The sequence below is a fragment of the Neolamprologus brichardi genome, chromosome 14 (genome assembly GCF_056152115.1).
Source record: "Neolamprologus brichardi isolate AB-2024 chromosome 14, ASM5615211v1, whole genome shotgun sequence".
Taxonomy (NCBI): domain Eukaryota; kingdom Metazoa; phylum Chordata; class Actinopteri; order Cichliformes; family Cichlidae; genus Neolamprologus; species Neolamprologus brichardi.
Genome location: NC_142117.1, coordinates 5,828,196 through 5,895,031, shown reverse-complemented (window position 1 = coordinate 5,895,031; position 66,836 = coordinate 5,828,196). Strand labels below are relative to the sequence as shown.

General features: G+C 40.3%; 3 protein-coding genes across 4 annotated transcripts in view; 1 reads left to right on the top strand and 2 right to left on the bottom strand.

Moving 5' to 3' along the window:
* Positions 1 to 7,501: 7,501 nt before the first annotated feature.
* On the bottom strand, positions 7,502 to 35,714 carry rab2a (RAB2A, member RAS oncogene family). Its single transcript, XM_006808414.2, has 8 exons — positions 35,504 to 35,714; positions 25,790 to 25,861; positions 24,077 to 24,144; positions 22,309 to 22,391; positions 20,156 to 20,248; positions 18,721 to 18,832; positions 13,137 to 13,205; positions 7,502 to 8,314 (listed from the first exon to the last, which is right to left on the bottom strand). Exons 1-8 carry the CDS (start codon positions 35,547 to 35,549, stop codon positions 8,219 to 8,221), a joined length of 639 nt encoding a protein of 212 aa, XP_006808477.1. The 5' UTR covers positions 35,550 to 35,714; the 3' UTR covers positions 7,502 to 8,218.
* A 9,222-nt stretch (positions 35,715 to 44,936) lies between these two features.
* ca8 (carbonic anhydrase 8 (inactive)) overlaps positions 44,937 to 66,836 on the top strand; it is a 25,554-nt gene continuing 3,654 nt past the window's right edge. The window contains exons 1-8 of one of the 2 annotated variants that reach the window (XM_087850687.1): positions 44,937 to 45,281; positions 50,385 to 50,570; positions 50,823 to 50,947; positions 52,118 to 52,213; positions 53,610 to 53,672; positions 53,780 to 53,828; positions 54,070 to 54,182; positions 65,378 to 65,572. In XM_087850687.1, the coding sequence (XP_087706813.1) occupies positions 45,209 to 45,281; positions 50,385 to 50,570; positions 50,823 to 50,947; positions 52,118 to 52,213; positions 53,610 to 53,672; positions 53,780 to 53,828; positions 54,070 to 54,182; positions 65,378 to 65,512 (840 nt within the window). In that variant the 5' untranslated portion in view covers positions 44,937 to 45,208 and the 3' untranslated portion in view covers positions 65,513 to 65,572. Of the gene's footprint in view, positions 45,282 to 50,378; positions 50,571 to 50,822; positions 50,948 to 52,117; positions 52,214 to 53,609; positions 53,673 to 53,779; positions 53,829 to 54,069; positions 54,183 to 65,377; positions 65,573 to 66,836 lie in introns of both variants that reach the window. The other variant, XM_087850686.1, reaches the window with a different exon arrangement.
* LOC148098758 (uncharacterized) lies at positions 59,801 to 62,598 on the bottom strand. The gene has a single exon (XM_087851460.1). It carries the CDS (start codon positions 62,590 to 62,592, stop codon positions 60,271 to 60,273), a length of 2,322 nt encoding a protein of 773 aa, XP_087707586.1. The 5' UTR covers positions 62,593 to 62,598; the 3' UTR covers positions 59,801 to 60,270.

The window sequence follows — 66,836 nt, the reverse complement described above, 5'->3', positions numbered from 1 at the left end:
GACATGTAGTGTGTGACAAGAGCCATCCTCAGATATGTTAGAACTACTGAAAATACTGTATTTGGTCTAGGAGCGGGTGCTGCCTGGGTACAGCCCACAGTGGGCAGGACACATGACGTGCGCTCATTCAGCGTGAACTTACCAGAGAGTTACCTGTTCTGTTCTCACATGAGTGCAATCAGATATGCCAGATGCTAAATTTGTAACATGGAGCTGGCAGGTAAATGTTTAATGCCTGATGAGGCGATGTCTAGAAAGTTTAGTAATTGTAGTACATGTGGGGAAAACATTTGGGCTGCTCTTTCTACGTGATAAAAAAGGACTATTATATTCTTACATTTTATACAGCATCCAATCTCTTGAAACAATCATGCACATATTAGATAATAAAAACTTTGATTGCAATAAAAGACTGCAAGTTGCAGCAGGGACATGCTAAGAGTTCAATTCAATTCAATTTTATTCATATAGTGCCAAATCACAACAGCAGTCGCCTCGAGGTGCTTTATATTGTAAGGTAAACATCCTTCAATAATACAAAGAAAACAGAGAAAACCCAACCATCAGATGACCTCTATGAGCAAGCGCTTTGGCCACAGTGGGAAGGAAAAACTCCCTTTTAACAGGAAGAAACCTCCAGCAGAAGCAGGCGTAGAGTTAGGGGAGGAAGACAGGACAAAGACATGCTCTGAAGAAAGCCAGTATAACTAATAATTAAATGCAGACGTACATGTGTTTTGGGGAAGAAGTCGTTTTAATGCTTTGTTCTGTCTTTTATTGGTTTGGTGTTATAGTATGGTTTTATGCATGTTTGAATATATTTTGCATGCTTTTATCTTGAAGTATTTGTTTTTACTTCCAACCCACACCTTATCAAAGGAATTCTCCAGACCTGCTCACGCTGCATAAAAGTAGGGAGGTGAGAGAAGTCAGAGGAGAGGAGTCATGGCGCATGTACACAACTGGCACAAGCATGATGACTGCAGAGTTTCGGCAGACCAACGGGATCGAGAAACCAGACAGACTCCAAAGAGACTGGCCCTGGAATTGTCCGTAGAACCGGTTGACGGATATGGCGGAGGAGTTATATGCAGTAAGAAGGCCTTTTTCAGCGAGACACAAGCAGTGAAAAGAGGGATTTCTGTGATGGTTGGTGCTAGAACATCCATTTCAAGACTGCTGCACCTGTGCATATATTATAACTCAATGTTATTTAATGCATCTTCTAAATGAGTTTTGAACTTCTTGGCTGCCGTGACCCGTTCATTTATTTATATTTTTTAGCTGCTCTCCACCTAATGGAAAAGGACCTCCCTATAAACACTTGGTGAATGAAAAAGGTGAAGACTCAATGCATCATGGGAACCCCCAGCAGCCAAGACCTATTGCAGAGGATTTCATGGCGTTTTAATGATGCACGGCTCTATAGGAGATTAAAAGAAACTCACCACACTCAGTCAAGTGCAGGAGACCACCCTGTTTGAATTACATGGTACTTTTATTTTAAGCCAGCAAATGACCTAAAATATGAGGAACCAGCAGTAATGTGGCAACAACTTGTAATTTGCTTATCATAACAATCTAGTCCTCAGTAGAGAAGCACACATGCTCACACACAGACACTTATTCATGTAAATGCACTTTCTTAGGTCTCCAATCTCTACAACTTCCTCCTTTCTGGTTAAAAGGTCACAAAGTCCCTAACATGCTGACATAGTTTGAAAGTCGCATTCAGCAAAACTGCAGAGAACACGCTGTACTTTGTTCACCAGAAAACACGGCTTCTAAATTAATTTCCACACATATATGCTGTTTTTTCTTCCCCTAGTCTGTCCTTCATCACCCATTTTGTATATATTCTACATGTTTTGCACTCTGCTGGCTGATTTCCAGAGATATCTGAACATACTTCACCTTCCTTTCAGGCTTCCTCTCAGTACATTTTGAAATTCAACTTGCAGAGACTTGAAAGTTGCTTGAGTCACCGTGAACACGGTGTCTGTGGTTAATATAGTCACAGCCATAAATGTGGATTTCAAGGGAGAAGCAGAGCACGCCTTACATTTGCCCCCCACTTCAATGACGATATAAAATAAGATTTTGTGTTTTCTTTTACATTAATAAAGATTTCCTGAACTGAACTAAGGAAAGGTAGAACATGAATGAAGTTGTTGGGATGAAAAGGATTTATTTTGGGGGTAAATTTAGGAAAGAAAGTTCAAGTTCATTTTTGCCGCAGAGATATTTTTATATTATTAGTTGATTCAGGCTTGGAGGTGAATGATGGCTGTTATAAAGCATTATAACAAGGTATACTAGCAGCCCAGTAAATGCCAGAGTGAAGCACAGAGGAGAATCACTTTAAGGAACAAAAGTAGCATCAGAAACAAATCTGAGCTGATCTGGGTATATGAGTATAAATAGGTGTGTGGGATGAAAATAATGTAGCTCATTAGGAGGTTATGAGTGACAAATTACTTTTTTCTCTCTGTCTTCGCACCATTTACCACATGTGCACTGTTGTGTAGGGAAGAATTATTTCTCTGTGTGAAATACATAATATTCTCAAAGCCTGTTTGACCTTGGACATCTACAAACCCATTTCTCAAAAAAAGCTGGGACAAAAATGGACAGCAAAACAGGAATTTTAAAATAATTTATTTGGCAATAATACCAGGAAAACATCTTATCTTTTTTTTTTTTTTTTTTAAAGGCCCATTCCAAATTGAATATTTTCTGAGATTTTCCTATTGATATTGAATATAATTTTTACATTTTAACCAAACGAGCTCAAGACTTCAAAGAGCACTTTCAAGTCTGTACAGCAGAACAACTAGAAACAAATAACTAACAACCTTTTTAAAAACTAATACAAGTACCTTCAAGGTAATTTTGAGACAGTACGCAGTACACATTTTACAATTATGCTTTTTAATTATATGCTGAAAGACTATAACTTTATTTCTGAAATAATATATATATATATTTTTTACAATTTTCTCCAAACCAACATCTTCACTGTTGCCCCTTCCAAAACTAGGAATTATCAAAGGAGATTAGGATACTTTGCAATGCAGCCCCACTCCCCCAAATACTAATGTGACCTTAATGAAGAATAAAATTTCACCTCATGTGAAAACATGCACTGGAATGAAAAACAAAAACCGCTGAATCCTTGAACATGAGGGATGGCTCCTTTAAAGTGTGTAAGGGTGTGGACTTGAGGAGGGTTGGGTGCGTCAGAGGTATTACCCAATCAGCTGCAGCATGTAAAAACCTCACTATTATAAAGGAAGAGTGATTATTGCTGACAATGATTCAACTGCCATTGGCATAAAGCTTGGAGAACAGGATGTTTGAATGTTTCACCATTTGCTTAAATAAACAATACATCACAGGTCACATAAGTGTACCGTGTGGTTTGCACACACTGTTCACTGAGCCTGATGATGTAAGTTTCCCTTAGATCCCACCGTGACGTTCACACGTACTGCAGAAGCACTTACCTCTCTTAAGATGAAGTCTGGTGCCTTTTGGTTAATCATGGCTTTGGATTTTCCACCATCACTGGGTGAAAAGTAGACTGCATACTTCCTGACTCAGGCACTACACCTGCAGCCCAACTGGCAGTCAGGTGCCCGCTTGCATGATGTATTTCCCAAGTGTCCCTTAAGATTCCAAACAGATGGACACTGAAAAGTGCTGACTGGGGCAGGCTTAATTATTAAATATCCTGTCACTACTGGAGATAATGAACATGGCACAATCCAGTTAAAATAACCGTGTCGTGACAAATGAGGAGAACACAGTGTTGCCCAACTTTGGGTCCATCTTCTGATTTTCTGTTGTGTTTCATGATCCCATATCTGTGAAAGGTCCTAGATTAACTAAATGTTACACCAGTCAGCCATCATGTTACAGCTACTATCAGGTAAAGTGAATGATATGGCTTATGAAACCCTGCATCCTGGAATTGCTGCAGGTTTTGCTTTGTCACAAGTGGCAGAAAGAGACTTCCAGGGAGCAATCTAAAAACAGCAAGGAAGTGAGGTAGAGATCCATGAGGTGGCTTTCAGGTAGAGAAAAACCCAAATTAAATATTTTTGATGTGCAATAGGGACTATTCTCTGAATTTGTTATTTGTTGGTTAGGATAATGAGTCTTATCAGTTGTACGTCGTCATCGGCTGTCAGTGCGATGACTGCTTGCTTGCCTAACTTGTCTGAATGTTCTGTTTTCTGCTGTAGTAGACGGGTGGAGCAGATTCATCAGGTTAATTGGAGAAGCAGCGGCCCAGTATTTCCCCAATAAAACCCAACCTTTCCTCAGACCTTTGGGAGTTGCATGCATCTTTGTTTCATGTCACTCACACACCCTTACGACTCATTATCCTGATGTCAGCACTTTCCCCCCCGCCTGTGCTATTTCATGTATTTTGTTAAATAATAGCAGCTAACCTTGGTAGTTTTTTTTCTAACGAGTTAACTTACACTAATGTCCCAAACATGTTCTATATTCTTGTAAATGAAGGAGTCTGACATTGGGCTCATGCACGCTGAGTGATGATTCTTGTAATAATATACTAGTAATGCTGCTGACTGAGAAAAGTGACTTGTTAGGAGGAATCCATTACCAAAACTTGAAACCCTTTGTAGCTGCTTTGTGCATGTTTGTTATTTAGCTTACTGTACATCTACCTCCTGAGTGTAACTCAATTATAAGCTAGCCATGACTATTTCTGAATAACAGGACTAGAATCGTTCTCCTTCTTGTCCTTTTCATGATCACATTGATGTGTAATAATTGTTTGAAATAATTTTGATCTTCAACGTTTTTGTTCACACTAGTCGTGTTCATGGTAACACATAGAACAGTTTCACACTCTTCCTTGTTCCGGCCCACTTGTCAACCAATCAGCATACGATCTCCAGTGGACGGGAGCTTGTTTGCTTAGGTTGAAAACCCGTTGATGTAGGCCTACATCAACGGTGTGTAGGCCCGTTGATGTAGGCCTACACACAACTACAGTCCCATAAAACAAGTGTCAGCAACCTGTTTGCAGGTTTAAATCAACCAATCCACCAATCACAGACATTGCTGTTTCAATTTAGAAGACTGCAGGCAGAACGGATCTTCTGTGAGTGAAATGCTTTAGTTAAATAAAATAAGCTTGATATCACGCAGCCTTGTAGTTTCTACGAGAAACCAGGTTTCACATAGCTACTTTGTACGGTTACATTATGACTCATAATGAAAACCCATATGGAGAATATGAATGGCATCTTTTCTTCACGAACCTGCCACCATGATCCTCTCCCTTCTTGCTATAGCTGAACTATGCATGCTAACTGATGCTGGTGTAGAATAGAGTAAAAATGTGGGACTTATAAAGTACCTAAATATTAAATGTGCGTGTTATTTATTAAGACAGTCTGAGGACTCTGATATAAAGTCACACATGTATGTAGTCTTATTTTCTAAGCGGCCCTGGATTGGACCAACCCTCCATGATGCCTCAAGGTCAAACAGCACAGATCCAAGGGTGCACACGTCCCTGCTTGCTCAGTTTAATGGATAAATCAGACACAGAGAAACAAAATGTGGACGCAGTACGACTCATCAGTGTCGGGACACACCTTGTGGCACTCAAAAATAAAATAAAATGACAGAAAATACAACTTTTTTTTTTAACACTGTATTTTTCCATCTCCACATAACCATCAAAATGACATGTTTAGAGTTTAGAATGTTTTATTATAGTTTATTGTGATAGCATTTTCTTTTTTCCCCCTTCTTTTTTTTTCAAGGTTTTCTTTTTTCCAAAGAACAAACACAGCAAATAACGTTGAGGGGAAGGGGAGGAGAGGCAGGTAGAAGAGGGAAGAGTGAGAGGAGGGCCACATAGATAAGATAGATCAATCCATTAATAGATAGATTGGTAAGTAGGCAGATAGACGCATCAGGTAGGTTTGGCTTGATCCTCCCCCTGTAACCCCTCTGGGTCCACACACACACACACACACACACACTACATGTTGCTTTACAAAGAATATTCATCATCAGAAGAAGATTAATAACTGTCTGAATATATCTAGTACTTTAAAAAAGAAAGTAAAATAAGAACACAGATTCACTCGCACTGCCGTGAAACCCAAAACAGTTGTACGGTTAGCCAGGAGAGCAAACACAGCTAGGTTAGATAGAAGGGAATATATGTATGCACCATCTACCTTTGCATACATATGAATTTGTGGGTGCGTGTGTGTGCAGGGTGGACGAGATGCGAAGAAGAAAAACAAAAACCTAAATGTGGGTTTAGATTCATTTTAAATGCCCCGATTCAAACTGGGCTTCTCTCCAAGTCATATCACGGTCTCTAAATGTGCACGTCTCTCTCACTGTGTATGTGACTCTAGCTAATTAGTGGTCAAATGCCTATCTGCAGATAAAAGGGTTGCTCTTTTTAGCAGCTGTCCAAATCTCTCAGGGGGGTGGAGTTAAGGCAGACAGCTGATTTTGGGTCAGATTTATTTTTTCCTTCATCCTTTGTTTGATGAGAAACACAGGTAAACACGATCATTTGGCATTAAAAACTGGTAGAGTGGTATTGTTACCAAACAGTTTGAGAAAGAGGGGAAAGAAGTGAACGACTGAAGCAGTACAGCATGATCATAACAGTAAAACGGTGCCATTCCATCGGGGATCTTGAAGCGAAAAAACCCCAAAAACAAAACAAAACCAAAAAAACATTGCAGCAGCCATCGATCAAGCTCTAAACAGTATACATTATATATCTGCAGGCTAACTCTGGGTGGAAATCTTAGCTCACTTTGACATTTTCAGCTGGAGTCCGTTCTCCACCAGGGACTGTGAATGCCTCTGTGCACCCCTGTTAACAGCTTGTTATCATTCATACTTGTCATTTAAAAGAAAGGACACCATCGACCCTAATATAACAGGGCGGCTCGGTACCTTTGGGTTTAAATGAGAATCGTTTAAAACGCTAAAAAGCTGCTTGAAGGCTCTTTTATTCCATCGCATGGTGTAGAAATAACTAGACCACAACAACATGCCAAGCTTCAGCTCAAAAAAAGCCACAGAAATCTAAAGATCTATATATACACAAAAAAAAGCGCCTGATAAATATAGAAAAATAATAAGAAAAACAACCCCCCCCCCAAAAAAAATCCTAAATTACCAATTCATTTTTCCTTTTTTTTTTTAAAACTTCATAACTTCATCATGGTAACCACTGCTCTCGACATCCCTTTATCATTTCAACTTTCCTGTTTTTCTTTCTTTTTTTTTTTACATCTCTCCAAAGAATCCGTGTTCACGCTCAACAGTTTGGTCTTTTATTCTCTCTCCACGTGGTTTAAAACACTGTGTAAGCAGTTTTTAGTGTTCAGTAATACAAATCATCTGCAAATGAACAAAAAGGGCACAAGGACAGAGAGAGAACAAGGACAAAAAGCAGGGAAAAGGAAGGACAAAGAGGACATGATTTGCACATTTTTTTATGGACAAAATACAGAACGACTTGAAGCCTCCCCCACCTCACAGACTGACAGTGGAATACTTGTATCATCCCTATACACACAGGCACAGAATGAAAACCGACTCAGCGTGTTGAAACATGTCCTGCTATCAACACGGTCTTTAAAAACATGTACAGATGTGTGTATAGACAAAACACAGCGCCCGCTTTATTCCATATAACCAGCCAGTTAAGAGTGTTTCACGTCTACCCTCGGTCATGTCTCCATCTTGACAAAGTCGACTCACCGCAGAGCTTTGCGATCCTGCGGCACTGAATCATCCCAACAACACCCAAAAGAATTCAGAGGAACTGCTGGAATAACACTCCGATAGGTTTGCGTGTTGAATTTTAAATAAAAGCTTAAAGTCTAACCAAAATCTACTGAGGAAAAACTACAAATTAGGTGGGCACATCTGCAGGTGAGGCGGACTCTGTCCTCGTAAACCTGCAGGATGACTGGTTGGGGTGCAGCTCCTAGACCTCATGAAAATGGTTAAGAGACTCGGGGGAGATGAGATGCAGCGAAAAAAATGCAGCAGGAGAGAGACAGAGAGAGAGAGAGAGAGAGGTTAAACTGTTAAGAGAGCCTGGACATTTCTGTAGAAATGCAAGAGGGTCGGAGCAGGCGAGGAGGAGGAAGGGTCGAGGCTGGAGGTTAAGGAGGCGCGTTCTGGGGCTTCAGCAGCAGCCCCCTCCAGCCTGGTGGCCTCCCTGGGTACTGGACAGTGTGGAGTTGGTGGTGGGATGCTGGGGTCCAATCTTAATACCGTTAGCCTGGGTGGACACAAACACAAAGAGACCAAAGGTAAATAAAAAATCTCATCTGAACAAGAACAGAATAAAGCCTCCATGTCACCATTACATGCTTGTGGGAGGCCTCATTATTTCTTTGTACATTTCAAACTGACACCTGTCTGTTTAGTTCAAGCTGGTCACTTATTTTCTCTCCGGTCTACATAAAACATAAGAACCAAGACTCTACATCCAATTTAAATACTAGATGGACTATTTTTAGTGTTTTACTCACTACCTCTTCTCACACATAGCACAGACCAGTTCCTATACAAAAGTTGGATTCACTAAAATAATCACAAACTAATTTGCAAGCATGAATAATAAGTCATGGTTGTAACTCCACTAATGATTTAGCCAAATATTCAGTGATTCTGATAGTCATCGCTTGGGCAGGCATTGGATTGTCATTTTTGAGAATTGGGAACTCTGCTTGTTCAGCAAGTGAAAACACTGTACTGTGTCTCCTTTGTCAAACCATATTAGTGGATTTTAGCCCACAGCTAAATAAAACCCACATAAAGTTTCCTACTTCACATCTAGCACCACAGTGTTTGCTGTGTTTATCAGTGAGGCTTCAGAGTGAGAGCAGCAGTGCAGTGTGGCAGAAGAAAGTAAAGACACCCTCTGTCTTTCTTTGAGTGACCATTTAACTTGTAAATATAGTCAAAATCAGGCCACAGACGTAACCTTTCAGTCGAGCACACAGTAGAGCAGGGCGATATGACCAAAAATATTTATCACGATATACGTTTGAAAATTTGCGATAACGATATAACTGACGATATAATTGACACTAGACAAAATACTTTACAACTCCACAACTTTATTAGTGAAAAAAAACATCAATGTATTTTCACTTAAACAAGCAGCTGTTTTTTATGTGCATTAAAGTTTTACAAAAATTTAACAGTGCAAATGCAAATTCCTTGCTGTCAGTTTAACCAAAAGGCATTTCCAGTGGAAATTGGCCAACATATCCTCAGCATAACCATGTATAATATCCACAAAACTTAAAAAGAGGTTATACACACACAGTACGGTAATATTATGTTGAAGCACAGTACGTATCACTCCGCGAGGCTCCTGCCTACGATAGCCGTAATGCTCCGACAATCCATCAAGCGGTGCGGCTTCGTAGCTTAGCAAAGTCGTACTAAAACATTTGACAGATTTTCCAGCGCCGTGTGCATAAAATCGTCTCGAGGTCAGTAAACACAACCAGAATTCATACATAAGGCACACGGGATTATAAGGGGCACTGTCGATTTTCAGAAAAATAAAAGGATTGATTTTAAGTGTGCCGTATTTTCCAAAAAACACGGTAATAACGACGGCCCGCTAGCATGCGCTACCAAAAATAGTGCTTTGTTGTGTATCTGACGGACAAAAGCTAAACCAGTTCCACACCACTGAAGTTGCAGCATTTTTACAAACCAGTTCTGGTTCATCCGTTTCATTTAACGATCCGCTTTCACCCTTCTCATTAAACGCCATGTGCGTACAAAAACAAAGGCACTGCGCATGCGCGTTTTACCCATATTCTATCGCGATATGTCATTTTCTTATTGTTGCCCAACGTTATACCGGTATTACCGTGAACGGTATGATATGGCCCAGCCCTAGCGCACAGTGCTTTTGTTGCAGCTATAAAAATAATCAGACATGAGTAGAACATAAAGTGCTTCACGAAAGAGGCATTGACAGCGTGAGAGACCACAGCATCAATTCATCTTTGAGTCTTTAAGTGCTCAGAGTAGAAAAGTGCTAAAGCAATTACTAACTGAACCTGGAGTCTGGAGGGGAGGGACGGAAAGCAACAGCTGATGTCCAACAAAGTAAACAGCACAGTTTGGAAGGTAAGAGCAGGTATTTCTATCGGCACTATTAGGAAATATATTTTAAAATAAACAGGGATTTTTGTCCTTTTTTTGTTTGCTGTTGTTGTTACCCATTTTATTGACCTATATGCCATTTCGGAGACATGACAGTGTTGGTCCTGGTACCACTTTACCCAGTTACCTGTGACATCTGTAAGATGTCACGTAAAACAAGGCAGACCAGTTTATATTATTCTTAAAGGTTCATGTTACTGCAACATTCAGGTTACAGCTTTAAATTCCTGTAAGGGAGTTTAAGCAAACACTCCTTCGCAGACTTTTCGATGTCTCTCACTGGGCCCATAGTGGGACCAGGCCCCTATTAAACAACAGGTATGCTAAAGCTAGGAGAAGGCGGCGTGCGAACATGCAGCTGAGCTCAGTGAGCTATGCAAGCTGGCAACTGTCGGCAGTAACAAAGTTAACCAGAAAACTTTTTTGGGTCTGAATGTAGTCCCGTATGTTTAACAGGATAAGGCTTCAAACCAATGCCTTGATGTCCACTTGATTCATCCAACTAATAGCATCATAGCATCATTCACAGTGTAGCTAATGTTACAGAATAGAATAGCCCTTTATTGTCATTGTACATGTACAATGAAACTGTAGGATTACTATCGGTGTCTAGACACAGTTAGATTAACAAAAATCGAATTCGCATCATAGATTTCTTCTCTTTTCGTTTTTTTTAAAACACAAAAACAGTCATATACTGTATAGCTCAATGAAATGGAAAAACAGGCCCAGCTATAACAAAAAATTGCAATCACAGTATTGGACTAAATAAAGCCACCTCAGAATGACTGTGTTGTAGCTTTCATGGTGAGATTAACACTGAACCGTGCCTGTGGGAGCTCCTATTAGATCTCATCACAGAGGAAGCAACAGGTGCTGCTGCGTAGCACAAAAGAAAAGGAAACACCAGCAGCACTCAAGGATGCTGGGGGAAAAAAAGAAAAGCACTTGTAAAAGAAAAGAAACGAGGAAAAAGAGAGGCAGGTGGGTGGTAGGGAGACACTTTCATCTCTCCCTCCCTCTCTCTGCACTGTAGTGCTCACTTTCCCTCTGTGTTTCATCATGTCTCTCTCTGTGTGGCTGTAGCAGTCTCAGCCTCACTCGCTCTCTGCCTCTGTATATATTTATCTCCTCCTCTCACTGTAACCCCCCCTCCTACATTCAGTAGCAGTAGTGCCTCTGGGAAACCCTGTATGCCTTTAAATCACATTTATTGAGCTAAGGCCATGTGTGTGTGAGAGTGAGTGTGTGTTTTCTCATAGTGACTGCCAACATTTCTGGTGGGGCTTCCCTCGCTCTCCCTCGCAGCCAGTCAGCTGATGTGGTTTGGCCGGCCGGCCTGCCTTCGCTCCGTCTTACTGTTACTAATAACAAAAACACTCTGTGGCTGGCTTCCTCCAGCTCTGTCTGCCCACTGCCTGTACTTGAGGGCTGGCGAGCCTGACAGGCACCAAACTCTGGCACTCTGCATATGTGTGTGTTTGAGAACCATTACACGACTGACATCATGTGACTACAGGAAAAACATTTATGTGCTTTACAATCTGGACTGGAGAGCCAACTTGGTGCACGTGCACAGTGAACTTGATATTAGCCTCTCGATGGAGATTCACCTTCAGAGATTCATCATGGGGTTGCATTATTATCACAGCCAATCAGAGCATTGTAGGCAGTATTATCAACTGTGGATGTTACAAAAGCTTGTGTCATGTTTAAGTTTATAACTAAATATGTTTAATAATGTGGAAAAAGATCTGAACCTACAGTGATATTTGTGTTAACAGGTCCTGACTTTAACCACAAAGAGTAACTATAACTTGCATTTTTCTGTAAAATTGAGGGATTTCTTTTATCAAGAAAAAATATTATGTAATTATTTAGTCTGTATATGCTGTCAGAGCTCATAGATAGAAAACGTGAATCAGCTAAAATCGGTATCGGCAGAAGACACAAATCCCCTTTGGGGCTGTGTCAGGAAGGGCATCTGGTGTAAAACTCTGCCAAATCAAACATCCGGAGCTACCCGCTGTGGTGACCCCTTGTGACAAGGGAGCTTATACTTGGGGGAGAACAAGAAGGAAAACCCCCCACAAAAAAACAAAAACCAAAACAGAAATTGGCCAAGAAAATTGCAGTCAGTGCATTTCTATTACAGTTAGCCATTTCTATTATTTATTGTAATTGTTTATTTCATTTCAATTTGAATCTGTATACCTCCTTCTCCTTTTAAACTCTATTCAGTGCTGTCACAGTCTATTCCGTATGTTTTTCCATACTTGGAATGTTAATCCTTTTTCCTACACTGGGAAAGCACTTTGAGTTCACTCCTGTCACGCTGTATAAATAATAGTGCTCTGAATTTTAATGAATGGATTCCGAGTGTTTGGATTTTGCACTCTTTATGTGAAATTAGCCTTTCTTACACTTAGTCTTTCACTAAGATGATGATATGAATCTCAATGTCTGGTTCACAAACTTTCTATTTGGCTGGATGGGCAGCTTCCAGTCTGACTGGCTGGCTGAGTGTTTGTTTTCTTGCCCAATGACTGAGACCTTGTGGGATGTGAGGAATTTATGAGCTGGCAAGATGCCGAGAGAGAGACAGAGAGAGTGAGACAGGGAGACTGAGACAGGGAGAGAGCGCAAACTAAGAAGTGAAGAGTGTGTGTGTGGAAAATAGAGCAGAGGAGAGGAGGAACACTGGGAGTTTTGCTTGGCTGCAGTCAAAGGAAGCTGAGTGGAGGGCTTTTTTCCCCTTCTTTTTGAAAGAGAGGGAGCATGGCAAACCACACACACTGCTGCAAAACCACACTGAGGAAGAAGAGGGGAAGGAAAGAGAAGAACAAAGAAGAGAGAAGAAGGCTCAGGGAGGAAAAAAAACCCAACACAGGAGGAACACAGTATCTCACCTCATTGTTGATATCAAACACTCCCTCCTGGATCTTCTCATAGATCTCCTTGGCTGTGTTGATGAAAGCCTGCCGTAGAGACAGGAAGTGAAACAGACAGAGAGGACAGGAAGGTTAAAACCATCTTTTTATGCTGACTCCTATAAATGAGCCTCGTGTCATTAGGAATGCAAAGCAAATTCAAGTTTCAGTAACATAACCAGGCTCTGACTTTCAGGCATTTACTGTTCAGCTGCAGCCCGAGCTTCCCGTCACAGCTCAAAAACACCTCACAGAACTTTGAAACTTGACATCAGTGAACTTACCACTCCCAGTTTTATGCCCTCTCTCACATCAGTGACACAAAGCATGAACCGATCTGTTAAATATTCCATATAGGTGTGTCAAGTGCAAGTAACAAAGTCAGACGATCTATATTTAAGTGTTGGCTGCTGAACACAAATAAATTCACAAGTTTATGTGAGTGGAAAAATACACCTGGCAGGCAAATGATAACCAAAAACGGTCCCCAAAATATCTGTGTTCGATGGTGCAGTCTCGACATGATAAAGGCATAAAATGTCTGCGCAGCTGTGCTTACTCTGGGAAAAATGCTAACTGCTAGGCTAGGTCAGACATACCTTGACTTCAGCTATTTAAAGCACAAGCAAATCCTTTCAAACCTTTAAGTTGCTTATTGGACAACAAACACACTAACACCAATGAATCCACAAGCAGCTAATATCAGTCTTAAGTAAATGCATTTCATAAAGTGTTGTATGATTAGTCATGCTTCTAAAATAATGTTAAGTATTTGCATGCTAAGTTAACCCTAAAATTAGTAAAGAAAAAAAAATGTCAACCTAAAGAAAGATTTTTTTTTTAAAAAAAGGTGACATCATGCTGCATGCGACATGAAAGCTGCATGTAGAAAATGACAATCTAATAAAATAAACCCTCAGAAAAAGAAACAAAAACAACTTAAAAGTTTAAAAGGCTTCTTCTGCAAGCTATGTTTCTAACATGTAAGCACACAATTGTATAACTCTGCAGCCTCTTTAACAGCTCATTAGAAGGCATGTAGGTCCATCTTTTATATTCAGTCTATGCTTCTCACATGTAAATTCAGTGGGAGTTATGTCTGGTGTTTTTGTGTTTTGATTCTTTAGAACAAATTAGCTCAAACATGTTAAAGATATCTCATATTTGACTTCAGAGCTACACATTTATCATAACTTGCAATTTACCAAATTATATAGACAGAAAGAAAGAAGAGTAAAATTGGGGCTTTTGGCACCCCTGAGCTCTTTGGAAGATGTTCTCAAAATTGTGTTTTGTTAAGGCTTAAAGAGCTTATGATGTACACTACTACTGAGAAGTATGATTGTTCTGCAAATACTATCCAAGCCCTTCAAGCCAGCTTTGAGAAGTTAAGGCGATATGGCGTAAGACCTTGTTAGAAGATGCAGTTGCCCTTTTGAGCAGATCAGCAAAAGAGATCTGAGCAGAACACACAAGCAGACAATACAAAGTTTGTCGCACACACACACGCACACACACTTACTTTGGGCTTACTAAGAGCACAGCAAGGATCAAAGATGATTGAATAAAGTAGAATTAATCTCCCTGAGTGACCGGCCTATGACTACGGTATCGATGCGTTCATCTCCAGGGGGAGTCTTTCTGTCTCAAGGGTCCGAGCTCAAGAGCAGCTGGGATAACTAGAAATGCGACACCAGCTCAGATGTCAAAACCTTCACTCTATGTAGGAATGATCTAACAATGCAGGCTCATATAAGCAATGGCAGTCAAAACTAAGCCTCATCAGAAAAAAAGGAATGTTCAAGAACTGAAAATATGTCCTGAACTTCTATCTGACACCCTGTCGGAAATAGACCGAGCCCAAGGGTGCACTCTAGTGTACTCTGTCCTCCTCATGCTGTCCTCTTTCCCTTCTTCAACTCATCACTGCACCCTCTGTACCACCAAATGTACTTAGAGTTTCTTTTTTTGAGTTAAACTAATGGACCTGAAGATATGTGTAGAAAGTGAAAACAAGAGGGAGAAAACTGAGGTGACTACAGAAGATTTATAGATGGTGATAGTGCAAAGAATAGAGAGTGAAAAACCATTACATGGCTGATAACAGAATATTGGGAAAAAATATTTAAAAAAAATCAAATAAAGTAAACAAGCAATTAAGCAGTGGGCAAAAAAAACAAATGGCAGAAGTGAAGAAATATAAGAAGAAAGACTGGTGAACAAGAACAGAAGCGAGCAGAGGTTAAGGATAGGATCTTAGTGAAGGAAGGGTGGGCAGAAGAGATGATGAAAAGGTGCTTACAGCAATTTCTCTCCATCTATCTGTAAGGACCATCTTATCAGCCTCAATGTCCACCCACAGACCCTGACGACAAACCCAGCATGCTGATTGGCTGCTGAATGTCGCTGTGAGGGGAGGCGGGGTGGAGGTTATGAATATGTATGAACTATAACCGGTTGATATACTGCTCGAGAGAGGAGGGGAGGCGATGGGTTGAAGAGCAGGAGAGGAGGGAATTGGGGGAGGATAAAATGAATAAAAAAGGGCAGGAAGACACGTTGGAGGAGGGGGGAGGGAGAAAGGAATGGTGGAGCAGGATGGGGGAGGTAAAGGAGGAGAGCTAAAGAGCAAATGATGGACGTCAAGGGATGAGGAGGGATGGAGCGAGGAGAGATGAAGGGAAGGGTGGAGAGGAGTGGTATCAGGAGGATTCAGAGGACACTAATGAGACAAATTAATCATACCACACACGCGCGCATGCACGCACACGCACACCTCCCCCTTATCTTAACCCATGAGAGGACTCAACTCATCAGTGGTGTTGGTGTATGTGTTTGCATGATATAGGCCAGGCGTAAGACGGTATGAAGGAGAGATTGGGGGGGAAAATAAAAGCAAAACAAGACACACACCCAAAAGACCCCAAAACCAAATCACCACTGACACCCACCCACACACGAACATACAGTGTCGTGCTCCTAGCTTGCATGCTGCACTGTGTAGGATAGGATTTATGTGATTGGATAAGTGAGAGAGGGGTCCCAGAAGACGACGCCATGCATTCATTACACACAACATCACCAGGGGTGTGTCTCTCTCAGGGGTGGAGAAGGATGCTCAGAGTGCCAACTGGGGTTTGTGATGCTACTGTGAGGCTGGTAAGGTTACACCACCATTGTGATCCTTGACACTGCTGGTTAATCAGGAGGTTTGAGTCTGATGTGGAATTTAGTCAAATGTTAAATCTGTGACACAGAACATTATAACAAGAAAAAAAAATGTGTGTTGACTTTTACTACTGATCCAAAATGTGCACTGACTCGTTTATCATGGAACATGTAAAAACAAATACATGTGTTGTTGGCGTAGACAGTATATGAAAGATGGATGTCACCCAATGGATTGTAAAGTACAGGTTTGAAGCCTCGACTGAGCGTCTTCTTCACAGAGAGTGGAAAATCATTTACATGGTGTTTTTTTGGTGTTCTGAAGCCAGATGTGACGAGCCAGAGGTGAGTCTAACTGAGAAACCAAGCTATTTGGGTAACAAGTTTTCAATCACAACGATAACATCCTGGACAATCTTCTCTTGTCTAACTCTTAAAATACTTCACACTTACACCATGGGCTTGGATGACTGAGACTATGAAGGAAAGGGTTTGTGAAGGTCAGAGCAGAGGGTTGTTTTCTGACAGACGTCTATAAAACCACAAGTCTTATTGGAACAACAGGTATTGCTGGTCATTAAAAAAAGTTATGTAGTGTTTAAGGCTATTGGCAGTAAACAAGTCGCCACATTCAGGGCTGGTAAATTAAGCTATCGTGGAACTGCCGAAAACCTTTTATAAGCAGTTCCAGTTTTCTATTTTATAAACAATCTCGCAATCGCAAAAAAGTATCTTACCTGTTTTTTAAGCTTTAAAGTTAGAGTTGTGGCAACACAGCCACCTGATTGTGGTCTATTAGTCATGACCTCTGGTGGAGAATTTTATGGAATTATCAGACAAGTCCTCAGGCCTGCCGCTTGAGACATTCAAACATCTTGTACTCCAGTTTCTGTACATTTTATCGATCAGGTTTCTGTGTCTACATGTCGCATCCATACAGTTTTTGTATGCAGTTCTCTAACCAAGATTGCCATTGTTAGCTGATAACTTTGCATTTGGCCCTACTGTCAAAATATGGTCTTTTCTGGCTCCAGACGATGAACGTGGCAACATTACAAATGTTGAGGCTTTTCAGGCCAGAAACCAACTGACGAGGAAGACTGAAGACCATGAGTTTGCAAGTTAGACACAAAGTTGATTTTGTGTTACTGTGTTTCTGAGCCCCAATAAAACTTTTTACAGGTAATTTGTTAAAGCTAATGCACTGAATGGCAAATACAGGAATATTAGGGGCGTGTAAGAAAATGAAGGGGTACCGTTATATTTTTAGACATATTTGCACATCTTTTAAAAATAACAAGCATTTAAAATTCAGTTTGTGTAAGAATGGAAAAACTGACTTAACTAGAAGATTTATGTTAGAAACTTACAATGTACTTTGGACCTATAAAAGGACAAAGATGAATTGTGCTTGATTAATGTGTTCCACAAACAGCAGGAAGTCTATGAATTCTTTATAGGCTTCTTTAGAGGTTGGGTTTTCAGCATTTATCTGACCTGAATAGTGATTTTGAATACAAATTAAACCTGAATGAAAATTTGTTTTGTCTGTATGTTTGCTTCAGAAACACAGCTGCAACTTGGCTAATAAATTACAAATCTTTTACTAATTCAATGGACAAAATATTTTTCCATCCATGTTGTTACTTTGGGAATTTTATCTATCTGAGAAAGGAATATATAATTATGCATGAAAATTCCCAAACTGGGCTGAATGCATAGACTGTATATACATGATGGCTGTAGCTATTCGTTGCAATCCTGTAGCTAGTCCTGTTGCGGTGCTGCAATGTGAGTGTTTTGGCAGTTAAAGTCTTGGTGTCTGGACACTGAGCAAAGGGTGGGTTCTGACTCAGCACACCCAAGAATCAGTAACAAGGTAGGTCCACCCTAAACCATATCCTTCCTCTCCCTTTTAACTAAATGTGATACAAAACAACAAGTATGGTGTACACAAATAGACCAGAATCTAGACCAGATCGAGGAAGCTGGGGGCCATTTTTTAAAAATATATTTCTATAAAACTAAACTCCTTAAAAAAAACAAAAAAGAAAAGAAAAGTAAAGAAAGAACTCTCCCCCTGCTGGCCATTAAAAAGAAAGCAAGTTAAAGACCCTCCATGTTGGCCTCACCAGCAAGTTATGCTGATTTTTTATATACAGTCCATGTGTTTCGTCTATGAGCCTATGGCAGCGCTTATGTGATAACATACACACAATAAGCAGATGTTTAGCAGGGCTATCACCATCTTCAGATGAACCACCATCACAACCAGCTGACTGTGATTATAAAGACTTCCTAAAATATATTCAAATATAATGCTGACCTCCGAGGCAAATTCCTAATTCAGATAAATAGGTGGTGAAAGCTGGTAGGGTTGCGTGTATGGAATTACCTCCTCTACATTAGAGGCAGTCTTAGCTGAGGTCTCCATGAATATGAGTCCATGTTCTCTGGCAAATGCTTCACCTTCCTCTTTCTTCACCTCTCTCCTTGACTCCAGGTCACTAAAACAATAGATACAATCAATTATAAAATCATGTAACAAGCCATGAATTACAAACTAAATTGCTAGGCAGTTCAGTGTTGGTCACGTGTATCCTTATTTGCTACAGTATAACTGATTTTACAAAGCAATTTTGGTAGAAATTGCAGAAGATCACTTTAAACTATGTTTTTTAAAAATGAAGCACCCTTGTAGCCAAACTCATTACAACTGTAGTGTGTAACTGAATTTTCTCTGGGTCCATTCTTGTCAGGGGCTTGTATTTTGTATACTTCTGGTGACTACTCATTTAAGAAAAATGATGAGAAATATAAATTAAACAAAAACAAATTAAACATTTTATGCTCTCTTTGTAAATCCCAAGAAATCTGTACCATCTGTACCTACATTAGTCAAGGATGTTATTTGGCTCGTCTGTTCACTAGTGGGATTATTTAGAACGTCATGGATGGATTTACACAAACATTTTACCAGACACTGGGACTGGCCCAACAACTCAGAAGTGATTAGATTTTGGAGTTGATCTGGATAAAGATCCAAGACATTTTGGAAGAATTTTTTAAACACAAGGCAAAACCGGACATATAACATATATCAAATTAATATTTTCTTGTTTGAAAACTTATCCTTAAGCTCGTTGAGGTGACTGATGTTGTGGTTTGGGACTATATAAATAAAATTGAATTGAATTGCTACTTCATGATATCATGAAGCTACTTTAAGGTCTTGACTGGGAAAAGTCAAGCAGCAGAGAGTAAGAGAGTAATGCCTTCTGCTTTTCGGTGGCTAACTTACTGCTAGCTTAGCGTAGATTGCCGTTTTCTAAATTTAACAATTGCACCTCAGATCACACAAAGTAAATGTGCTTTTAAACGACAGAGTTAATGCCAATGTGTCTGTAATTGTATCAAAAGCTACATTTTTTGGAAACTGTCATCTTACAGAATATGAGTGAGCAAGCAGTTTGTTCAATACCAGCTGAAGAGAACTGTGGAAAGAAACTTCCTCATGTAAGATGTAAATATTAAAGCACATTTAGCAATGGACGTCACTTGTTGTGACAAGTTTCTTACACGGTGGTGTGTTATGTAAGCTTGAGCACAGAGTGTGTCTGGGGGAGAAAAGCAGAAGTGACTGAATTACACACTTAGTGACAGTGTAAAATTATGACCAGACTCAGCCATAAAAAACAAAGTCAGACATCGTTACACAGCAACATGTTGTAAAACACACTATTAATGGTACAGCGTTATGTAGGGCAGTGGGCAGCCATCACTGTAGAAGGGGGGAGGGGGGGCAAACTAACAAACAAAAAACATGTTACCTCTTGTTGCCAATGAGCATGATGACCATATTGGAGTTGGAATGTTGGCGGGCATCCTCTAACCAGGTCGTCAAGTGGTTGAAAGTGTCCCTTCTGTTCAAACAAGCACAGATTGATGGTTTCACTATGACTGCATTGAGATCAAACTGAAAGCATGCCAGATAAAGCAGCTGTTGTCACGCAGACGCATAAACATAACTGATTTGACAGATCTGCCGTTTCCTTTTAAATTGGTGACTGATGTGTGTGCCACTTCCTCTTGCGATTACGCCAACTATTTAAACAGAAAACTCCCTCATCCTGAAAAATATACATCTACCTCTGTAACTCCTTTATGCACATAATTCGCAATAATTATTGCTTCACTTTAATTTCTTACAGGTGACAAATGTGATGGGAATACATCTCCAGACAGTTTTCATCTCTTTATATACCTGAGCACTAACGGATGAATTGTCATTTACTAGGATTGCTGCTTTTATTAGAGTATCTACAGCAAACACATGAAAGGAAACAAGAGACGAAAGAGAGACAGATCATCAAAGCTCGATTCGCCAGCTGGTTTCAAACACAATGCAGTTAATGGTCAGGGCCTTTAAAACACACCAGTGCACCTGAATAAATGAATTTTCTTTTCTTAATTTCAGAAAATTTCATTCATACAATCAACAGGGTTGGAATTAAAACTTAATATATAATAAAAATGTTCTGATTTAAAAAACACTTGGAGACAGTACAACTGGCACTAAGACTGTGAGCTATAAACTACTGATATAATGAATCTTTATCACCGTATCACAGTTGACAGGATGTCATTACATATCTGACCCCACACTGGCCTTTTTTCCCCAGCTCATCCTATAATGTCCAGGGCTCGCAAAATCGCTCTCAGCCCCGCCCGTCAGGTTATCATATAGCCCGACGGGCGGGGCTGAGATAGATTTTGGTCGCCCGACCGGAGATATCGCTAGCTCCGGGACGTCGGGCTCGTGATTTTGCGAGCCCTGATGTCTGAAGTCTCTTCAGTGGACTCCAGTGTCCCAGTTCTTAATAATACTTGAATGAAAAACAAAATCTGTTCTGCTCATTTCCAGCATTTTATTTTTCACTCTACTATAGCAACTCTGTGAGACTCAACATTCAAAATGAATTCAGCTTGTAATGGGCCTTGGTGCATTCTTTGTCTAAAACAAGCATTGAACCCTTCCCCCTTTACGGCCACCCTCCCTTAAAGCCAACTGTTTTCTGACTGACCCTTGTAAATATTAGGTTTGGGCAGCAGGTGGACGTATGCCTGAGATGAGTGTATTAGGGATATTGTCACAAACATTACTTAAAACTTTTGCCAGTTTAATGTGAGCGTCTACCATTGCAAACGTGTTTATGTAACAGAAAATTCGGGACAACAAAAGGGCCGACTCCATAGTCAACTGACTGCAACTGCATATAGAATGTCAGAGCTATGAAGGGTAGGATTCTTCCACTGGGGCTCATAAATATTCCAAAGAAAATGGATTATCATGAGTTGGTGGAGTGGAAATCCTGAATGAATTACCCCGGACAAAAAGTCACGGGACAGAAAACATTTAACCCCTTAAGAATATGAAACTCAATCATCACAATTAAAGGTAATTAAACTAGTAAATGACAATATATATGTTTCTATGGCTCACAGTGTTGAACTGCCGGTGGGTTTTAAACAGCTCGGCTAAAATGCGCTACTGACTTTGGCCATCCTTTCTTTTTCAACAGCACCATGATGATTTTTACACGAGTATCTTTATAACTTTTGGATAAATTAAGTATTAGGGATACCTCTTTCAACAACATCTGATCTAGCCTCATTGCTAGTTTCTTAGCTCGCTAAGGTCACTTCCATTTATCAGTGCTGTAATTTAACTTTCAGGGATAGCTGGTAAGCCAGCAGATGACAATGGTTAGCATTCAACACTAGCAACTAATGGGTGACGCCAGTCATCTATATACAGTCTACGATGATATCACAACATGCTCATAACATACAAGTGGAGATTATCCATAGTGAGGAAAGGATGCTTGTAATGTGACTGTAGTTTTACTGCGGTTCATCTCGATTGCATTGTGTCTTATAAACACTCAGCTAGCATGTGTATGATTGACTGACTGATTGTTACCTTGTGATGTCATAGACTAGGAGTGCTCCTGCCGCTCCTCTGTAGTAAGACCTGGTGATGGACCGGAACGACTCCTGACCAGCCTGGAGAAACACATGCATATATTAATAAACAGAAATTGAAAGCTGAATAATTGAAATGTCTGCAGACACCTGCAGAGTTGTCGGTTTTTTCAAGGGCCCCAACAAAGACTTTGGCTTCACAGGTCTGCTTTTTTAGCTCTGCAATTCATTCAAACAGCTGAGCTCTTCTGCAAGCTCCCATGTTGTCTAGTCCTAATACATGTTATACATCAGTCCTGATTCTCTAGCAGAGTCCAGCTCTGGGTTTTCAGTCAGCTGGGGAGAGGACAGGACAGAGCACAGCCTGTAATGGGATACAATAGAGTTCTCTTTCATTCTCCATCTATCTTTCACAATCCCTTTCTTTCTCTCTGCTTGTATGTCTAACCTCGCTGTTTCTCCATATTTATGATGAACAGAAGGACTAGCTCTGCTAGTCAAGCTGGCTCTCTGGGTCACCTTGTTCAGTAAACTACATTATTATCATCCCCTCGTTATCTCACTTTTTCTATGTCTTTCTTCGATCACTCATCTTTTAAGTAATCGAAGAAAGCCATCTTTCCTTCATTATTTTCATCATCCGGTATTCTTACAACCCCCCCAGTGCAATATCTATTCATGTTCTCTTGCTATTCAATGTACAGTAACAATGTCGCCTGTGTTCGTCCAAGCCCGAGCAGAAAACAAAACGACACTCTATCCTAGCAGCTGCAAGTCCCATGCTGCTCTGACCTCATCTGAAACACCAGACAGTCAGAAAGACAGGGAGGTGAATCATTCAGCCAGTCAGGGGACCAGGCTGTCAACGTCTCACCCAGCGAAGCAGTTGGTTTGTGAGTCAGAAAACTAGTAAGGACAGCCAAGCTGGGTAAGTTAGCCGGCTAGAAAGCCATTCAGAAGTCTGGTCAGTCAGTGCAGCAAACACCAAGTTAGCTGGTCACTAGAGCAGTCTGCGAGATGTTCAAGGAGCTGTCAACCAGCCAGTAATGCTATTAGTGAATAAATGATAAATAAGGGTGAAAGAGAGGGAACGCTGTGCCTGTCTGCCATCTGGCCAACAGGCGTGCATAAAGAAACACACAAGCATACATGTGGCAAGTGCAGCCTGCACAATAACCCAAGTGGCTTCTCTAACTATTAGGAGATTATGTACTATACAAATCAAAATTTGTTGCTGAGATTTTCACTTTGGCCAAACCTGGAAAACCAGGTAAAGACAATAATCTCACTGGTGGGCCCCCTGGGACCAGAGAACCAGGACTGAAATGCTGGTCCCTTTTCTCACACTGCTTCCTTAAGACCAGAGAACAAGTATTCACAGAGCTCTAACGCCATCTGCTGGTTAAAACTGTAAGTGCAAGCTGTGAAAAATCACAGTCCACCAATCCAAAAGTCACAATGTTACGTCATTTTCTGGGACTGTCCCATAATGCATGCATGCATTTTAGATAAACAAACAAACAAACGAAAAGGTCCTTGCTCTGCAGTGCTGCACATAAGTTAAATAATAATAAAATAATGATAATGTTGCAGTTTTTGGAAAAAATAAAAGCCAAACAAAATTCAATACATTCCTGCCACATTGTACTAACAAGCTTGAAACCTACATTTATAAGACTTAAATACACTTACAGTTGAGGAAACAAATTCAAGTTATATTTTCTGTTTGAAAAAGAAAAGGTAGAAAAACAGTATATATGTATTACCGTATCCCAGATTTGCAATTTGATCTGTTTGCCATCTATAGTGATCATCCTCGCGCCGAATTCCACACCTGCATAGACACAATCACAGAAGATGGGTGAATAACCCTTTCTAAATAAAAGCTACACAGATCTTACACAGAAGACTTTTTTCTTAACTGTTAATTATCTGTTGATGGATTCTGATAGCAATCAAATGCTTTTAAAAATACATGGCGTCTGTATTCAAGCTAGAGGTCGATTCTATATAATATCCATTATCATCTGCCTGCAGGCAATGTGCAGGATATGGATAATGTCCTTAACATTATCGCAGTTTGACAAGTAAGCACTTGAAACACCTCAAAAGCTTTGCAGATCGGCCATTTGTTGATTTTAACCGAGATGATGAAAATCCATTTATAATTTCTGTTGGAGAAGTGTAACCCAGCACATCGGGGTCAATGACAGGGTTTCAGAAATAGTTTTACAATTTTCAAATGACACTGCTGTGCTTTTCTTACTGCACAAGCGTATAGATCCCTCAGCCTAGTTCACAGGAAGAGAGATTTGTGGAGAGGTCTGATGCCAGACATTTCATTTTAAATATGAGCAAAGCTGAGGAGATGGACCCACTTGGACTCATCTCATACTCTCCAGATCCACCTTTATACAGAGCATGAAGAGTACCACAATGTAAACACAACCTTAATCAATCTTATCTACAATCTTAAATAATGCTGATGGAGGCTGTGGGGCTTGTGTGATGGCTTCATGCTGTTCTTGTCACACAACCAGTGATCGCAAGTGGTATGCATAATGTGTGTTATTCTATTATAGCTGCTATAATTACTGGGTCATCTGTGTTTTGAGTCCAACATAAATTGCCCCACAGACACAACAAAGTATACATTGCATTGTGCTTAAGATCAAATTTGAAGTTGAAATCACATATCTGCTCTTAGGCCAAAGGCTAAAATTGGACGTAGATATTGGCTTTATATTTTATTTTATTTATTTATCAGTGGCTCCTCCCCTGTAGCAGGGGTGGTGTTCCTGCTGAAGCTGCTTTACAAAGCATGTGATTTCCAACTCATTCTTTCATTGTACATAGATCACACGAGCTGGCAAGAGATCCAGTGTATGGCTTAGGCCGCTGACCCACTCGGATTTAACCAGCACTATGGAATTCAGCACTGCTGAGAATCCATACAGGGCAGAGGTGGGTTTTTATTTTGATGGGCACACCATGCAGCCAATCACATGCAAAGAAGGGCTGTGTGAAAGAAGGAAGAGGGGCAGACGTTTTGTGGTGGTACAGACCAAGTACACAAGTGTGTCGGGGGAAAATGAAGAAGCGAGCGAAAACGTAAAATGAGCAGCATCTGCATTTCAATAATACTGGAGACTGCAAAGCTGCGAGCTGGCTTTATGGCCATTCATACTGCACAAAGTAATTAAGCAATTTTCTGTAACTGATGCAATTGTAAGAGGTTATTCCTCTCTGTCAAATCTACTGGAGTTGTACACAGTAAAATCTGAATTTTCTGAATATCTGAAGGGTTTTGGTTAACTCAGCATCTAATTACTTTTTACTTCGTTTTTTATGCTGTTAACGTAGCATCAGCTATATTGCTTTTACTTTACTTTAGTCTGACCTAGTCTATCAAGTTTAATTAGTAAAAGTCATCTAATTATGCTTTATGTTTTTATTATAAATGATGCAGGTGGTCTTACCGATGGTGAGGTCGTGAACTGGCTGAAACCTCTTGTCTGTGAACTGTAGTAATAGACATGACTTTCCCACACCTGAAAAAAAAAAGTACACAAACAGAATTAAAGGGGATCAAAGGGGATTCATTCATACGCTGACAATAAAATACTACAAGTCAGAGCCACTGCTGTTTGTAGGTTGGCAAAACACCAAGTTACAACTCTTTCATTTTTAATATAAGACAACTGGAGTCAACATCATGTTCAAATGACCCAGCAGGGAGCACACCATTTCATCAGCTTTGCTCCAGTTAACTAACTATTAGCAAGCTAACTGAGCTATAAAAGGTGGCTAATTTTTATGTAGCCAAAAGGGCACTAATGAGCGTGCCTATTTTCAATGGCAATCCACACATACCTTCAGCTCTGAATGTGGCAAACGCCCACAGATACACAAACACTTACAAAAGCAACACTTTCATTGTTCATAATTCTGTTTTAGGTAATTTATTCTCAACTGAAAAACCCCCCCAAAGCGAAACAGCGAGTTAGGATCGCTGACAGGTGTTTGCAAATGCAATCATTAAATCAAAGACACATTGACTTAACTGCATTACAAACTATAGATGGAAAAGGTGAGCAGATTCTCAGAGCGAGTGTGAGCTGTTATTTCCTCAACACAAATATCTAGAAGCATGACAAACACACTCAACAGGTTTGGTGCCACAGTACTTCTACAACATTTAAAAAAGTTAGTCACTTGTCACTGAGATGTGCGTGTAAGTGTGTAGTAAAAAGAAAGTTTCTTTTAGTGAAGAGCAGTTACGAAAGCAAGGAAACAAAAGAAAAAAAAAAATACAGCCGTAATTCCCGTCACCTCCAAGGCTAATATGCTACGGTGAGGAATCCCTTAAGGAAGAATATCGATGTCTATTGGTGACGAGATGCATTTTGAAAGCACTGAATCAACTTTAACTCAACCTGATACCATTTTAACCCTTTTATAAAAAGACCAAAAGTGTCAGGAACATTCAAGAAAATGGAGAATGCTGGTATAGAATGATTTACTCAGCAAATATGGTAAGTAAGGCTTTGGAGTCAAAGGGTTTGGGAGTGTGTGAACATATGTGTGTGTAAGAAGAAAAACAGGAGGAAGAAGTGGGGGAGGGATGACCACAGGAGAATAAAAGAGAACGTTAAGGAGACAGTAGCTGACAGAAACTCAAGGAGGTGCGACATGGTCTTCCTCTTCCATGGTTTCCACGGGTCACAAGTTGCTAAGCAGGGCCTGTGCGATGACGCTGTTGCTAGTAAGGGATGGAAGGATCTCGAGAAAGTTAAATAAAGGTGTAACAGTGAAGTCATTGTTACCTCCGTCAGTCAACAGACACCTGCTCATAGCCACTCTTGCACTACTAAAGCAACAAAACAGTAATAGCAATCTTTCTAATTAGCCACAATGCAATTAATACATTTTAACATAGCAGAACTTTTCATTTATGACAAGAGGTAACAGCTTGATGGCTGTGACACAGAGCAAAAGCAACCTGTCTACAGGAGCCTAGAATCAAAGCATGCTGTGTCTTTAAATGCAGAGCATGGCTACAATTGGAGTCATAATTAGTGACTGTGATAGGTTTCTGTGAATGTGCTTTCAAACAGTCTCACCAGATCTCGTCACACAGAGGAACATTTGGACATACATGCTGGGTTGTCAGACAACAAAAGGAACATGTTGACTGGATTACTGACAGGTGGAATAATTAAATTGCGCTTTTTGAGCAAACACCAGTATGACTCAACAAATGCGATCCACTAACAAGTAAAAATATCCACCTCCCATAGTTGTGGCAAATAACAAAATCTTTAATGATGGTAAATGGCCTGTATTTGTATAGCGCTTTTCTAGTCCCTAAGGACCCCAAAGCGCTTTACACAACCTGTCATCCACCCATTCACACACACATTCACACACTGATGGGTAAGCTCTCACAAAAGCCTGAACAGTGGACCTTTGACCTTTAGCAACATTAAAAAAAAATAGGATGCATTCGACAAAATGATTCATAAACCACAGCTCTGTTCTTTAGACAAGGATACCTTGTAAAAAAGTATCCTTTTCCAGCTCACTTCAACAGTTGTCATAGTAACAGGTCCATCATGGCCGAGCACCTCACAAGTTGTCTCATACCATGGGGCAATTTCCCAGACTGAACTAGTTCTTACCTTTATTTGATACCTATTTCAAATTGTTTTTAATTACAATAAATCACAGCTAACACACTTCAACCAAAATCGATTGAAAACCAGACAGTACAAAAGACTGACATCGCTTTAGGGTTTGAAAAGTGAGGATAATGCAACATACTTGCATTTTTTTTAATGGCCATCAGGGGTGACACCTGCAAAAGGACTTTTGGATCCCACAGATCTTTGTGTGAAAACTGCCTTTGAACTCCATCTCTGTAAATACTTTCCTAATGGGATTATGGGTTTTGGGCTCAGTCATTCGTTTTGGGTATGAATAGCACATTTGTAAATTCTGGTCATTTTAACTGTAAAAAGAGGGAAAAACAGCACTGGCTAAAAAGATGGTCACTGACTAACAACTTGTGACTGACAAGTCTGCTAGTATGAACCACACTGTGGTGTGGTTTCAGCCGGTCACGCACCACTCAATTTTTGTAAACCCAGCCAGTTGGAGAGGCCAGGTTGAAAACAAGAGTGTATGATTGTGTCCATTTTTACCACCAGTTAAAGTGCAGAGATCTTGGACTGTACAGAAGGAGATATTGGACGGCTTGAAGAGTAAGAAGTTCTGGAGAAAACGTTGAAAAAGACAAAAACAAAGCAAAAATACTGCAATCACTGTGCTTCCTCTTTCAGTCCTATATCAGTATTGACGTTGAAATTGACGTTTTGCTTCAGTGGTGACACCTATTGTCCACGAGAGGACTGCATGGCCTCAGTGCCAGTATAAATGGTGAGGAGGCATTGATGATGTCAGGTCTTCTGACACAACCAACACAAAACCATAACAGACATTAACAGGGCACAAATCAGCAAGTGACATTATGATGTCTGTGTTCATGTTTTATACTGAGGACGCAGAAAGTGAGCTGATTTGTGAGCACCACAAACAATATTATAGTGAGAGCAGAGAAATGTCAAATGTAATGACTTTTCCCTTTTATTTTGCTCACAGCTTATCAATAATCGCAACTGAAGTTTTCTGTGTGACTGTTCATGTAAAAACATTGGATGCTGTTGTGCTGCTGTACATGTAGTATGACTGCAGTCTTTGCTTACCCATTCCAGACAAAAACCATTAAAACTGTTAATCCAGCAGGACAAATTGAGCATTACATCCCTTTCCACCCTCATCCTCAGGCCTCATCTGCTGAAAAATAAGTCGAGGCTCTAACACATGAAAATGTGTAAATATGCTCACTTATAGAGCAGGGCGATATGACCAAAAATATTTATCACGATATACATTTGAAAATTTGCGATAACGATATAACTGACACTAGACAAAATACTTTACAACTCCATAACTTTATTAGTGAAAAAAACCCCATCAATGTATTTTCACTTAAACAAGCAGCAGTTTTTTTATGTGCATTAAAGTTATATAACAATTTAACAGTGCAAATGCAAATTCCTTGCTGTCAGTTTAACCAAAAGGCATTTCCAGTGGAAATTGGCCAACATATCCTCAGCATAACCATGTATAATATCCATAAAACTTAAAAAGAGGTTATACACACACAATACGGCAATATTATGTTGAAGCACAGTACGTATCACTCCGCGAGGCTCCTGCCTACGATAGCTGTAATGCTCCGACAATCCATCAAGCGGTGCGGCTTCTTAGCTTAGCAAAGACGTCTGACAGATTTTCGAGCGCTGTGTACCACATAAAATCATTTCAAGGTCAGTAAACACAACCAGAATTCATACATAAGGCACACGAGATTATAAGGGGCACTGCTGATTTTCAGAAAAATCAAAGGATTGATTTTAAGTGTGCCGTATTTTCCAAAAAACACGGTAATAACAACGGCCCGCTAGCATGCTCGACCAAAAATAGTGCTTTGTTGTGTAACTGACGGACGAAAGCTAAACCAGTTCCACACCACTGAAGTTGCAACATTTTTACAAACCAGTTCGGGTTCATCCGTTTCATTCAACGATCCGCTTTCACTCTTCTCATTCTCCGTCGCCGGCACGCTTTTTCCTCCATGTGCATATGAAAACAAAGGCACTGTGCATGCGCGTTTTACCCATATTCTATCGCGATATTTCATTTTCTTATCATTGCCCAACATTATACCGGTATTACCGTGAATGGTATGATATGGCCCAGCCCTACTCACTTATTCCTGATACTGTTATTCTGGTCACTAAAAACGTCAAATGTTGATACCATTTCATCTCTAGCACTCAGAAATGTAGCAATTACGTTTTATGAAGAGATGATGTGGGCTGAGAATTAAAGTATAACACAAGCGAAAAAATTACTATTTCGTTTGAAATGAGACAAGAAAACGCTGACATTAATCAGGCACAATACACAACCTTGTTGCACATGGTTGGTGCCGATGTGTTAGGAGTGTCCAGCAAGCCAGTGAGATGTTGCTCTGCTCATTTACAGCAGTAACTTGAAGCTTGGCTAGGTCAGCAGACTGCACCACAATCCCTGCTGAGGAATTTGACAGGAACTGTCCACGGGAACAGTTTTTTGCACATTAAGTATTACTCAAGTGCATTCAAGTGTGATCTGAAGCCGTCATCCCCATAGGCTGTCGGCAGGGGATTTCAGAAGTTGAGAACAACATAAAATAGCTGAAGTTATAGTTTTAGAGATCCTTAAAACTTAAACTCAATCAGCATCCTATTCTGAATGAAGGACCCTACATACAACAACAATTATTAGACCCCAAGTTGTGGGACTATTTGTTAATCAAACCTGGTCAAATTGCAGTCCCACAATCCTGACAAGGCAGATTTCACACAGTTAATATTTACTGTTATAGGTTCCCCATTAACCCAGTTTAATCACACATGAACGCAATGTTATCCCTCAAACACTACTGTCAGCAGAAAACCACCTCAACTATGAATAACACACTTGTTAGCTCAGTTCACACTCCAGTCTGGTCATTACCGCGAAGAGGTCTTTTAAATTGGGGCTTATGGGACACCGTACTCTGTATACCGCAAAAAGATTAATGATAAAACAAGTCAAGGACAGGTAGTTTCTGTTTAAGTTATGTTTCTGCCTGGTTACAGTTTTAGGTGGTTGTATGACCTAACATAGATGTTACTAATGTTTGCTTGAGCAATTTTCTTTGGTATCAAAGGTTTCATAGACCAAATATTTGAAGCAAAACACTCAGGTGATTAATAACTAATGAAAATGTGTTAGTTGCAGCCTTTCTCATGAGCACATCTAAAGAGTTTTAAAAAATGACGACATTTGTTGGGGGGTGAATTGTGGAAAGCTAATAATCATAATTATTAGACAGGAAAACTACACACAAACATTTACCACAACCCCACAGTAGGTTCCCAAGGATACCTGTAAAAAAACTAGTCAAAGCAGATACACACGCAGGACTTAACAAAAGGTCCATGAATGAAGGATTTGTTCATTTTAGCCAAAGACCAGATATTATTTCATAAAAAATCCCAACAAACTATAGCTGTGCATATTGAAATCTGTCTGTGCTTTTCATAATGAAAACTGCTGTGAAACAATGAACCTCAAATTCTCTGAATGGGGTCAAACTCTAAAATTTGAAAAGCTGGAGATCTACAGGCTGTGTTCAGTAGGCCAGAGCCTATTTTTGGACATTCAATCTGTACTGAAGCTATAATTTCTGTTCAGATGCAGTTTGTCTTCTGCAAGCTATATCTGAGGACAGCCTGGCCATGGGTCAGAGAGACAGTCAACACTGAATTAGCTTTTTTCCTATGTCTCAGAATAGTCAATCCAATTTATCATTATTCGCCTGTGCAAGTCCCTGCTACTCCTTTAAGTCATACAGCAAAGCATCTCCTCAAACACTCCACGAAGGGTTGAGAGAAAATAAGAGGAGAGAGAGGTGATGACACCTGGAATGATATATGGTAAGTTTTGACAAATGTCACATTTCAGAAAGCATCAGCAACACAGCAAGGATGCAGGCATTAGAGCAACAATGGGTAGACGCCAGATTAAAATGACACATGGACAAGTTAGATAAAGGTCAAGAAAATTAATAGCAGGCCATGAATCTACACCTAAGGTGAACAACTACCGAAACACATACTACCTGCCAAAAAAGGTAGGATGCCACTGGACAAAGTGTGTGTTTTCCCCCCTAGAAAGTCATACACTGCAGCTGTATTTCTGTATTAATTATAGTTAATATTTTAAAGAAAAATCTCTGTGAGAAACTAGTTGAACTATTGAGTTCAACCAAAGGAAAAAAGTGTCAACTCTGAATACATGTCTGGCAGGTGTGGTTAAGAGCACCAGCTGCATGAGTGTATTAGCTGGGAATCAAAGGAGCTTGCAAAGAAAAGCGTCTGGACTTCTTTAAGTTGCTTGAAGACGTTTCACCTCTCATCCGAGAAGCTTCTTCAGTTCTAAGCTCCTTTGACTACGATGACCTGGATGACTGCGAACCTTCACAGACATTAGCTGGGAATGTTTCCTCAGACTAAAATGATGTCTGTCTGTCACTGACTGGAAATACATCTTCCTCAGTCTTCATGTGTAGATGAATGATTACACACTGCACTAAAAGACTGCCAATCTTACTGATACTGACCATCATACTAAGCACATGGGGAAGATGGAAGCCTTAATGATTACTTTTCACAATAAAAGCCTCACTGAACATTGATTAACCTGGAGATCGGAGGTTTTTCTGGTGTTTAAACTTGTGGATTTGCTTTGACTCAGCAAAGCAGTTACAAGGTAACAAGATGACACACCCAAGTTAAACTTGTCCAACTACTGGTCTATGACTGGTTTTAGATTTTGATAACATGTGGCTGTACAGACCAGGAACCATCATATCTCCTTTAGGGTGAAGATAAGACCAAGATAAGATGTGTTATATTCTATAAAATTAAACATAGAAGAATACATAGAAAAACATAGAATCCAAAATAAAATTATTAAATACAGTCATACAAAAGTGTAAAAACTGACCACCTAATGAAAATACAAAAAACGATCACAGTCAAAAAGAGTTCTTCCAGAAGATGTCCCTTTCTCTTTCGGACACACTTTTCACATACAAAGGCAGGCAAATCGCCCCACACTTTGTCCACAAAGTTGCCACAAGCCAAGCTGATGTTGTCTAACTAGTTAGTTAAGTAGTTGGGTAGTGGCAAAAATTAGCAAGTTCTACTCATACCAGTGATTCACCCACTGAATTACATGCCTTGCAGACCTATGCACTGGGCTTTTTGTTGTTTTTTGCCTAAGCTATAGCCTGGTATTAACATTGTTTACAGATAAATATAGCTCTAGAAATTTTCAATTTTAGCAAGGGAATAAAGAACCAGACAAATCTTTCATACTGTTATACCTGTTCAGCTAACATCTATTGACTTATGTTCACTAATAAAGGTGGGCTAAATCATTTATTTCTGTATTGACTAAATATGATTGGGTGCCAGCCTGCTGGTATGCTGGTAAGCAAGAGATAAACTCCCCACTGTCTCCTTCCCCTCTCTCCCTGCATGTAGAGCAACTCGTAAGCAGCTTCGCTGTTCCCAGTCACCGCTACATAATTAGCAATAAGCATTGTAGCTTATGAACAGTGCTACATACATTGTTTGCAAGATTAAATCCCTTCACCCCAACCCACCTTAGTTTAAGATGATCTGATCAGTCTGACTTGCATCATAGTATGATTACAACATTGCAGGCTAGTTTCTTACTTAAAATGACCTGTCTCCTATACATAAGTGCAACTGCTGACCTTTCTGTTGACAGAAATCATATGACCTAGTATAAGTAAACATCATGACTCCTGCACCTTTGAGTCTCATCATTGACAATGCTGGAAAATATATTTTACTCAAGCAACCGCTGGATAGGTTTTTACTTCTGAGAATCACTCTTGATGTATCTCTCAGCCCCAGATGAATTGAGCCAGACAGAACACAGTCAGATATATTGGGACTATGTAACGTTGTATTAAAATGACATATTACATGCAGAAAATGATGTTTTTACAATTATTTACTGTTGTATACAGTTACTACTACTCTGCCCCTAAACCTTTTTAGAAGCCTTTCTACTGATCACAACAACAACAAATCAGTGAGCCAATTAGATTTTCAGCTGGCAGACTAATGTTAGGTTTCTTTCCAGGGATTCCTGAAAGTGATCCCAAACACCCCACACTAAATTTGTAATGTCATATAATGAGAAGATGATAGCTATGGAACATTTGGCCCAGCAGCTTTTTTGACACTAATATTAATTACATGTTATGTCCTGGACACCAGATATTTTAGTTAAAAACTAAATACAATTTCCCCCTGGAAATATGCTTGAAAAACAAAACGAGGCTAGCACTGCAATGCCCGCGTGTGTGCTTAAAAAAGCCTCTTGAGGTAAAAGTAAGTGGCGCACAGATGGAGTATTTCTGGTGTAGACATCTGTGTAATCAAGCTGGGACCTTTTCAACATTCACTACTGAAGATAAACAACATACTTGTACGAAATCATAACAGCAGCAGGCAGAACGTGACCCTGCTTGGCAATAACAGTGTAGTAAACATGAAGCCCACCACAGTGTACGTCATCTAAGACAAAACTACATATCCGCACAATGGGAGTCTTTCCCCAATATCTACTCTGAATATTTTCTAGCTGCCTCTTGCTATCGCTGGCAGTTTATCTTACTAAAGCTCTCGTTGTACCTCACAGTTGTAAGACCTGCCTGCTTTTCTAAAACTGGTGCTATAACAGTATAATATAGAAATGTACCTGCAACTACACAGCGGTACCCCTCATCAGTACAGCCTGCTAAAAGTAAACAGATGACAACACCGCCGGCTAATTGAGTGGTTTCCAGCACAAGATATACAAACCTACATTTTGGTAAATGAAGCGCAAAACATGGAACCATGCAACGACTCCAAATCGCGAGGATATATGTAGCCAGAAATTAGATCTGCTCTACGCCATTTCAGGGAATATTAGAGGTGCAGCTTGGCGTCTTGGCCTTCTCTGACAAGGTGCTAAGCTAATGTTTAGTAATTATAAGAGATGAACAACAACAGAAATTGGTAGTGTGGTTGTCTGTCGTATGTAGCTGCAGTCAGTGAAGCATTATTTGGATGTCGTGACAGTCGGTTGCTAAATATTTGGTGGAAAAGCTAAAGCTACTTAGCTGGGCTGGCAAGCTGTAGCTAACACCCCCACCCTCGACGCAAAGGGACAAAAGGCCCAAACATTTATCAGCCGCTATCAACCTTGACACAAGCTACTCCAAGGCAGCTTGTGTAAAGATTCCTGTGTAGATTTTTTAACACTGTCAGGGGTCGCTTATTGTTATCTAAATACGTTAATAGAGAAGGATTGGAGCTGTCATCCCACCCCTTCTGTCTCTGCTTTTACCACGTCATTGAACTATCCAACACTGCGGAAATACGCCGCTAGCTAGCGGCTAAGAGCTAGGCAAATGCTAACTGGCAGTCTAACTAGCACTTGTTGTAACTTACCCGTGTCTCCGATGATGATGTATTTGAAGAGGTACGCATACGCCATGACCCCTGGTTTGTGCAGTTAGCTGTCTAGCCCGTTACACCTTCGTAAAATCGAACGTTACCGTGTGAAGAAAGTGGCTGACAGACTGTTAGCCCGTTTCTCTCTGTCCGTGCTGAGGAAGGAACAATAAACAGCCAGAGCCTCGGCTCGACGTCACACGGTCCGCCCTCGCCACGCTACACAATGAGGTCTTCAGGGTCTGCTCGGAAATTTACGATGCATTTCACTACTTCCACTCTTAGTGGAAATGATGGAGGGAAAAAAAATCACCTTTCTTTTAAAAAAGTCAAACAAATTTGTCAGGAGGTATTAGAATCACTTCACTTTGTTATTAAATGAATAAAAAATTAAATAAAAAGGGAGCAGAGATCACTGCTGCCACCTTCACAACATATAAAACAAATTCAAGGATAAACAATGTAAATGAAACCACACCGTGAAGCGGTATGCATAATACCATAAACAGTACCACATAGCAATGGCGATTCCAGGCTCAAACCTTTAGGGGGGCTCAGCTCCCAATCATAATGTCATGCATGCAGTGCAGTGTAATTAGTATTAATGGAATATGGTGTTTGCAACAAATATAATAAACCCATTTTACAGTTGCAAACCTCTATTCAATTGGATAAACATTACAATGTTACCTTCAAAAGCAGCCTAATAGTTGGATGATCAATTGTAGTGTCAAAGAATAATTCAGAGTAGTGATGGGATTTCCGGCTCTTTTTAGAGAACCGGCTCTTTCGGCTCGGCTCACTAAAAAGAGCCGGCCCTTTCGGCTCCGAACCTGCTCTTCAGGTTGTTTTGTTGCTTTAATTAATTTATTATTAACAATAATATAAAATTATGCACAAAAGGAATGTAAAAAATGTAAAAAAAAAAATGGTTTTATTTATATATGTTTATATGTAAATATTTACGGTGGCCCCTAGAGACAAAGCACGTACAAACTCCAAAACACAGCTACCTAGATCACTTAAATTACACAATTGAAAGCATACTTGTATGGTTTGTGTATTTATACACAAGCACTCATATATATTCAAATAATTTAAAATTAAAGTTCATTTACCTGTTACTACCACACACCAAATCCAGTCGTTGGTACTTGCTGGCTTGTGTAGCCACTAGGTAACAAAAGCTCAACACTGTGCCTAGCATCCTGGAGCACTTCTGTTGTCTTTTGTACGTGTTTTGGAGTTTTTACGTGCTTCTGAGTTTTTACGTGTTTTGCAGTTTTTACGTATTTTGGAGTTTGTATGTGCTTCAGAGTTCGTACGTGTTTTGAAGTTTGTACGTGTTTTGTCTCTAGGGGCCACCTTAAATATACTTTTATTTATTCACTCCACATAAAATGTAATAAACAAATCATATAACACAAAAACAAACTATTCACAGTTCAACTTTTAACTATTTCAATTTTCAGCTTCTTCTTTTAAACAAATTTAAAGTGAAACAACACAAAACACTGCAAACCACAACACAATTAAATATAAATTAAAATATGAAAACAAAAAGAACATGCACATTCTCTGTCATATGGACCTGCATGAATAAACTTTCTGAATCCTTTATTATCCACAACTGAAAATAGTTGTGGATGATTATTCTACCTTTCTAATGTGACATTGTTGTCCCTGGCTCTCTTTCTCTGTCTCTCCCTCCCACTCTGTTCCTGTGCTACTGCGAGTGCAACTACCGCCCCCCCCCCCCCCCCCCCCCCCCTCTTCCCAGCGCAAAGCACAAGGCTCACATGCGGAGTGAAGCGAAAAAAGTGCAAGAGAGAGGGTGAGAGAAAGAAAAAAAAACCCCACGGCTCGCGATAAGGAGCCGGCTGGCGTCGTTCATGTAAAAGACTCTAAGAGCCATTTCGTTCCTGACCGACACATCACTAATTCAGAGTAAGTAATCAGAGATTTCAATCTAATACATCATTTTAGTGTGAAGCCTTTAGTTATTAAACTCAAGCCAAAGGCTCAGTCATTAAAGACGTTTCTGAATTATTTGTGGCAAAGCAGATAAGATGAGAAACATGCACAACATTATTCCAGTTTCTCAATCACACAGAGGCAGTCCACCAAATCATCAAGCACTTATAGTAGCATTAATCAGTACAGAAAACCATCCTGCCACTATAGAGGTTGGTTTTCTGTACACAAAGCAAACTGTAATAGAGCTGTTTTATATTAAAGCTTTTGAATCCTGTAAAATGCTTCCATTCATATCAATATGCCCTGTTTATAATTTCCATTGGCATTTTTAAGTGTGCTACTGGAGAACATGCAAAGCATCTACGAATTTCATGAAAAACTACTTTATGAAAAATAACTTTTATTTTTCCAGCTAACTTCACTATGTGCTCCCTGATCTTCCTGTTCTTCTACAACCCCTCTGTCCTCTCTCTCTCTCCATCCTCTTCACTCAGCTAGAAGCTAGAAAATGACAACAAATATAATCTCATAATAGTTATTATAGAACAGTAATAAGTATAAGAGGGGTATCCACAACTGACAACAGAACAGCAGACTGCTTACATACGCAAACTCATCGTCAATAAATGTGGTAAAGCTACAGCTTCATAATTTTTGGTGAATTTGACTACATGTCCACTCTTACCAGTTTCTTTTTGCTCTCTCTCTTTGCTGTCTTCACCCTGCGCTCTCTCTTTCTCTCCCTCTCTGTCCTCTCTCAGTCTTAAAACTTAAATGTTACAGTGAATAAAAGGTATATGGATTTAGAGCCGTACTGTAAACAAACACTGAAGCAAACAAACACACACATTGCTTGAGCAGCCCCAAAAACAGTTTTAATTCACCTATGCCCCATAGCAAATGCCTTTCAAGTTTCAAGTGAGACCATGCTTCATGAGCTTTTTTTTAGTTTCAAAAAGACATATATATGAATTTACAGACTCTCCAAGGTCCATGTCAGCTGAAAGGACAGGGTAACCTGGGCCTGGACCCCAGGGAGCCATTCATCACACAAGTATTGACTTGGGATGACAACTTTTATGAGTAAGTCAAATATGTTAATATCTCTATAGTTAGAAATAAAGCATGAAACAGACAATGTCATGACATTATTACAAAAAAATGGCAATAAGATGTGGACAGCCACTTTGGGGCCAACAGTGGTTGAAATGTTATGACTGAGGCCACGATTGTGTTTTGATGCTCTAACAGTCTCCTGCTGGCAGGTCAGCAGTCACGGCTTGGATCCAACCTCCACCACTTCTAACTTCCTCTGTTCCTCCTCCAGGTTTCTTATCTCAGTTCTTCTCTGTCCACTGTGGGACTTCATATATTATGATGAGCAGTGTTGGGGAGTAACGGAATACATGTACCGCCGTTACGTATTTAAAATACAAAATATGAGTAACTGTATTCCGTTACAGGTACCGTTTAAAAATGTGGTATTTAGAATACAGTTACTTTGTTGAAATAAAGGGATTACACGGCGGTACTTCCCTGTTTCATATTGTGGTGGGTCAGGCCTGTTTGGGTTTTGTTTGACAGCTACGTTCTGTTGTTCCAGGTGGCAGCGTCGCGGTTGCCATGGTTACAGGGCGACACTCTAGCTCTGCCTGTTTCCTGGGTGAGAGAGGCCTTTTTGTTGTTGTTGTTGTGCTAAGCTAATAGGCAGAATGCTACAGGTATAGCTCTAAAGAATGTAGCATCATAGGCAGTGTAGTTCGTACTGCAGGGAGAATGGACTGCCATACACGTTATGTGTCTGTGAGCGAGGGAGGGAGAAAAAGGAAAAGTACGAGCTGTCATCGAGCAAAAACGGGAGCTGGAAGCATGTAAATATAATAATAACCACTGCAGCCAAGAAGAGAGCCTGACGAGCCCAGTTGTAAGTAAGCTATTAAAACTCGACTGTAGGCTTTGTTCGTGTTTTCCTCCGAAACAATAAGGTCCGTTGGAGCAGCCTTTCAACGCCTCTCTTTGTCTCTAGCTAGCACAGTTGACCCAGACAACAAAGTAAAGCTATTTTTCGGCTATGAGCCCAACACGGAGTTAGAGGTCCCTTTACTACGGTTCGGAGCCGCGGACCTTCAGTAACAGTAATAAATCACACAGCAATAGTACATTCATGTAGTTGTAAAATGCATGATAATATGTTAAGTAATCCAAAGTATTCAGAATACGTTACTCTCATTGAGTAACGTAACGGAATACGTTACAGAATACATTTTAGGGCATGTATTCTGTAATCTGTAATGGAAAACATTTTAAAAGTAACCTTCCCAACACTGATGATGAGCCACATCTACCTGGGGAGCAGGCTGTGTTGGTACAGTCATGCCTTAAGCCTCCCCGGTAGTCAGATTTATCAGTGTCCTTCAATGGTTCCTCTGCTTGTGCTGCTTCTTGTGTTGTGGATGTTGTTTCTGTCGCCTGGTGAATTGTCATACCACTTTCTCAGATTGTACTTGTCAGCGATGTTAACCTAGAACCTAGAAATCATCTTGGCTGCATGTTGGAAGATGTTGTGACTGTAAGGCCCCTTATTGCCAGTTGTCTTACGTTTTCCACTGTTCCAATGATAGTGACGTTACGATGAAGTTAAAGCTCATAGCGAACAGAAATGGTGACCATCTCTTTCTGTAGGTAGTCTTTGGCCTTGAAGTGACGCTTGAACCCTCTCAGGTAACTGCTGATTATTCCCTTGATGTGGTCTGGGATGTGATAGTGCTTCAGTGCTGTTCTGAGAAGATTGTGAGGAATTAGCCGAGTCCAGCCAGACTGCTGTCAGATTTCTTTGACCTGGCTTTCATGTATAATCTTGCTCAGGACCAGGGCCATTTTTTTGACATTTATGAGGCAGCAGACTAAGAAAAGATGCTCAGACCCACTTCTTACCTGGCTATAGGTTATCCAGCAGAAATGTTTTTCACCAATGCTTTCCCAAGGCAAGTAAGAGTCGTCATCTCTCCAGCATGTTCTCTCCCAGTTACACATGCAGGATCCATCCTCGTCAGATGTTCTACTCTGAGTCGTCCTAGATGAGCAAGCTCCTCACTCGTCTCTATGTTCCTGAAGTCAACTTGGGCAGCTGGGGATGTGGCTGCCAAAGCCACTGACTGCTACTTGATCTACAAAGCACCAGACCATTATAGCTCTCTCTGCCCCCACAGGAGGGTGGACTCATGAATCTTGTTCTGGGTAGGCCTGACCTGGCCCAGTGGGCTAAGGCTCGGCCACTCAGTGCTCATTTCAATGACACTTCTATGATCTAACCCACCGCTGAAGACTATTTTGTGTTGGGAGGCCCACCAGAAAAAGTTTCTGTCGACAACACAGGTCTTGGGAACATGATTAGATGGTGATGGATGGAGGGGTTATTACAGTAAATCAGTGCAAAATATTAGACCGTACAAAAATAAATCTAAAGAAAGCAAAACAACATAAATCTGTGCAGACAGAATTATCAATAAGTTCAGAAAACCAGCCTGAAAGGCTTGGAAATAATATGACTGTAAGTAAGTTTAACACCCCCCCCAAACAAACCCAAAACATCCATTTGTAGGAAAACCATTTACTTTGCCATTACTCCTTGAGTAGTTTTACAATGCTTTAACATCAGTTTAAATGGAATTTTTCTGATTTAACATTATCTTGAAATAAAGTGTTATTTCTTTTTAATTCAAATGTGATTTTTTCACATTTGTAAAAAGCAACCGCTGGAAAATAAAATGCATCATCTTATGCAGCTATTCTTTCAATAAATTCAAAAAGCCACAATTTTTCACAAAATAGACGCAGCCTCATTTCAATTGCAGACTCTCAAAATTGTGCACTATTCTGATGACAGCTGTTATGTTTTAGGACATTCATTTTCTGGATAGACCTGTCTTTATCTACTTGTAATCCCAAAATGTAACAATTTATGTTCAGAGTTACTTTTGCCCTCATGACATTTTGTATGTCCTCACAGTGGGACACAGAAAATAAATTTGACTCAAACAAAAAACTAAAGACACACAATGAAAACAATGTTACCTTTGATTCCAGCCCACATCTAAGTTCCAAGCTCAACAGACAGCTGTGTTTACAGCATGTATTCAAGAGTTAAACCAACCGGTTACAGGTGGACATTTTAAAAGCAGTGATGTGACCTAGTCCTTGAACTTTAAATGGATCATTGTATTGTAGAAAACAAATTTTCAACCATGTAAAAGCCTGAAAGGAAACTCTGTGACCATTATTCACTGCACAGAAGAGCAGTGGCTCTTTGTAGTGCCTTAAACCTGGATTCTTTTTAGCACCGGGCCAGCAGAGGGCGACTCCTCTAATTGTAGATAAGTGTAAGGAAAATGGCCTTTCACTTTTTTGATCTGTAACCTCAGTTATACTTAAGATTGTAAGTTAAGCTTTATTAAATAGAACACAGTGCTCATTTATGATATTATTATTCCCCCAGTCAGAGTCAGAAAGAAACATAGAATAGGATCTACCTTCAGTTCTAGCCAGTAAGCCGTGACATGCAGGGGTGGATCTAGAGAAATATTCCTAGGATGATGTGAGGGTGGAAATCCCATGGGGTGGCAAAATCAATGTGCAGGTGTTACATTCTGTAATATTTATTATATATGCTTAAAATACACCAAATGCAGTAAGTTTCATATAAACATGGTCAGTAACCTTCTTATTGGCTTTAGGCCAAATAATAAAACATTCCCGTTACATAAAAAAATTTGCATTTTGATTAAATAAACTTGTAGCTCAATAAGTATAAAATCCAGAATACAACATGAGGTGGATCAGTTGGAAATACAGTTTTTCTAATTTTAGTTTCACATTCTTGTGTCAGAAAATAATCAAACTGTTACATGCTTACAAAATGTCAGGAATCTGCACTGTCATGACCAAGTTTTTCACCAAAAAGTAATTTTTTCATGATTTATTGGGTTATGACACTCATCTTCATTCAATTTCCAGAGTGTAACAATCAGCCACCTGTGCTGAATCTGAAATGCCCATGATGGTGATTCAAAATATGTTCTGGCACAATCACAGATTGTTGCTACTGACAACAAGAATTTTTTTTTTAAATTTTTTGAATCTATATTGAATTGTAACTGTAGCTAGGCTCAAAGTGTTAATGCTAGCTGTGAAATGCACTTCACACACGTACACACAAGCACTGTTGTTTGTCGCCAGATGCCACGTTTATTTCTAGTTTTCATTTGTTATGACCGTCCACAGTCTGACAGCTCCGGTCTCAGCTGATTTCCAGCCTCTCCTCCGCTCCTCTCCCGTCTCACTATAAAAGGGGAAGGAAACCATCATCAGTCCAAACGCCATCAGCTGTTCTCACCTGCGTCTCCAGCACCGCCCCATTGAGCTCAATGCACCACTCCTCCCCTGCAGCCGCGCCCGGGACCACACCTCCGCCACACTAGCTTATTTTAATTAAAAAAAACAAAACAAACATTGTCATATGTCAGAGGATTTGCTTTTTTGATACAGCTATGATGACACTTGCAAAACTGAGAAAAGAAAAAGAAAAAAGATCCAAGGCTCTCTATCTTCTTTGCTGTGTGGGTAAATATAACACAATGCCACTTGGTGGCAGCAAGCAAGCAGGTAAATGCAAAGCATGAAAATTTTTTTCCAAACAGCTAATTAAATACTCATTATTGACATGCTGAGCTGTAGTAACTAACAGAGCAAAGTAATCTGACAGAATGTGATGTGTTTGATGGCAGAAAACAACAGGAGGAAATCACTCTGGACAGGAGAAGACATTGGCATTGATAAAGAACATACAATAGAGATGTGAATAGGTGTCACTAGGTAAGTCCATCAGGTTGATTGAAATGCCAGTATTAAATAGAATAATTATAGGCTAAATTCTGCTGGTTTTGAGTAATATCTCAGCAGTTTCATTGTATTTGAGTATCACCGCAAGAAAGTGACTGAATTCTTTTGGTAAAACTTTGTAAAGCACAACAAGATCAAAGTTTTGTTAAAACCTTTAGCAGCACAAAGGTGAATAGAGATTAAAACTTGTTCGGTAATCACATAGATTATAATCTATGAAATTTCTACATTCGATTAGTCTGTCGTCATTTCTTTTCATCTGAAGTAGAATATATCAGATAGCGGTGGAAGGCATGCAGCCACTGACTGCTTTAATTATTAATAAAAGGTAAAGGAAACAAAACTCAAAGTAGTATGCAACAGTGTTCCTACCTAAAAAAAAAACCCTCCGCTCATAGCTTAAGGTTTTGTGTTTGATTACACAACCACCACACGTTCCGTCTCCAAACAGGGATTCAGTTGCTCTTCCTGGGTGATACTATTACAATTTAAGAACGCTCATATGTCACTTCAGCAGGAACTCCTATAAGTTTTTTTGGGAATCAGAGGGTAACAACCTGTTCTGTTACTTAAGTAAAAGGATATGTTGTGTAATTTAAAAATTTGAGTGCAAATTAGACTTCTGCACTTCCTCTTGGCTCTTGGAAAATCTAGCAAATCCCATGATTTGGTAACTTTGGGAATTTCAGATGGGAAGGACACTCCGGTTGGCTGTTCTTTAAATGCTGATGCTCCTGCACATCAAGGGAGCTCTTCTTCATTTAGCTTGCTCCGAGGACAGTTTCCAAGGACAGTTTCCTGATAAAGAATGTAGGGTAATTAACGAGAGCAGCCTGGAGGATATGGATTAGGAAAGGAGGGAATGAACAAAGGAAAAAATGTCAATACTATGAATTATTTGTCCCATTTGAGACTCCACCTCCCAAAATACAGTAAAATTGAAAAATATATAGTTAACTTACAAATGACAACAACTGGTAATTAAAGAATGTATAACAGGGTGACAGTGTTCAAACTCATTTGTGATAGGCCATGAAGTTGTAGCCAAAGGCTTCTGTGGGTGTTTGAGAGCCATTTTCTTTGTCCATCTTGAAGTCATCAAGTCTGAAGTAGAGTTGGCCTTTCACTTTCACCCTCATACTACTTTTTGCATGTTTTCCCAACCACTGCTGTTTCCTTCACCCAAGGGTGTATCTGTGACCTCCAACAGAAACGCCAGCACGACCTTCCTGCCAGCATTCCAGCACACACACATACACACAACCACTGTGGTTCTGAAAACAGCAGAAAGGATAAAAGATCATAACAAATAAATCAAGAAAGAAAAAATAATTAAAGCCGATATGCTTTACAGTTTATTTTCACCTCTGAACACGGGGAGCATACAGGGCAGGGAGATGAAAAAGAAACACTGTTCTGACATTTTATGCCAGGGTGAGCAAGCACACCTGCAGAGACACAGAAAGGAAGAGAGAGAGAGAGGAAGAGAGAGAGATAACAGTAGAGCAAAGTAGCGAGAGAAAAGAGGTGGAGCAACACAGAGTAAAGAGCTGCTCAGAGAGGCAGAACAGTCTGCACACATCATCAGCTTGTCTCTTTAGGAGGACGAGAGCAAGAGAGAGTGAGAAAGTGGGTTAAGAAGAGACAGACAGAAAAAAGAAAGAAAAGAGAAACTGCATCAAAGAAAAGAGAGAGTTGTTGTTGAGCTGGGAATCCATCCAGCAGACTTCAGTTTGTGTCCAAAACCAGTTAAAACCAGAGTGACGGGGAGCCGTGAGTGGGAGGACAGACTGGTTTCTAGCCACAGGGAGTAGACTGCAAAGCACCATGGCTGACAATGTGAATGAGGAGTCGGATTATACCCCCGGGAAAGATGAGCTGGACTGGGGCTATGAGGAAGGTAGGCTGGGCTCTCTCAGTATGTGAAGGGATGCTGGAGATGTGTGAAAAGCTAAGGATCAGGAGGAGTTTTAAGGGGGACTCAACCCAAAACTTTACACTTTTTAAAAACATTTTAAAAAAATGCAATTTGATTCTTTAGTTGGATTTGGGTCATACACTGTACAACATCTGTCAGACCACCGGCTCCAATATGTTTTTAAAACACCACTAATGGTTTTACTCTCTCATCTCCTATGTTGTAGGTTGCTCGAACGGCATGATTTACAGTCAGTCATATAGAAAAATATCACAAGAACAATATCACTTTTTGCTGGCAACAATATCAAGTTGCCAGCAAACCAGCTGTTTATCACTGCACTGCTAAAAGTATAGGAGACTTGCAACAGACAGTTGTTGGTCAGAGCAAAGATTTCCTTGGACTCTACAACTCATACAATAAAACTCAAAAATGACTTGGCATTAAGAGCTGCCACTCATATATCACTCATATATCTTTGTCTACAGAGAAACTGAATAAAGCACATAAACACTTGAACATAAGTTACAAATATTACTGTCATACTTTCAGTATGTCACACAGTTATGTGTTCACTTTGTCTTTCTGCTAATGCTGCTTTTACTGAGCATCGAGGGATATACTGTCACACTGAACTGTGAAATTCTTACTGTAAGTATACTAAATTATATGGAATACCATGTATGTCTAAGACTAATATTTGACATGCAAATACCTGGTTAGATAAGAGGAGATGAGAGGTTCCCTCAGGAAATTCTTCATCTTAATTTATAAGCACAAGCACAGAACTTCCTTGCCATGAGCTGACAGAGCTTACTGCTGTGTAATAAGCAAAAGTTTCCTTTCTTAGGACTTAGCTAAGGTGTCAGTCACATAGACCTAGAGGTTGGTCGACCCCCTGACAACCTCTGGTCACCAGGGAAAAATGTTGCTGGCAAATTGTTGCTGCTATTGCCGGGTGAAATCAGCTACACCAAGAATCTGCTTGTGATAGCTTTGGTCACCTGCAGTTTGCATGGAAGACACAGACTTTTCTACAAAGAGTTGTCATTTATGCCACAAGCTTTAGTTAAAGTGGAACAAGTGCAGTATAAATTGGGTTAGGGTTAGCCCTAACCCTAACCCTAACTTTTACTCTGACTGTTCTCAATTTCTCATTTTCGTCACTCTTAGTTTCACTAACAGTTGGTGAGTAGTTTGCAAGTGTTTACAGAAATTACAGCATCTTCCATATAAACTGCTGCAAAGGTGGCAGCGTGCTATCAAGTAAAGCAAAGGGGGTTTCTTAAAGAAGGTTTTTGGTGTACCACTTTACATCTGCTTGCAAACACTTTCTTGATAACAACAGCCAGCAACTTCCAGCAACCACCCACAACCAGTTAAAAAAAGCACATCTTTCTGCTGCAACCAGTAAATTACAAGGTCACTGACTAACTGGTCTGCGATTTGATCAGTTGATTTCACAGACACTGCCAGAACCCCCAACAACCACTGAAGGTGCACATTTTCCCTGCTGAGTGGTGGCTATCAGATGGCCACCGACAGGTCTCTAACGCCTGTGTGGCTAACAAGCTGGCACAGTCATTTCTTGATTAGCTTACACATAAGAATGATATCATCTAACACTAAAGTTAACAACACCAAATTCTTTTCCAATGGCTGAAGCAAAAAAACGTAATTACTCACAAAGCTAAGTCCTTAATTTGAGGTCATTAAAGCAACAATCCGCAATTTAGTAGTGCCACTCAAATTCTCACTGCCTTTAGTAAACTGTTGTTAAGGCTTTAGTTGCTGAGGAAAGCGAGAATGTGACCACTCCCCCATGCTTCTTTGCTATGGTGTGAATAGTCAGCCAGTGAGGACCGTCTATCTGCAGTCCCAACAGAAAGGCACACTGTGAGGCCTGAGCTCCTTGTCTTTGAAGCAGATGGGTGTTCTGGACTTTCCATGAACACGATACTGCCAGTGTGTAGTTCCTTTTTCTAAAAACACAGCAGGTTGTGCACATTGTACACATCTCTTACTGTTGCAGTCAGCTGAAAAGTGAAGCAAATTCTGTCTTTCAGTGGGATCACTTTCTCTACACTTGTTGCTCTTCACACTCTATTAAACTGATAGCAAAGGCCTTACTATCTTACAAAATATTTCAGTGTTGTGCTGTGGACAGGTGATCTGTCTCATTTAGGACAGACTTGCCCTGTTTTTACAACTGCAGTCTGCTTAATTTTGTTTTTATGAACAGTAATCTCATTGTCACACTCACTGCAAGAAGTCCTGTTTACTAGACACTGAGAGGAAGCAGAAAGAAACTCAGGATCAGAATGAGGAGAAGGCAAAGCGTTCTTCTGAAACCACCGTTTTCCTCTCAAGCACACACCCAGCTCAGTTTATATCACTTCAGGGGATATTATTTGTTTGTCTGTTTGATTAGTATCAAGATGGATGGATAGTTATTTATTTGAGTTTGCTGCTCTCTCTCTCTCTCTCTCTCTCTCTCTCTCTCTCTCTATATATATATATATATACATACATATACACACACACACACACACACACACACACACATATATATATATATATAGAGAGAGAGAGATAGAGAGATAGAGATGTATATATATATTAGGGGTGCAACAATATATATATTAGGGGTGCAACAATACTCATATCGATATTGATATTGATACAGTGCTTTTGGTTCGGTATGCATATGTATGAACAATACAAAATTTACACTAAAAAAATTATTTTATCAACTTTCCTTCTGACAATGCTGTCTGTGTTGAGCGCTCAGTGGATCTGCGCTCGACAGTGCAGCCTAGGCGGAGTAGTCGAATGCAGATTCACTGAGCGCAGGGCAAGCTAGCGAGATAGAAGTTAAGCTCTTGTTGCAACATGGCAAATTGATCCTCCCCCACCCTCATTCAGATCTGGCGTTTGGAACTATTTTGGTCTTCATGTGACGTATGACCCTGAAGGTAAGCGCCTCATAGACAAAAGTAAAACAGTATGTCGGATGTGCCACGCAATGCTCAATTACATGGGTGGGAACTAGTGCGTTAGCGCAGTTAGCTCGTTAACGTGTTGGCCGTCCAGCCCCAAGCACGGGGTGATCTGCGGTAGCTCGTTAACGGAGATTTGCCGTGTTGTGGCGTTAACGTCATTTCAACGAGATTAACACTGACAGTTGTGGGAACACAACGAATATGACTGCACATTTACTCGGACATCATCCTAGTGCAAAGACAAGTGGAAGCAGACAAAAACAACAAGCAGGCATGCTACAAACTTTACCCGAGTCATTTAGACAGCCGTTAGCACATGATTCTCCTTATGGGGACCTGATATGTTTAATATGCTGCTGAGAATATAGCCCAGAAGAAGCGTATAGTATAGCTTTTATTTTGGAATAAAATTCCCATTTCTCTGTAATAAACTCTCTTTTCCGAAGATGAGTGATTCCTTGATCAGATAGATTTATTTATTTTTTATTACTTTGTTGTTTCAGCAACATTAAATTTAAAAACTGTACTTTTGAGTTAAAATATATATATTTATAAATTTAATAAATGACAAATTAAAAAGGCATGAACATTTTTTTTTGTATCGAAAAAATATCTTATCGTTGCACCCGTAATAAAATATATATATATATATGAGAGAGAGAGAGCAGCAAACTCCAATAAATAACTATCCATCCATCTTCATACTAATCAAACAGTTGTCTGTGTTGTGCCACTTATGGTACCATAAAATGTGCTTTCATTGTTACTAGGCTACCATTGCCATATTTATTATAATAATTAGAGGTTATGACTTTACTGCTTGTAGACTTGCTGATAAAAAAACATTTCTGACTCCCCTCTTATATAAAACAGCCCCACGTTCCTCCAGTAGGAAGAGCAAATGGCCAGTCAAGTTGGATGACTTGTTGAAATCTTAACTGGTAACTGTACTCTAATCATACAATTCCCTGTCTAGTACATGTTTGCTCACTTGCGAGGCTAGTGAGCAAGCACTAGCCATGCAAGTGAGCTTTGTTAGCATGGCTAACAACATGAAGGGTTTTTTTTCTGGTATGGGAAAAAGACCAAAGTGAATGACAGCTGAATTGATGGTTAAGTTTCAGGGTCAGTGATTGGGTTGGACCAGCTGTTGGTAAAATAAATCTCTAAAGGTGTATCTTAATTTGGATACTTGTGTTACTGGCACACAACATTAAGTACACAACATATTTCCTTCCTACATGAATTTAGACTGATTGCATGTTCACCAATTAAAACCTGAGTTGTGAGTATGGCATTTGAAACCTTTGACTGCGATTAGATTGCTGCCTGCTGTCAGCATCTGATCACAGATTGTACAAACTTTCACCAAAAATCCAGAAGCGAAACTGCAGAAAGTTAGAAACTGATGTCATTGAGCGAAGAAGAAAAATAGTGTTACTATTTTTATGACCGATTCTATGAACTCATTAGGGAAGTTTTTACAGATTTTCCCTCTAGACTTCACCGGAAGTCTTTTTGTAACCATAGATATCCATCCAATCCATCCATCCATTCATCTGAGAGGCAGGGTACACCCTGGACGCCAGTCTGTTGCAGGGCTTATTGCAACCTGGTACCCTTCATATGGCATGCAGATTAAGCCACTTCCATGCTGCTTTCATTTTTTTGACCCATAAACGATATTTGATGCTGCTTATGACTGCTCTGAATAAAGCTGTCAGTGAAAGCCATTATTGACCTCAAATGGTACTTAGGGAAGTACTTGATTTGAGGCACAGGATGGACGCCTATTTAGCAATGACCAAGCCCTTCATGAGAGCTGTTTTATGTGGTGTATATTGTTTAAATTAAGTGTAGATGATGATTTGGTAACATATTACAGCTAGTCAAAGTTTGAACTTTGAAACAGCAGGTGCAACAGTTCCCTTTATTTTTAAGTGTGACTTGGCAGGACACTTAAAACTGTGCAACCATTTTTAATGGTCATGTTCTTAGTAAGCCTATATTTTACAACAATAATCTGAATGTATGCTCTATTTCATGTGCATTTTTATGCCTATTTTTGCTCATAAAGGTGTAGAATGGGGACTTCATTTCCCAGCAGCCAATGGCGAGTACCAGTCTCCCATTAATCTAAACTCCAGGGAGGCTCACTACGATCCGTCACTCCTGGATGTTGGATTGTCACCAAACTACGTGGTGTGTCGAGACTGCGAGGTGATCAATGATGGACACACTGTCCGTATTATTCTCAAGTCCAAGTCAGGTAACTACCAGCAGCCATGACATCATATCAGCAAACACAAATTGTTGACTAAACTGCTTTGAAACAGGATGCATGTATAGTTTTCGAGGTTTGGTAGGAGGTGATTAATGTATATTTTTCTCACAAGGGAAAACCAAAAAAGTTGCATCGCATCACAAATGACCCCTTTCTCTCACACCGACTATTATTCTGACCTATTTAGCCTTCTTCCTGTACGTGCTTGATCATAAACCCTCTGGTTTCCTGTGACAGTGGTTACTGGAGGTCCACTGCCAAGCGATCACGAGTATGAGCTTCACGAGGTTCGATTCCACTGGGGCAAAGAGAACCAAAGAGGATCGGAGCACACGGTCAACTTCAAGGCTTTCCCTATGGAGGTAAACCAAGGAGAAAAAAGAGAAAAAAGCAAGGCCATAACCACGAAGCACACCCCAAACACCAAAGAAATGCACTGATTTGTTTAGACTTCTTGTCTTCAGCTAACACTGTAGTTTGATGAGTCCTTGAAGACAAAATCTTTTTTTTCTTTGAAAAGTATCCGCTTTGATATCCGAATAGCATTGTTCCACAGTCATAATCACACATTCTGTGACTCCGTGTGTCTGTGAAATCTTTACGGTGCGTTCTCTGACAGTTCATCAAGAAACTGTACCACTCCATCCAAAAACATACATTTATATTTTCATTTTCTTTTTGTTTACAAACGTGTCAGCTGTTTCTACTTTGGTTTTTACTCCACGTTAGGTCAATCCCATTTTTATCTTGTCATCTACAACAACTTTGCATTTCCCAAAACTGGACTCCATCTTCAAATACTAATGTTATAAATCCTGGTGAACTTTCTTAGATAACGTTCCTGCACAATATAATATCTGGCATTTTACTGGACCTCAAGGTAAATACCTAATAAATTCCTAATTATTAGGACACCAAAAATAAATGAATCTGACAACAAAACATTTGACTTGCTGGTCTACAAATGTCCCATTTTCCCATTTTTAGTGTTTGTTGGGCCGTAGTCAACAAGGGAAAATTGTGTGAAGACAGCTTGGCTTATTTGAAGACAGTGGTAAATACAGTTTACTGTGCCGATTGTACTGAGCTCAATCTATTGCAGATATTATTCTCAGTATAGCTCAGTGTCTCTTTCCATTCCTGTTTGTAGCAGCAGAACTACCCTTTTAAGATAGCTTATGTTTCCTTTTACAAAACACATTAGCAGTTATCAGTGCAGAAGGCTATTGATAATGAAACAGGCAGCTCAGAGATCACAAAGATATTATACATTAATGTTTTTTCCACTGTGTCTGTTATAATGAGACACATAGCATGGCAGCTGTAAGTCTTATCATGTATGTAACTTCAGTCTGGTCTTGTATTTACTGCTTTCAGGGTCGAAGCTTTGTACACGTCCCTTTGTTTATGTGAAAGCCTTTACAAAAAGCCTTCAGTCACCACAAGCTGATGGTTTCTCACTCACAACTTGTCCTCTCTACAGCAAATGCCGCTCAATCACAGATTGTAATGTGTTGTTTCTCTGTGTGCAGCTTCATCTGATTCACTGGAACAGCACTCTGTTTAACACACTGGAGGATGCTCTAGGGAAGAAGAATGGAGTACTTATCATAGCTCTTTTTGTGCAGGTAAGCATCCAGAGCCAGAAGGCTGGCAAAGTGACCTGATAAAGGATTGATTTACAATGTCTGTTTATTCATAGCCAAGAAACTATTTTCTATGTCAGTCAGAAACATCGTTAAAGTCAGTGTCTTTTCAGTCCTGGAAGTTAGGAGGTGGAGCATTCATGGAATGAAGTTGTTTTTCCTGCACATTCCACATACACTTGTTATTGTGAACTGGGAAATCTGGGGGCCCAATACTTTGAACTCTTTGTCAAGTGTTGTGTGTATTATCCTACTGAAAAAGATCAGTGGCATTAAGGAATACTTTCTCCACAGAGAAATACGCGTTCTGCAGTAATGTTTAGGCAGGTCAAAGCAAAATCTACATGAATGCAACCGAGGCTTACCAGCAGAAAATCATCACACTGTTCCCAGTGTGACAGACATTGTCAAAACTAGTTATTGCTTGATATATTGCATTTTTTAAATGTTTGAAAATGTCTGTAAAGCTTCCACTGAAGAACTTTAAAAGAAAGAAAGAAATACAGATAACCCCCCCCCCCCCCCCCCAAAATATAACATAAATTTAAATACATTTCTTCATAAAACAGATGCATTTATTTCTCCATGCTTAAAAAAAGACACTTAAACACACCATTTCTCCCTGTTAAGTGTAGCTCAGGGGAAGTGCCATTTAAAAAGGCTGTCCCATTTTCCATGTATATGATCCAGCTACAGAGTGTTTGGTGACATCTTATGCAGCCTGTGAATGCTCAGTTAAACACAAAGTAAAAGGTGCTGTCTTTCTGTGCAGTTCTAAGTTATATGCTGGCTCCCTAAACTGGGACTGAGCCACAATGCCCGTTTTAAGTCTAGTCTTGACATGCACTTTTATAAACATTTGCTTTTATCAGCCTTTAATGTGCTTTCCTTCCTAGCATTGTAAAAGCTGTTTTCCTAAACGAGTGATCAGATAAATTCTAGATATGCTTGGTGTGACCTGAGAATGAGTCAGTTTGGAATGTATTGTTTGCCACGTTCCTGTGAAATTCCCCTGATTTACATACTTAATGCACTCCATAAGGAATGAAATGAGACCGGGTTTTCATGAACTCTCAGTAGACTTCTTGAAAAGCTAGTCTGCTGAGAAACCTGCTCAAAAACCTTGACAAGAAACAGTGGCTATCTCACTCTTTCTTCAACCCCAAACATTCCTGACCTCAGACCTAACACTACACACATCCTGTTCTCAACAGAATTCTTACTTCATTCCCTGTTTACTTCCTGCAGACATAAAAGTATAAAAGTCCTGCTTAAACACAATCACTGGTAGCATTATTGTTATCAACTACATAAGTTCAAGCTGAAATAAGGACTACTTTGTCAGTTGTGAAACCAAACATGCTTGCTTTTTTATCAGATTGGTAAAGAGCATCTGGGACTGAAGGCCATCACTGAAGTTCTCCAGGACCTGCAGTACAAGGTGTGACTGAATTTAAAAAAATCAGAGCAGGTGAAAGCATCTTAAGATGCTGGATTTGTAAGATGCATGTACAATGAGAATAATTATCTTTGTGTTAATGCCACCAGGGGAAGAGCAAGATAATCCCCTGCTTTAATCCCAACACTCTGTTACCTGGTAAGCAAGAATGTCTTGAGCACTGATACAGATTTGTAGCTATTGCCTCCTGATAACACCCATACGATTGTTGTGTGGGTGTGAGATAAAGTTGAAAAACAAAAATGCAGATCATGTCCTCATTTCAGAAAGTCAACTGCATGATGGGATGAAAAAATTGTTTTTTGTTCAGCCTTGAGAGCTGAAACAATATCATCAAAGTATAACTGATGTTTGCTTTTTCCACAAAACCTGCCCACAGATCCATTACTGAGAGACTACTGGGTGTATGAAGGATCTCTGACTACACCACCTTGTAGTGAGAATGTGACCTGGATTCTCTATCGTTACCCTCTCACCATCTCACAGTTACAGGTAAAACAAATAAAGCAGGTAAAGTAAAGCATCCTCTGCCTTTTTAAGTTTTTTTTGTTTTATTTATTTTTCTTCTTCTGTTTAATCCCAGAATTATTATCTCAGCCTTAAAGGCCCATTCAGCTCAGTGTTTTGGGTTCCTGACAGGCAAAGTCCTCAGGCAGCTGTTTTCTCCGAAGAAGCTACAGCATCAGCTGCTGATTGTAGTGGAGTGTTTAGCTGCTGATGAGACGGATATATTTTGCCAGAAATCAGTGGAGAATATAGTGGTGAATACAGTAAAGGGTTAATGTATAATTGTCAATCTTTCATAATAAGAAGAAAAGAAAAAAAACCCTAGATGCAGAAAGCTGCAAAACCCTGCTGCTATTTCACAATAAAAGCATTTCAGGAACTCTATAAAGTGGTCGCAAAAAGTTGATTCTGGTCATCTGGACGTAGCGTTTTCTGGGAGAAATGTTTCGCCACTGATCCAAGTGACTTCTTCAGTCTCAGCTGACTGCAGGTTTCCAACCTTATATACAGTAGATTTGCATAATGACTTAAACTAGCACCACTGAATGAACAATGGGCTGTGAGGTCTGTTTCTTGATCATTAGTAAGCAAATTGTCATGACCATTGATCAACAACCACTGATCAATGACCTTGCCTGACGAGTTACTTATTCTGTGTTGTGCCATCGACTTAGCCAGAGGTTGTTTGGCTTCCCCAATGTATAAATCCTGGCAATCCTCCTTAACAGCGTACAGTATATTACTCTGTTTGTGTCAGGGGACCTGATCCTTGGGGTGGACCAATTTTTGGCTCAGCGTGTTTTGGGGTTTAAAAGCCACGGATGCAGTGTTTAGAGAAAATGCGTCTTAGCTGTTCCGATACTCCTGACACATACAGGATGACCACAGGTTTTCGCTTAAGCAGCGGTTGCCCTTCTCTCCTGGATCAGCTGGAGCTTTCTTTAGGTCAGGGGTGTCGAACTCCAGGCCTCGAGGGCCGGTGTCCTGCAGGTTTTAGATCTCACCGTGGGTCAACACACCTGAATGAAATGATTAGTTCATTACCAGGCTTCTGGAGAACTTCAAGACATGTTGAGGAGGTCATTTAGCCATTTAAATCAGCTGCGTTGTATCAAGGACACATCTAAAACCTGCAAGATACCGGCCCTCGAGGCCTGGAGTTTGACACCTGTTCTTTAGGTGCTCTGACAAATGTCCAGCTGGGATAACCACATTTACTCAGGGCCTTCTTGAAGCGATGTTCTTCTGCTTCGCTGGCTGCTGAGTCTGTTGGGATGGTGTTCCCTCTATGTTGCAGCGTCCTGATGACGCCCAGTTTGTGCAGCAGTGGATGATGAAACCTTAAATACTGATCTGTATTCGTAGGTTTACGGTACACACCAACTTTTAGATGTCCCCCATTACTGATGGAAATCTCACAGTCTAACAAGGCTAACCTGTCTTTTTTTTATTTTTCATTTTTCACTGAAAATTTTACATCTAGATAAACAGAATCAACTTCTTAGTATTTCCTTACCTGGATGGCTGAGCATGCATCAAGATCTATTGGCAAAGTTACAGTCTCAATTAGGGATGGGTACTAAACGGTAGTAACCAGACCGAAAAGCAGCGCACATTTCGGTGCTTTATTTCTGTGCTTTTTTTTTCCTAAGCTGTGATATACTTTAGATTCTAGCCAATCATTTTACGTTTCCGAGGATAGTAGGCGGGTCCAGGTACGTACGTTCTTTTAGAGCAGAGCTACAGATTAAAATGCCCAAGGTGAAACGGTCAAAAGTCTGGCTGAACTTCACAGCAAAATATGCAAACTCAGCAGCCTGCAACAAGTGCTTTAAGGTGATACTGTGATGCTGTCAAAGGAGGAAACACCTCGAATCCGATGAAACAGCTGGCTGTTGGGTCTAAAGTCAAACTCCGCTGATCCCAGAACTTATTCCCATGAAAGAAAAACAAGGCAACAGCGATCGATCTTTTTACTTGCAAGGGAGGCCTTGTCGGTATCTTAGCTCATCACAAAATGACCTCTCCGACTGCCCCCTCTCGCTCCCTTTTATTGGCAACGTTCACACAATAAACAATAGTTTACAACACGTAACTTCCTTGGTTACAAAGACAAGGCACTGTGTGTGTGTTATGTGAGAATGTGTGTGTGTGTGTGTGTATCAAAGGGTCCTATAACATAAAAGCACAGGAACATCTTTGGTCATAAAGAGGGTAGTCCCCCCACACCCTAGATAACACAGTGAAGCCATACAAAGGGGAGGAAATTTACCACATCAAACAGACCTTCATAGAGGGTGTTCCTGTGATCAGAAACACTACCGCCCCCCTCCCAGAATCTTAAAGATCTGGGGAGGGGAGGACGACAATATTTAACAACTCACCCTAACACTGGCGACGCATAGGGTTTTTTTTTTAAAGCCGAGAAATGCGCCGTATTTGATAGCTTGCTGCGAGACCTCACACCATGCACATCTATTGCGGGTGTGGTGCCTGTTATCAGACCCGGAGCCCTGCTAGTGTAGCAGAAATGATGACGCATGATGATGGCAGCAGCAGCCGTTCTTCTCTGCGTGAGTAGCTTAATGTTGTTCGTGTGTAATTTACGTTGAGTAGGCTAACCACGTTATTACATTAATGCATGTAAGGTGAACTAGCAAACATCATCGTAGCTACATGCGGCTGTCTTCTTGTTTGATGGCAGATACTCCCTTCACCCTGGCCAAAAAGGCTAAAATGACCAAAGAAAAAGTGGAAAACAGCTAAACATGAGAGGTTTTTGGACAAAGTTTGTGTTTTTCCATTGTTTAAGCACTGCTTCCAGCCAAGAGTGATGCCATATATGCCCCATAGCTGCAGAAAAGGCTAACATTGTTATCTTTTTACAAAAAAAACAGCTAAACATGAGAGGTTTTTGGACCAATTTTGTGTTCTCCATTCTTTAAGCACCGGTTTGAGCACCGTTTAAGCACCAGCACCGTTTCAAAAGTACCGGTTTGGCACCGGTATCGGATAAAACCTAAACGATACCCATCCCTAGTCTCAATGTTATTCTTTATTTTTTCTCAGTGTCTTCTTGAGGGACAGTATGTGTATATGTGCACGTGATATTAAATGAATGTTTAAGTGCAGGTTATTGTGCAGACTCAGCACAGAGCATCAAAGAGTTGATTTGTAGTGTGTCACATCAGTGTGGTGGCAGCTGTCCTGGCAGCCATTTTTGGAATTCCATAAGATACTATGATTCATATCAGTATGTCACACATAAACACATTGTATTGAAGGACACAAAAACAGAATCTTATGAGAATTATAAGATTCTGCTAACATTCTGTCCACATTTGATAACCTGCTTAGTGCTAAGGGCAAAACAAAAGCAACTTTGGATTTCTAACTACAAATCCATTCTCTCTTGTTTCTTTTTGTCTTTATCCCACTCTAAAAGTTGGATGTAACAGTGAGACCAAATTCACAACCCAATAGAAACAGATCCAGGTACATTTACTGCAATATTCAAACTGAATACAGGCTGCTGGCCATTGACATGTAGTATCCTTTTCACTTGAAGTCACCTGGAACTGTAGCTGTGCTGTAAACAAATAATGAAGCACAGTTTGACCAGAATAAGAACTAGAATCTTTAACACACTAAGATAATAAAATACACAAGCTATTTGGCTGGTAACTGGCAATAAGCCAGATGACTAATGGCCCATAAGGCCCAAATGAAACTAGTAATGTCCAGACATCTAGCCTATATTACTTAATATTCATTAACCTATTTAAAAAGCACTTTTGCTCTGTTTCAGGTAAAGTGTAAATCTGCACCTCTGATTTGTGTGATTACATTTACACTGTCATCTCGGTTGTGGGCAAAAGACCTGCAACTGACAAATAAAGGCTATCTCTCTCATCTCACATTTTCTCTTTGTCTTTTTCTGCTGCAGCAGCCAAAGTCTGATTTATTAATGACAAACCAGAGGTAGAAGCATCATAACATCAAGAAAACTGGACAGTTAAAGGATTTTTCTTTTTACATAAAAAAGAAAAAAATGTTTGATGATCTGAAATGTTTAAGTGTGACAAACATACAAATAAATAGGAAAACTCTTTTTCCTCTGGCCGTATTAGCCAGAGGTCCCTTTACTACGGTTCGGAGCCGCGGACCTTCAGTAACAGTAATAAATCACAGCAATAGTACATTCATGTAGTTGTAATGTAAAGACTTACTTCGTCATATAAAAGACTTACTTCCTTCATTCTGTTCATTGACCCCATTGTGGACCACTAAAATTTTGTTGTAAACTTTATTTATTAAATTTTGGGTTTGTTTTGTTTTTTTGCACTACATTAGACAACATCAAAATAGCGTTGACATTTTTGTTATTTGTGTTTTGTAATCTTTATAAAAACCTAGAAAAAAACACCTCTTAATCTTTGGTATATGGCGAGGCGCTGTGGACATCCAAGTTTGTGATTGTGTAGATTTTTCAAATCAATACCATGGTTGCATCTACTGAAAATCTCTGCGAAGCTTAAATATCAGTGACCTTGACTTCAAGGTCAGAGGTCAACTTTTCAAAAATCGGAGGAGTTTCACATTTATAACCAGTGTTGGGGAGTAACGGAATACATGTACCGCCGTTACGTGTTTAAAATACAAAATATGAGTAACTGTATTCCGTTACAATTACCGTTTAAAAAGGTGGTATTTAGAATACAGTTACTTTGTTGAAATAAATGGATTACACGGCGGTACTTCCCTGTTTCATATTGTGGCGGGTCAGGACTGTTTGGGTTTTGTGTGACAGCTACGTTCTGTTGTTCCAGGTGGCAGCGTTACGGTTGCCATGGTTACAGGGTGACGCTCTCTCTGTGCGTGTTTCCTGGGTGAGAGAGGCCTTTTTGTTGTTGTTGTGCTAAGCTAATAGGCAGAATGCTACAGGTATAGCTCTAAAGAATGTAGCATCATAGGCAGTGTAGTCCGTGCTGCAGGGAGAATGGACTGCCATACACGTTATGTGTCTGTGAGCGATGGAGGGAGAAAAAGGAGAAGTACGAGCTGTCATCGATCAAAAATGGGAGCTGGAAGCATGTAAATATAACAATAACCACTGCAGCCAAGAAGAGTGCCTGACGAGCCCAGTTGTAAGTAAGCTATTAAGACTCGACTGTACATCGTGTTCGTGTTTTCCTCCAAAAACAATAAGTTCTGTTGGAGCAGCCTTTCAACGCCTCTCTCTGTCTCTCGCTAGCAAAGTTGACCCAGACAACAAAGTAAAGCTAGTTTTCGGCTACGAGCCCGACACAGAACCCACCGTATTAGCCAGAGGTCCCTTTACTACGGTTCGGAGCCGCGGACCTTCAGTAACAGTAATAAATCACAGCAATAGTACATTCATGTAGTTGTAAACAGCATGATAATATATTAAGTAATCCAAGGTATTCAGAATACATTACTCTCATTGAGTAACGTAACGGAATACGTTACAGAATACATTTTGGGGCATGTATTCTGTATTCTGTAATCTGTAATGGAATACATTTTAAAAGTAACCTTCCCAACACTGTTTATAACACAGGTATGTCTACTAGGAGGCTGAAGGGTAGCACTATATATTTATAAACAATCAAAAACAACAATTTATTTCCAATTTGTATGGAATTTATTTCTGTAAACATGGTGTTTTAGGTCGGATTAAAGGACTGATGTGATGGTAAGGTGTCCGCTGCTCTGCTTTGAATATTGGTAGGCTTTTTTTTTTTTTTTTAAATTTTCACAAGAATTGTTACTTCCCCTAGAGTTTTGGCCACCCCAGCAATCAGAAGATTCCCTATGAGCAAGCATTTAGCGACAGTGGGAAGGAAAAACTCCCTTTAAAAAGGAAGAAACCTTCGACAGAACCAGGCTCAGGAAGGGACAGTCATCTGCCGCGACTGGTTGGGGTGGGGGGAGTGAAAATTTAAAAAAAAAAAAAAAGCCAAAGTGATAATTATTGGAGCAGCTTAATTAATTAATATTTCCAGTGTAATTTGCTGTTAATATCCTTTTCCAACCCCAGTTTGTGTTTTTATCACTTTTGTCCAGGGTGGAAGATGCCATGCTGGAGATTGACTCTGTATGGTTTTTCAATGTTGATACTTGGGAACCTGTTGGAGAGGCCAGGGTTGAAAAAGGGATGCCGGAGAACCTGAGAGGGTGTTATCCGCTGGTGTGCATCCAAGGCCAACATGTCTTTAATTAGGCTGACAAATAAGCGTTGGCCATCTTCTGGTCCTCGTCTAAACATCATTATTTGTTCGAGGTCATCCAGACGTTTAAGTTTTATGTATCTTGTCTCCAAAGATTCATATCCTGTCTCGTATTTAAATTGTTGGGCGGTCTTAAATGTCCAGCGTTGTTGGTTGTAGTTGTAGTTGTCTTTTGTGAAATATTCTTCAGTGTACACGCCAGAGTCTAGAACATGATCTGGTGGCTGACCCTGAGTCTCTATGATGAATTTCAAAACATCATAATATTTTTTCCCAGGGTAGAGTGGCACCCCTGTAACCAGCTCAACAGCCACCAGCCCCAGAGACCACATGTCACATGCTTCGTTGTAAGGAAGGCCAAGCATAACCTCAGGTGCACTATAACCAACTGTCCCCACACGGTCACCAGGCATCACTGCAGACGCAGGACATGCGAGGCCAAAGTCTATAAGTCTGACTTTGACTGGAGACTCATAGCGATTTATAACCATGATGTTTCCAGGTTTGAGGTCAGCGTGCACTATTCCCAAAGAACCCAGGTGGGACAGAGCATTTGTCAGTTGACCTAAAATTGGCCTGACTTCGCTTATGGGGAGACGCCGGTTATTCGGGTCCCGTATGTAGTCCCACAGGCATTGATCTAGGAGTTCAAATTTCAGGCAAACCCGCTCTCTGTCAAGGAAAAAGCCGTTCCATTGAACAATGTTGGCGGCATCTGGATCCAACCTTCGCAGCTGCTCCAGGATGAAAATTTCCTTTTTTGCCTGTTGCAGAATATCAGTGCGGTTCTTGTTCACCTTAATAGCCACAGCTTGGTTGGTTTTGGTATCACGGCATTTGGCTACAATACCAAAGCCCCCTTCTCCGAGGAAAGCCTCTACCTTGTAGTGGTTTCCCAAAATGCTCCCTTTAACTATTCCAACCTCATCTGAGCTGAAGGATGGGCTGGCTGACGTGTGTACGAATACTTGCTGAGAAAATTCAACCGAGTTTTGAAAACTGCAGTTGATTTTCTCTGATCTCTTGCATTTCAAGTTTGAAGGGTGCTGAAAGACCACAGGGTTTTGTGGTCTTTCAGCACTCATGTCAATGCAAGGGGAACTCTTAGGGTTGAAAAAGGGATGCCGGAGAACCTCCGACGGTGTTATGCGCTGGTTTGCATCCAAGGCCAACATCTGTTTAATTAAGCTTACAAACAAACGTTGGCCATTTTCAGGTCCTCTTTTAAACATCATTACTTGTTCGAGGTCATCGAGACGCGTCAGTTTTATGAATCTTGTCTCCAGGGACTCATGTCCTGTCTTGTACTGAAATTGTTGGTCAGTCTTAAATGTCCAACGCTGTTGGTTGTCGTTGTCTTCAATGAAATAGTCTTCAGTGTACACGCCAGAGTCTAGAACATGATCTGGTGGCTGACCCTGAGTCTCTATGATGAATTTCAAAACATCATAGTCTTCATTTCCAGGGTAGAGTGGCACCCCTGTACCAAGCTCCACAGCCACCAGCCCCAGAGACCACATGTCACATGCTTCGTTATAAGGAAGGCCAAGCATAACTTCAGGTGCACTATAACCAACCGTCCCCACACGGTCACCAGGCATCACTGCAGACGCAGGACATGCGAGGCCAAAGTCTATAAGTTTGACTTTGATGGGAGACTCATGGCGGTTTACAACCATGATGTTTCCAGGTTTGAGGTCAGCGTGCACTATTCCCACAGAACCCAGGTGGGACAGAGCATTTGTGAGCTGACCTAAAATTGGCCTGACTTCACTTATGGGGAGACCCTGGTTTTTCCGGTCCCCTATATAGTCCCACAGGCATTGATCAAGGAGTTCGAACTTTAAGCAAACCCGCTCTCCGTCGTGGAAAAAGCCGTTCCATTTGACAATGTTGGCGGCATCTGGATCCAACCTTCTCAGCTGCTCCAGGATGAAAATTTCCAGTTTTGCCTGTTGCAGAATATCAGGGTCGCTCTTGTTGACTTTAATAGCCACAGCTCGGTTGGTCATGGTATCACGACATTTGGCTACAATACCAAAGCCCCCTTCTCCAAGGAAAGCCTCTACCTTGTAGTGGTTTCCCAAAATGCTCCCTTTAACTATTCCAAGCTCATTTGAGCAGAAGGATGGGTTAGCTGACATGGTGAAATGTGTCGGCTTGGTTAGTGAATTGCTAAGTAACGCGAAATTCTCTCAAAACTCTCCAAAAGGGTTTGCTTACTGTCAGGTCAAGGTCCGTTGAGCAGCAAAGTTTAACAGAGCAAAGCTCCTATTTAAGGGTTTTCTCTCTCAGCAAGATGATGACATCACAAGGGATCAAAGGCATTCTACTTTGGATCAAAGGAATTCTATTTTTGATCAATGGCATTCTATTTTTTTCAGTTGAAATACTAAAAAAAATAGTGTTTCAACAGGGCAGGCTGGCACCCTGTGGGAGGTAGAGGTGATAGGGTAAGGATGCAGAGGATAAGAAAAGATCTTATCTGTCAGCTCATCAGCGAGCAGCCGCAGAATCACAGGTGCAGCTTTGCAGGGGATGGAGAGTGAAGACAAAATCAACAATGACTTATGGCAGGGGTGTCAAACTCAAATACACAGTGGGCCAAAATTCAAAACTGGAACAAAGTCGCGGGCTAACATTAATATTTATTGAAAATAAATATTATTATTTGAGTCCATATTTCTTATGGACTCAAATAAGTTTTGCTGGAAAACTGAATATGGAACAAGCAAAGCTTAATACTAAATAATATATATATTAGCTGTATAATACCAGTAGGCCAGCTCTAATAGTAATTTGGTATGGCTTCGCAAATTTGGCCCGCGGGCCAGAGTTTGACACCTATGTATTAAGTGGTGAATATTAAGAATATTAGCCTAACACTGATATACAAAATTTCTGTTACTAGTGAATAGTCTGTTTATCGGCATTTTTTTCTCTTATGAGACAACTTATAGATATCTGCTGCAGCAGTAAAATAAAGTAGACATCAGCAAAATTATAGGCCATGAATCATACATGGTAACGGCTACCCATGGCAAGTGTAAGCCAATCAGTTACATTGCTTTTACTGGCGTGGCTCTTCTACTGCGTTCAGTGTCTGTATTGTTCATGTTTGAGGGGGTTTCTCATTTTCTTCATCCTGTCTTATATGATCAATATGTCAGCCCTGTATGTATTTTTAAATTGCACAGTAATGCTAGCCCACAGCTCTCTAGCAGTTACTCACAGTACAGGAAACCTTTACACTCACTACCAATCAATAAGTCTGTCAAGTTTCTTTTGATACATTTTTATTTGAATTTAGCCTTTGGGTCTCTCATGCTTTACTCCAGCAGCCTGATGTAAAGGATGATGACAGAAACCATCTGACATTTAATTCAGGCTTTCATGTTCCCTGCTTTCTGCTCCATTGAACCTGCAGAAATGCCAACAGAAAGGATGACTTCAGGCTCCCTCAGGCCATGCCCTATTGTGAATAATAAAAGCTGGAAAGAATCAATGGGTTAAAGATGATTAATTTTCTTATTTTTAGATGATAACAAAGCCAATCCTGCAAACAGGTGGTATATAGTATGTGTTTAAAGTTTTAAGTTAAGCCATTTTTATGGCTCCTTCTGCAACTATTAGTGCTTCTTGTTTGCAGCGCACAAACAGAAGTCCTAAAAGCAAACACTAAAACAGAAGAATCTTCAGTTGGGTTCTGGTTTTATGAGGGGCGTAAGTATAAAACCTGCCAAGTGTTAGGCAGTTCAGACAGCAGCTCTAGTTTCTCACCAGTTGATAAGCAGGCCCAAGCAGTGGGTTACACTACAATAATATAGTCCTTTAACTATGCTATACATGCGACCTTCACCTGCCACCCTTTCCATTACACTTCTCTCTACATCACTTTAAAGTAAAAAAGCAAAGTGTAAAAAAACACAGTTAACTCCAGCACACTGACCTGTATGCTGTTTTTTATGCCTACTCATGTACTGTGCTGCACTTTACTGTTCTTCTTTCTGTAACCACAGCAAGTATTTTCAAACAGCAGGTCCTTCTTACCTAGAATACACACCTCAAACATCCGGCTATTATTGACTCTGTGTGTGTGTGTGTGTGTGTGTGTGTGTGCTCAGTGAATGTGTATGCATATCAGGCAGTTACTATGCCAACTATGTTGTTAGTATGTTGAAATGCACTTTGACAGCGTGCTATAAAGCTTTCCTCTGTGAAACAGCTGCACGGCTGCATAAAAAGCCTCATATTTGTTTTGCCTGATATTGCTACCCCCTGCACAGTATGTGTGTGTAGATCAAATCTGCACTTGCAACATTTTCTCATGAACAGGAAGTCAGGTGAAAGATTATTCTGATCTGAGAATTATAAAAAGCCCAGAATGCTCTTTTTTGTAGATGACCTGTCGAGCTGTTGTATTCAGAGATGAGTAAAAATGGTTCGTTTGTCCATCTGACATGCTAACCCAAAGCAAATAGTGAAATCACCAGAAATAACTCCTCCACTTTCTCTGTTATGAGGAATCACACATAACTGTAGTCCTTCCTTTTTATACCCACAAGCTTGTTTTTAGGAAGGTGAAAGTGAGGCTCTGAAGACTTTCTCCTACAGCTGACAGTTTGTCAGATTTTTTTCCTTAGATATGAATAAATACCTGCAGCGACACAATGCAATAAAAAGTGAAAGCACAGTGGAACCTAAACCCTCAATCACCACAGTGCTCCTCTTGTTGTGGTAAAAAAAAGAAAAAAGAAGATTTCTATTCTAACACAGGGTAAGACATCAGAGCATTTTAAATTAAATTAAAGTAAATTATGATAATTCTAAAATTCAGAAAGGAGGATTTTCTGGTGAAAAAGTAGCCCTGCGTCTCCAAGACCTCAACAGACTCCCTCAGTTTCTGTGTAAACATCTTTGTCATTGCAGATTGAGGAGTTTCGGAGACTACGGTCCCACGTCAAAGGTGCGGAGCTGCCAGAAGGGAATGATGGGATGCTGGGGGACAACTTCCGTCCCACCCAGCCGCTCAGTGACCGGACAGTTCGCGCTGCCTTCCAGTGACTCCCACTTTCCACCGCCATCTCAGACAAACTGTGGGACCTACAGATACAATCAAAGAAGGTAACATTGTCACAGTGAGTTACACTTCAATACAGTGTTCTGAGGTGGTCACGTCCTACTTTGAGGGAAAGGGTTTGTCTTTTCATATAAGATCAAACCTACTAATGGAACGCATGCCTGGTATCGTACACCTTTCTTGCAGAGGGTTCGAGACAGATTATAGCAGTTTGTTAGGAAACAGTGACAGTACAATAGCAAATACAAAGTATTATTAGCAATTTTTTTAATCAAGATGGTTTACGATGATGGCAGCACGGTGGTTAGCACTGTTGCCGCACAGCAAGGAGGTCCTGAGTTCAATTCCACCATCAGGCCGGGGTCTTTCTGTGTGGAGTTTGCATGTTCTCCCCATGTTTGCGTGGGTTCCCTCCGGGTACTCCGGCTTCCTCCCACCGTCCAAAGACATGCAGCTTGTGGGGATAGGTTAATTGGATAATCCAAATTGCCACTACGTGTGAATGTGCGAGTGAATGTGAGTGCGAATGGTTGTCTGTCCCTGCGACAGACTGGCGACCTGTCCAGGGTGTACCCCGCCTCTCGCCCTATGACAGCTGGGATAGGCTCCAGCGCCCCCCGCGACCCTGAAAAGGATAAGCGGAAGTGAATGGATGGATGGTTTAAGATGATATTCACGCTCATTGTAACTCTGAGCCTCTGAGCTTGTTGTTGTACAGTGAATTTTTCTGACAACTCCCTACTGCTGTAAAAAAAAAACCCTGACAAACAGCTGTTGATGCCCTCAGTGAGATCAAACTACAACAGCAAATCTGATGTAAGTAAACTCAGAAACTGTGAGCTGAACAGCTCTAAAATGTTGTTAAGCTCACTGTAGATGGGGAATCAATAATTATCTGTAGATGTGATAACTGATATTTGAAAAAGTAACTATCACTTGCTCTACTTACCACCAAACACTTTGTATTTTTAGTCAGTTCAGCACATTTCCTCATGAGGGACAGAATTTTAATGAACTAGGCATACTGTCCCTGAGGTATTTGGGCCCTCAGAATCCATGGCACATAATAGATCAGGCCCTGGAAGAACTAACCCAGTTTAGTTACTAATGTGGGACCAACCTATATACAGCACAAAGTGCATGGAGAGATCCCAGATTTAGCTCAGCAGCACTGCAGGAGGAAGGCAGGTCAGAACTTTAGGACATCAGAACAGACCGTGATGCTTAAAAACGCGACGACTGCAAAAGTGTAAGGCTAAAACAAACAACCTTGTTTACTATTTTTAATGTGCTGATGTGAAATAAACA

Coding starts and splice junctions, on each gene's coding strand:
- rab2a (XM_006808414.2), bottom strand. CDS start 35,549: ATGGCGTATGCGTACCTCTTCAAATACATCATCATCGGAGACACGG. Junction 22,392..24,076: donor AATTGCAAATCTGGGATACG/GTAATACATATA, acceptor GTGTTTCTCCAG/GCTGGTCAGGAGTCGTTCCG. Junction 20,249..22,308: donor CTAGTCTATGACATCACAAG/GTAACAATCAGT, acceptor TTGTTTGAACAG/AAGGGACACTTTCAACCACT.
- LOC148098758 (XM_087851460.1), bottom strand. CDS start 62,592: ATGTCAGCTAACCCATCCTTCTGCTCAAATGAGCTTGGAATAGTTAAA.